Below are 58,874 nucleotides of genomic sequence, written 5' to 3' on the forward strand. Positions count from 1 at the left end.
GATCAGTTTTTTTTGTTTGTTTTTTTTTCGGTTTTAACCGGTGTATTCTTTTATTAAAATGTTATTTTTAATTTATGAATCAGGTCTGTCCATGTGTTTAATTTGAATTTGTTGGCCTGTTATATTTCCCCAGGGGGCATTGTCCTTTTATATTTAGTTATAAACCTAAAATCTACCTCTCACCACACCCACAATCACTGGGGGAAAAAAAAAAAAAAAAAAAAAATTACAATGGCCTAGTGGAGGTCTGTGCTCTCTGAGTGCTTCTAGTTTCTATTTTTATTTTTAATATTCTGTGGGCTCCAGTATCATTTATGTGTCCGTTGTATTTGCAATGTCATTTAATTTAATAGGTTTATTGTACAACAGGTAGATGGAGAAAGTGGGCCAGGGAGACGTTGGGAATGAACCTGTGCGGGCTGTGCTTATATGGCAGCTGCTGTGCTCGATGAACTAAACACCCACATGAGCATTCTGCAACAATTTGTCTCTTCGTCTTTTTTTTTTTTTTTTTTTTTAAAACTCCTGAATCAACAATTTTGTGAGGATTTAGTAATGTTGCTCTGGTTTGAAGCCTCCACTATCAGTGGCAACTTCGACAGAAACAACTGTTACACTTTCCTGCTTCTGCCTCAAAATGGAGGTGGAGGTGAGGCGATTCCTCCTGGGTAAAGCAGCAGCTAGCTTCAGCATTAGCTCCTTTCACTTTACCCAGCAGTGGCGAAGCAGACACGGGACTCTGCTGTAACTAGAAGAGCTGTGTGGTGTTTGTAGCTCAACTTGTAGCAAAACATTCACTTTCAGGCAGGCTGTCTCGCACAATGTAAATATCATCTATGTAATTTCTTAAAATCACTAAAGCCATGCAGTGAGTTAACAGAAACTAGTGAAAATTGACATGTTAAGTATTTCCAAAAAGTGTCATTTTGTCAGGAAGCTGTGGATGTGAGGACCCAAATGCTGGCTTGAAGAAGCAGACCGGTGCAGATAAAATCTAAAACTTACTAAACAAAAAGTTATCCTGTTGCTAAATCTAACAGAAACAGAAAGCAATGAACTGGGAAGAAGGAACTGAAACCAGTGGACTTAAATACACAAGACAAACTTGACACAGGTGAAGTGAATGAACAATCAGACCAGGTGATCGAATGAGCAAAAACCAAGAGCAACACAGAACTGAACCCTAAGTACTAAAAACAAAATCCAAAACATGACAAAAACCCAGAATGTAAAAGAATATAAAAACAAAACATGAATCATGACAAATCTGTTAATAAAAAAAATATCTACAATCCAAGACAGTGATGAATATTAGAGAAGCATTCATCCTACTTAGTGTTGGAGGGAGAAAGAAAATAGAAAGAAGAGACTTTAGAAATAATAGATCAAATGTTCAAATGCTCCTGGACAAAATGTAAAAACAATGATGCTGTAAAAATTTGAGCAGCCGACTCAGTGGACCAGTTTTGTGAACCTGTCAGACCTATGAATAAACTATCGGCCCCCAAAACATGAAGCTCCACTGGGAACATGCCCAGGGAGGAATGGCCAGTCCCTCCCTGATAACAGCTAAGTAGTTTCCAGTAGTTTTTCTGCACCTCAAGTTACCAATGATAACTTGCTAGTAAGACATGAGCTGACAGACAAACTCTGCCTTTTTTAGATGTTAAGCTAATGTTAGCTTCAGTTCATTATTTCAGATTAACAGGAGCATCCATCACTCTGCTCTGGATGTCAAAACATCGAGATTTAGTCTTGAGTCTCTTTTATTAAAGGTTATAACTTACCAGCATCAAAAAAAAAAAAAAAAATCTGAATCATGTATCATTCTGTACTTCTTCACCTGACGGGACACTCAAACTTTTTCATATTTATGACTCTCCGCAGCTTCCGTAGTTGTAATAACACGCTTAAACAGTGAGGTTCCTGAGAGCGCTACTCAGTTGCTTGCATTATACTAGCGCACCACCAGATGGAAGTTATTCTTTTAAACTGGGGCTTTAATATAAATTTACTGACTCATGAGCAGTATTTTTCTGGATAAAAGTAAATTCAATATCTGTTTCCCCAATACAACTACTCTGGCAGAACAATGTTCAATATGTTTTATATCTTTCAGTGCAGGACTTCATGTAAAGGATTATTTGCGCATTTAACTTCTTTTGCTTAAAACTAGATCTAAAATTGTACTACTACTCTGTAAAGTATTTATCATTCTGAACAAATGTACAGATAGCACACTGTTTACAGTAAAAATTGTACAATCACATTGAAAAAGGAGATTTAAGATAAAAAAAACAAAAACAAAAAAACAAAAAAACAACAGTTTTGTGGTTTAAAAGATCTATTAGGAGTTTAAACTGTTGTGTTGTATATAAAACATGATTAACAAGTGAAAGACATTTTGGTCACTATTGATTATTCTTTCATCATCGTCACGCATTTTATTTCTAACACAACCTAAAACAAACAAGTACTGAATAAAACATTAGGACAAAAAAGTAATTACCTGAGTAAATAGAGTAAACAGTGTTCAATGGTAATGATACATGAGCTCAATAAAACCCAATTAAATAATTCTGAGAGAAGATAAAAAAGTTAAAAATATGTTATTTCTTGCATTTGATGCATGTGTGTCCCCATTGTTTTATTTTACATTGCTACTGGCTGAAGTAGTAATGTGACTAAATGCATGGAGACAGCGCATAGGCAGAATATAACAGGCTTTAGGGACCAGTGGTTTTCTGGGCCTCATGGAGGTTGGCATTCTCTTCTGTGCCAAACCAAATCACACAGGAACCTTGTTTTTCTCTTACAAAAATGAGTTAGCAGCTTTAGCTGCATCCACAATGGAGTCATTCAAAAACGCAACTCACAAATACATTTTAAGAGCACATAATGTAGTTAAAGGATAAGCATTGAGGAAAGTTGAGAGGAACATAGACACATGCATGCACAAACACACAAACAGGAAAAGTAAACTTCCCAAGGAGTTCTATGAAAGGGGCTTCTGTTTCAATAAACACAAGTCAGCCCAAATGGAAACAAGTACACCTTGAAAAGAAAAAAAGACCCAAAAGAGTCAATTTGGCCTTACTTTAGTTAATCTTGCAGGGTAACGTCAAAACCATCTCATATTGTGTTGGACCCCTGCCAGTAAATGGGATGATGGGATGGGGACTTAGATGTTTTTTTTTTTTGTTGTTGTTGTTGTTTGTTTTTTTTTTTTTTTCATGTACACCAAAACACAGTATAGTTTGCAGTACTTAAGCCCAGATTTAAGGTATCCCTACATTCTCTATGAGATTGAACCAAGAGTTTTTTCTTCCTTTTAGTTGTGTGAGTTTTGTGAAATTATATGCAACATAATTACTCTTATTTAGTATTTCACAGGGTAAAATGGTACCACAAGGTTACAAGGAAATTAGATTTATTCCTTTATCCCGACAATAACTGTTGCAGTGTAAGTACCTTCTATAAAACTGCAACCATGCCTGTCTTCTGTGTGTAAGTTAATTGACACAAACATGCAATAAACTTATGACCACAAACAAAACTAAAAGAATTTGGGTCTGTTTTTGCAACTTATGGGGATATGGGGCCTGTGCTCTGTTCCACGCTTGGCTGTGCCAAATAAATGCAAAATCCTTTTGGAATTACACCGGTCACACAAGTACCATAATTTCTTTTTTTATCAAGATGAGTTTTATAGCTAGCAGCAACATAATGTGATAACTTGAAAAATACAGCTTGCATAAATATAGCATCAGGTATGTTAGGGTCTGAATTTATTGACACTACAATCGTTGTTACTTTAGCTATTCAACTAAATTGTTTTATGTTACAGTCATTTAATTAATATGAACTTAAAGTGCAGAGTTTGAGCTTCAGTGTCAGGGAATTTATGTTTCAATTAAAAATTTAATAAAATTTCTTGAATATCCCAATGTCCAAGAAAACCTTTTGAATTGCAGTTTGTGGATATTGAACAGTTTGTGCAACACTTTGCAGTGCTATGCTATAGCATGGTATTAGTGCTGCAACTAATGACTATTCTGATGGTTGATTAGTCACCGACTATTAAAACGACTAGTCGACCAATCGGATTATGTATCTCACGATTATTATAAATGGATCTTATTTCACTTTCAGTTTTGAAATTTTGCATAAGGTTGTTAAGTCTGACGTGCCTCCTCTTTAAATGTTCGAGCATCGCAGAGGTACTTCCGTGGTACACAAGGTCCGCTTTAAAAATCTCACATGTATTTAATTTATTTTGTAAGTTTAACGTGAAGTTATCCCAGACTTTTAACGTTTTCCGCCGCCGTTTTCTTCCCTAGTCCGCCACCATATTTTTCCCCTGGTGGACTTCACTGCGCATGTGCAACTCCCAGCAGAAATTAAAAAAGAAGACAATATCTCACTCTGTATTTTTTTTTTTTTTTTTTTTGCAGACAATAGTCGACGGCTAAATTCGTTGTCGATTATTTTTATTGACGACTATTGTCAACAACATCGACTAATCGTTGCAGCCCTACATGGTATATGTACAATACAGGCAAAAGAGGTCCTGTGGTTGGCTGTCATGGTACAGTCCAGTACACTGATTGGCCAGAAGAAGTCATCACCTGTGGGCTTAAAGAACTCTCTGCAGCTGCGCATACAGAGCCATTTCTTTGTCCCACAAAGTTGTGGAACAAGAGACAAATGTACAAGTAGAATTTTTGTTTTATATAGTGGCAATACTTGTTGTTATAATTCCCCATGGTATTGTAAGTACTGGCTAATCGCCCAGCAAGAAAACGACATGCTGTTCACAAACTGGGCAAGAAAAGTAAACATTTTTTATAGTTAAAAACTTTTCACAGCTAATTTTTTTTCTACAAGGAGTATGTTTTCCATGGGCAAATTCAACCAAATGATACAAAGTTGCTTGGGATATTAACTCGCAGGAAACATTACAAACAAAACTAAAAAAAAAGATCATTAAAACAAAACAATTTGGATAGCAGCATTAAAGGTCTTACAAAACACCTCAAAGAAAGAAACCCATTGTTTGGTAGGTTCCAGACATCATGCAGTCACTAAATGCAAGTGATTCTAAAAGTGTTCAAAATAGATTTTTAATTTAAAGTTTAGTTAATTTAGCTAATTGCATTTAAGCTGCTTAAAGCAAATGTTTCACATTTTGAAGAGCAGCTGTTGAATCTTTGCTCCAACTTGTTTGTGAAAACCCTCAGATTAAAAGCAGACTTTGTACATAAGGCCCGTGTTCATTATGTAACCAACTCTAACATGTTTTTATACCTCACACAACAAATATTTCTGGGCAAAGTTGTACATTACGAAGCACAAAATACTATGACGGGCTGATTGAGACATTATTCAGAATTACCTTCTCACACATTATAGTGAAACCTCTCATACATTATACTGCAACTGCCTCTCAAATACTATACTGAAATGTTTTCATACATAATACTGAAATCATTTACACACTATAGCAGTGGATCTTAACTAGGGTTCGATCGAACCCCAGGGGTTTGGTGAGGCAGTCTCGGGTTCGGCGGAGGTCAAGACACACCCGACTCATATGATTCGTGGTGACATGCAACGCTTGGCCCTCATTGGCTGCAGGTGATCACATTACATTTTGTGTACCAGTAAAACATATACCTAAGAATATACCTGGAAAAAATCATATTTTATTTTTCAATAAAGAAGGGTTCTGTGAATGCGCATATGAAACTAGTGGGGTTCAGTACCTCCAATAAGGTTAAAAAACACTGCACTATATTGAAATTTCTGAAATCACATTTCACCAGTATGTATGAAAGGAATTCAACTAGTGTGTGTGAGAGCAGATTTCACTTGAAAAGGAGGACATTTCAGTCTAAACAAAATCACGTAGTAGAAAAAAACCAGAGCGGATTTTCAAAACAAACCGAAGAAGAAGTTTGAGAACACCATGACAGATGTTTTGCGAAGACTTATGCTGTATTAATATCTGCTCAGCTGTCTGGAAATAATCTCAGTGAAGCCAGAAATTGTGAAATCAAAGCGTCATAAAATATTGTGTCACTGTGATACGACGGTTGTGAGATGGAATCACTACATCGAAACATTAATGTATTCAAAAAGAGTCTCATCTGCTGGCTGATGTGTGATGCATTTTAAGGGAAGTGTAAACAAGGTTTCATTACTCCTTTATCTCATGCAGCTCCCTGTCTCATCCTTGATTCCATGTTTGATATAGAAAGTTCTCAACCCTGTGTTTCATTTGTCAGTGCTGAAGCATCCAACACTCTTTTTTTAATTAGAAAAAGTCTGAGAAAAAGGGTACTTATGCAACTGGGATAGTAACCATGTTGTTGTATTTATAACTTTATATTAAAATTTGTGGCCGGGACACAGACATTTTCAACTTGTCATCTTGTTTGCAGAAAGCATAGCATGGCAGTGGGATTGTTTAATTCTATTGATGTGGTCATGAGTTTATGATGACTTCAGTACTATACTGGCCACAGCAGATATTATTAGAAGGGTTAGGTCTAACATGATAGCAACCGGATAACTGACAGTAGCAAGTCTGAATGAGGACACGCTAACTAGCCACCTAGCATAACTCAGCCATTAAGATATACAGTGCTGTCAAAGGAAGACCTAGACGGCACTGGACAACATACTCTTCACCTGCATTAAGAGTATTCTCCAGAAAATGACTGTCCATGTCTTCGTTTGACAGCACTGTATATCCTAATGGCCGAGATATGCTAAGTAGCTAATTAGCATGTCCTTATTCAGACTTACTACTGTCCGTTGTCCGGCTCTTTGCTGAGGCCAGAATAGTATTGGAAATGCCAGCTGTTTCACTGAGATTACTTCTAGGCGACTGAACAAAAATTAATACAGCATAAATCTCCTCAAAACATTTGTCACTGTGTTCTCCAACTTCTTCTTCTTAGTTTGTTTTAAATATGCGCTCCTGTTTTTTTTTCTACTACGTGACTTTAGTTTCAAGTGAAATCCGCTCTCACACACACTAGTAGAATTCCTTTTATACATAGTAGTGAAATGTGATTTAAGAAATTTCACTATAGTGTGTGAATGATTTTGGTGTTGTGTATGAGAGCATTTTAGTATAGTATATAAGATGTTTCGCTAAAATGCGTGAATGATTTCAGTATGATATACGAGAGGTTTTAGTATAATGTGTGAATGACTTAAATTTCATGTATCTGTGAGAGGGTAATTCTGAATAAAGTCTTAAACGGCCCCTCATAAAATACTGACAAAGTAAGAGCACTGAAAACTTGAAGCACTAAAGGTATGACAGGGGAAAATCTAATCTTAAAATCTGATGAGCTTTCATAAGAGACACACACCCTGAGGAAAAAAAAGTTAGCACTCTCTTACTTGCAGTGTTAAGACACATGAGTGACACCGCCTGACAAATGTTAGTATGTGTGTTAGAACATGTTAGATGAAACCAGGTGATGAAAGCTATTTACTTTAAACGTCTCATGTTTCATGTGACTTTGTTTCTGTATATTTCTTTATTAATTCTGTGCACTTATTTATGGTTTTGTTTGTGTGCCAATGTACGAGTTTAGTTCAAAAGTCTCCTGCAGGCTGTGTGTGATTGAAAGAACATCACACATCTCTCCATCTGCACAACAGCAGACGCAGCTTTAGCAAACAGCTCTTTTTTTCTTTCCACCCCTCGCTGTGAATTCCTTACATTCACAAGACCTGAGGGCATCTCTGAATAAGACTGCTCTGCAAAAGTGTGTTAAGTTTCCCCTGCTTGCCTCTTTTTTTACAGCACTCTATGCCTTTCAGAAGCAAGAGTGTGCGTGCACCTTGAATTCATGGCCTCTTTTCTTAAAGTGCTGTTGGAGTGAGTGTAAACATGTATAATGTAGCCACAGAGCTCCTATACAGCCATAAATAACATGTGGTAAAGGGTGCCAAGGTTGGAACAGGGATGAAGGTTTTGCTTTTTATATGGCTCCCATGTGCAAAAATATGCACACACATGTGTCAGCCAATCCACACAAGTACACACACACACATTTGCACGTCCTGTGCACACACCCTGTGCACATATACCTGATTACATAACAGTGTGTGTGTGTTCAGTTAAAGGGCCTTTGCTCTAAATGTAGCATTCAGCTGTTTTTGTGGCACTGCAGGTTGAAGCAAACACACTTAAATATCATGGTTTATATTAACATAACTGATTCCCACACTTCATGCTGCTGTTCTCTAAACAACAGGAATATTTGGCTTCATAAACAAAAGTCTGACCAGTCTCTAAAAATCAAGCCTATTTCCCTCACAAACATGTTAAGGTGGACATAAGTATTCCGATTATAAACCTTTTCGGAATAAAAAATAGTTGGTGTAAACAAACCGATAGGAAGATCCTGATTCAGTCACACTCATTCAGATCAAAATTTCATTCCCTTTAAGACATACGGGTCATTATACCAATTGTTGTTCTGAGTAGGATGCGTTAACAAACACATTCTGAAATTCAGACATCTGTGTTATAACTTCGTATGCCTGCCTGGGTAGTGGAAAAGAAATGTGGAGACCGTGACGGAATGGTCAGTATGTCATTCAAATTCATTTCTTGAGATTTTAAAAGAACTTGAAATTATTAAGAAAGAAAAACTGAAATCAGTAAGATGGCAATAAATACTCTTAGGTGGAGTCAGGTGGATACGAAGAGGCCTGGTCAACTGGAGGCACACCGGCACAGGATTGACCACATTGGAGATTGGAAAGGGTCTAATAGACTGGGGCATCAGCTTTCAGCATTCCAGGCGAAGGGCAACATCAGCCGTCAAGAGCCACACACACTGTCCAATTGTATACACAGGAGCAGGCATCTACCATTTGTTGGTGCATCTCTCAAAGGAACGGACAGTGCTGAGCAAAGCCAAGCAGAGCCAAGCCGGATGACACAGAAGTACCCGCTTGCGCCCTGTGCTGCTTGGTGCCCCTGTCCTGTTGCGCCAGGGAGGCTCCAGTTGGGGGCCTCTCTGATCTGGGCTAGGTCGGGCCAGTGCTCTCTCTGCTTTGGCTGGTATGGGCTCTGTGCTCTATGGACCAGCTGGGCCTTTGAGGTCTCTGACTCCTTCCTATCTCCCCTTGATGCTTCAGGATGTGGCACAGTCATGATCTCCTCACAAGCACACATTTCATTCTGGTTGCATGGTCACACTTTCACGTTCACACGTGCATGCTCACAAACATGCTCCTTTCTCCATCCACTTCCAACTAGATATTGTGTGTCGGTATGTTTCTCCCAAGTGGCAACCTCAGGCGGTAAAATGTGAAGCCTATGCAGAAGTGCAAAAAATTGCAATTCACCCCTCATCCGATAGGGGCTGGCTCCAAAACAGAGTCAATCCCCATAGACTCCCACGGTAAAAAGACCAACTTCACAGCAGAAATAAACATTTTTAAAGCCTGGTACAAAAAAACATTTCAGGATTAATAGGTCACGATTACCTTCATAACAACTGTGAGGTGGTAAATGTTTTTATATAAGTCATCCGTTTGGGTGTTTTTTAATCTTGGAATTCTGCATAATTGGGGCGTGTCCTTTTGATTGACAGGTATTCAATATCCGCCGGCAAGAAGGGAGAGTGCAGCATAACCGTGGTTTTTAGCCGGCTAACAGTGCGCCTTAGCTTTAGCCCACTAACCTTCGTTAGCCAGTTAGCTCACGTTAGATCCCAGTTGGCTCAGTTAGCGCTTAGCTACAGGCAGCTCGGAGTTTGATGGGTGTCAATCATCCACCCCCACCTTCACAGTCCTCCTCTCAGCTCCACCTCTTTGCCCATTTTTGGATTTTCCGGGAATGAGACACACGTGATGCTGTCAAGATGGTGACGGTGGAAACCGCAGAATGAGCTTCAATTCAGCTCTTCAGAAACGTCACGGAGGATCTGTCCATCTTTTATATACAGTCTATGGTTTCTCCGCAGGTATGTTTGATGACTGTTGTACTTTTCCATATCATCATTATCCTATTTTCTTTATGTATCGTGTAGTACTGTGGTAGTTTATATTGTTTTTGTGAATACTGATGTGATTTAGGCAGCCTAGAGACCTTTTACTACCACATTTCAATTCTGTCCTTTTCTCTCCACCTCTCTCCTTTTGACATTTCTTTTCTTTTTTCTTTCTTTATTTTTCTTTTTTCTTTTCTCTTCCTCTGTCTCCCCTGTCAGGTTTGGCACTGACATATTAAGACTAAAGAAAATAAGATAACAATAAAGATAATAAAAATATACCAAACATCAAGGGCAGCCATTTATATGACGTCTCCCTTGGTAGAGCAAATCTGTCCAAAAAAAAAATATGGCACACAGACCATCGTTCTGTATGTTAGGATGCTGAACAGGACAGAGTAAAAAAAAAAAAAAAAAAGATAGAAGGTGGCAGAATATAATCAGGAGGATCCTCAAAATCAGGTGGGTCGATCTGACTTGACAGGACATCAGCTTTAGTATTGCAGGATCAAGGCCGATGGAAATGAAAACGGTCAAAAAACCAAGCCCAACGAGCTTGTCTGGGGTTAAGGTCTTTAGCAGTCTTGAGATATTCCAGGTTTTTGTGGTTGGTTACTACCAGGAAAGGTTGTTCAGCCCCCTCCAGCCAGTGATGCCACTCCTCTAATGCCAGTTTGATTGCTAACAGTTCCCTCTCCCCAATGTTGTAATTGCATTCTGCAGAGAACAGCTGGTGAGAGAAAAAAGCACAGGGATGGATCTTGATCTTGATTTTGGTCTGTTTTGAGAGTACAACATCTACTCCGTGGTCAGAGGGATCCACCTCCAGAATGAACTGATGGATTGGATCTAGTAGGATGAGTATGGGAGTGGAAGTGGAATGGTCCTTGAGTTGTTTGAAGGCTCTCTTATTAGAGGTGAGTTGATGTAGGGGACTAGCTATAGAAATATACTGATGAAGCGTTGATAGAAGTTTGCAAATCCAAGGAACCGTTGCTGGGCCTAACGATTCTCTGGGATTGGCCAATTCTGAACTGCCTCGACTTTAGCTTTGTCCATGGAGAGCTGACCTACAGGATGAGATCCATAAAGGAAATTGTTTGAACTGGCACTTCTTGGCCTTCACAAACAGATGATTCTGGAGCAGTCGTTGTGGGACCCTTTGTACATGTTCCACATGTTGTTTCGGACTTGGAAAAGAGAAGGATGTCATCCAGATAAACATATACAAAGCTGTTCAACATGTCCCCAATCACATCAATTATTAAATTCTGGAATACAGCAGTAGCATTGGTTAAACCAAAAGATATTCGTAGTGTCCTACAGGAGTTTTCCACTCATCTCCTTCCCTTATTCTGACCAGATGATAGGTATTACACAGATCAAGTTTCATAAAGATAACCCTGGAGGAGTTGAAATGCTGAGAAGATCATTGGAAATAGGTATAGATTTTTTTTTTTTTGTGATAATCTGGTTAAGACCATGGACGTCTATGCAAGGGTGCAATCCCCATGCTTCTTGCCAAAAAACAAACAAACAAAAAAAAGCTTCTCCAGCAGGAGAGAGGAAGGGTTGGATCAGACCTGCAGCCAAGGCTTCTTCCAGATATTTTTTGCATAGCTTCACATTCAGGAGCAGAAAGTGAGTATAGGCGACCTCACGGTGGAGTTGTTCTGGGAAGCAGGTTGATGGCATGGTAATATCTGGTGGACAAGAGGTTGCGTTAGCTTTGTTGAATATGTCTTGAAAGTCCAGGTTGAATTCTGGAACACACGACAGGTCAGGGAATTCCTCTATTTTCTCAGTGTAAATCTGACCAGAAGTGGTAGAAGCCATCAACAGACAAAAGTTCAGACATGAGAGCCCCCACCTGACAAATCAGTATGGGAATTGTGCCCCAAAAACAAGAGCTTTGGTGAATTGATGAAATGAAACTGGATGTCCTCATGATGGTTGTCTTGGGATACATGAACAGAGTTATTTTGAGTAGAACAGGGATGAATAACATCTTTTAATGTTTTATCATCTGCTGTGAATGATTGCTCCACTTGTGCCTTCCAATCTGCTGTGCTGGTCAGTTCTTTTGGCCAGACTGTACTGTAACATTTATGTGGTGGAATAACAAAAGACCAGCAACAACAGAATGAAGTAAAGGGTTTAATGAGTTCTTTAGCTGTTAAGTGTGCTGGCAAGGTGAGCAGGAAGGCAGGTCTGGAGGGATGTGTGGAGGTGTGGTGAAGAACCAGGAATACCAAATATGGCAGCAGGGCCAAGACTGAGCAGAGATGTATTGGAGCCATGATCTGGAGGGAAACAGGTAAGTTCCAGCAGGTGGCAGTTACCCCATTAGAAATTGCAGGCTTTTCACTTGAGCGTTGATAACCAGCTGAATAGTACCACTACTTTTAGTCTGGTGCCTTTAGTGTTTTTACTGTCCTTTGCTACCGTTGCTATTTCAGAATATAAACTTATCTTGATTAGCATAATCAGAAAATGCTTTTCACTTGGCAGTGAGCAGTCGTTTAAGATCTTCAGTCCAAAACTGAAGAATATTTAATTTACTACACTGAACATAGAATATTCAGACAAATGTTATCTTTTGATATTTAAAGCACGCTCTACACAAATGTATGTGAATTAATTACTTGCGAGAAACTAATTTATGAGCCTCTATGTGCTAGTTGAGCCTGAATTACTATAAGCATGGGTGTAACACTGCATACTTAAACGAGGTTCATGCCGGAGGTGCAAATTTCTGCACTGGCAGTGACAGTAACGCCTTGTTCAATGTCACACAATAACTAACAACAATAAAACAGTCCTGCTGGCATCATGATGCATGTATTTAGAAAGATGTGACAGCCCTATTCTCACACACAGCATAAATACAGACAACTACAGATAATGTGTTTGCAGTTGCAGATGGACAATAGTTGCATAGCTTTCCAACAGGGAATATGACTCCTTAGATAAACACATGATGAAGACAGAGCTAATATTAACACTTGATATCATCTGATGAAGATTAGCTGAAATCCAACATCTGTGTGTTTTCAGATAATGAATAATGGACCAGTCTCATCTTTAATGGTTTATTTGGGTTTCTGAGAAGATAACCTAATCCTCTAGAAAGTTACAAAGAAGAATATCTGATCATTTAAAGATGTCTATCCATTAAATCTAACACAAATTATTTTCTTATAAGTGAACAATATTTTGAAATTCCCACAGTGGACATGATTAACTTTGTGTTTCCAAATTTTAAGAAAATCCATCAGTCATCAGTCACAGTAAAAGCCTAATCACGGGATTAGTATAAATCCCTATTATATCAGCTGTGAATAAATGGTTCACTGTGAGGGAGAATGATACCTAATAAAACCTGTTTACGCCACTCCTTTGTGGTCACATCATTCCTATAATTGTGTGTTCCAACATGTCGATCAACAGCAGCGATCAAATCCTTTCTGCTGGCTCTTTGCCAATTTGTCATTCATTTCAGTCACAGAGAACATCAGAGGGTTTTAGCTTTAGAATGTCTTGTTCAACCAAATCCAACAAAAGTCTATGCCTTTTCATCTGTAATGCTCAGCAACTGTAGGTTGAAAAGGTCATTTAAATTTGTGGTAATTTAAACTGTGTATTCTATAGCAGTCAAGATGGTCTTGAACAACCTGATCTCACAGAAATACGTGAAATAACCACAAAGTCTCAACACTTAATTATGTGTTTGCAGCACATAATTGTTCAAATTTCTTCTTCTTCGTTTCTTTTTTTTTTTTTAGGGTTAGGGTTTTAGGGTTCTATAGGGAGAGGGGTTTGTTCAGGAGAAGAGCCTCTTTCACTGAAAATGGAGCGAGTCTGCAGGATGCCACCCTATTTCAGTTCAGACCCTTAACTAACATTTAATTTTCTCACCCACAAACCACCAGAATAATTACAAAGTATCATCCCAAACATTTTAATGACAAACCATGTACAAGTTATTCATGAGCAACTCTACATGACACCTCACCATCAGATCCCATTCCCTTCAGTCTGTTCCTTCTGGTGTTATTGTGGTTGAAGGCCTGTGAAAAAAAGAAAATGTTTTAAGTATTTAACTATAAATTATCACTTATAAACACAAAAGCTGAATCGAGTATGAAGCTCTTGCAACCCTTTACATACAGATATACCAGGAGAATAGGTCAAAGATAATATTTTTCAGAATTAAAATCATTAAACATAGGCTCTACAGTAATATAAATATAATTAGTGATATTAACATACATGAAATAAAATATTTATAATTAAGAATAGCTTGCATTATAAATATTATACAATATAATACACGTACACGGACTGCTATATGTTTCTGCAATGTCTGCCTTTCAGAAAAAGTAAACATTTTCACATTTTCATACTTTTATGAAAACATTGCCAATACATGTTTTAATCATATCACCCTCTTTATTACTTTAATCATTTCTTCATATATAATCTATCATCATGCCTTGGTTTCATTAAACTAAATATGCAGGTCCAACCATTTCTTTCCACTTAGCTGACATACCTTCATACCTGACATACACTCATGGTGAATAGTTTTAAATAATTTCAAATCTATCACAGTAAAATGTTTATTTTGTTGTTAAATTTAAGTCAACAGACAATACTGTAGTTTGATTGCACTAGACAAACAATTTGATTCTTATTGTACATTAACTCCAGTCTTCACCCATTTTATTTGCAGTGAAATAGAGGGCACTGTCACAAAACACAAGGTCCAGAACAGCAGAATTGAGTCCCCGGCTCTCAAGGTTTGCAGACACAAGCTCCTCACCCATCTCTAAAGTAATTCAACCATATACTTCAGCTGCATAGCACATATACTCCTTTGATAGCACCATAATTGTTTTTTTTTTTTTTGTTTGTTTTTTTTTTTTTTTTTTTGCAGAGTAAAGTTACATAATTGATGATTATTGCTGAAGTAATATGATTTCATACTCAGAGCAGCCACAAAGAAGAATAATTTGTCAAAGTATTCTCCATAGTTTAAAGGCAAACTGCAATTTTTGCTCCTCAGTGATGCCAGTGCAGTAAGACCCATTAAAAATGCTTTGGAAGTCTTTAGGCTGAGTTTGGCGGTCACGCACCAATCCCAACCTCATGAGGGCCTGGCCCCTTTGGCTCTCTGCCCACCAGCTCTTAGACAGCTAGAGGTGATTTTAATGGAGCAGAACAAATTGGCTGAGAGAGAAATGGTAAAAGGAGGAGAAGGTAGAAAAATGACTGATTCATCTCCTCTACAATGAATACCTACAATGTGAAACATATGTTGAGGATGACAGATATGAACAGGACAAAGTAAAACGAAAAGAGAGGGAGATTTATGCAGCTACTGTCGTTAAAACTGTACTATTATGTAGACACCATGGTGCATCCAAGACCATTCAGTTATAGTGTTTTTCTTTCCCTAAAAAAATTGTAGCCTGCATCAGATTTCATGACAGCTCATAAAGACTGTTTCAGATACATAATGCACATGCAAGAGACAGAGAGAGAGAGAGAGAGAGAGAGTGATGTAGCGCGTTTGTCTGCAAAGTGAGTTTAGGGCTCAGTGTGTTGCTCGGGGCGATAAACACAGCTGACACCTTTGCATACTGCACAACCACTTCACTGCTCCAGGCTCAGAACTGCAGGTTACTTTGACTTCTCTCCCAGTATGAGCAAGTCAGTCATCTGAGTAAAAACTGTCACCTTGTTCAGCAGCTTTAAAATGGGATCAGTGAATGGACACATGCATTTTAGATGTCAGTCAAGCCCTAGAAGCATTATGAAAAAGCCAGAATGAAAAGAAAAAAATGGATAGACAAAAAGTAGTAAAAAAAATGTCTTGATTCTTTCTTGCCCTGCACAAGTTTAAATAAGTTTGTCTTAGAGAAAGGCATCTAGAGCTTAACCAAACTCATCCTGGTTTATTTTGTGCAACTTCAACTCTGTAAAACATCAGGAAACTGCTTGGTTGATTCTTGCCGTGTGTCACCTGACAAATGTTCCTTTCTTCACGTTATCATTGGATGGCTTTCTGATGTCCATATAGCGATAACTTAAAGAACACATTATGTTCTTTAAGTTATCGCAGGATTTGGTAATTACACGGACACATACATGTACAAACACACACACAACTTGCAATCATCTCAAGAGATGGGTTTTCTCAATGCAAATAAGCACATAGAAAATACAAAAGCCGCAACATGAATACAAAAGCGACGACACAAACACAAAAACCATGACATGAATTCAAAAGCCACGACACAAATACAAAGACCAAGACACAAATACAAAAGCCACGACATGAATACAAATACTGTTCGCCTGGTTTTAATGGAGCAAAATCACCGCTTTCCCGGCTCTCCAGGGTGATAAATGGTGCACACCCGCTACCCTCTCACAGGCATTTACACATAACAGTTAACATCATTTATAATAGCGCATACTAAAATGAATACAAAATTCTGTTGCAGCTTTTGTATCATTCTCACTCAGCTAGAGAAACACACACAAACTCACATGCTGCTTACATGTTAATTAATCCACACAGAAGTCCTCCTACCTAATGTTTAAAGTAGTTTTGTTGGAAGAAGCAATCTGAAGCTTTTACAGAGGGCTGATTGTTGCAGCTCCTGAAAATGCTTTGGAACAAAAACCCCAAGATGGAGCCATGTTTTTCATTTTGATTATTTTGTGCATAAATAAGCAATTAATAAGATGTGACCACCTTGATACTGCATTGATTTCTTATGATCAGAGTGGTGGCCATATATTAATATAAAACCTGCAGTTTATTGTTAGAGCCCAACTCTTGCAGAGTGAAACTTTTTGATCAAAAGTGTGACAAAGTGCTGACTGTTGAATCAGAATAACCTTAACTTTATATGCAGTGACCATGGTAGGAACTCTGATTATTCCCTATGACTGGAATCTTGATGCAGAACTGGAAGCATTTATGAAAATCCCACATTCCTGTCAGCTAAAGTGACTCCACACTAAATAAGGTACTTTACATTCCATGGTGTTGTAAGGATTACATAAGAATTGGACTCTCTAGAAACTTGATTAGCTTGAATATCGACTCTACCCCCCTCCTTGCTGCCATAACTTGGCATTATTGGGGCGGCAGTGGCTCAGGCGGTAGAGCAGGTCGTCCAATGATCGGAAGGTCGGCGGTTCGATTCCCGCTCCCGCAGTCATCTGTCGTTGTGTCCTTGGGCAAGACACTTAACCCTCCTTGCCTCCAGTGTTGGCATCGCTGGTGTATGAATGTGTGGATGAATGTTCGGTGATGGTCGGAGAGGCCGTAGGCGCAGAATGGCAGCCACGTTTCCGTCAGCTTGCCCCAGGGCAGCTGTGGCTACACACGTAGCTTACCATCACCAGGTATGAGTGAGGAGTGGATGAATAATGGATTCACACAATGTAAAGCGCTTTGGGTGCCTTGAAAAGCGCTATATAAATCTAATCCATTATTATTATTATTATTATTATAAAAATGGCTTTCCATAGCTTTGCACTGCAACCTACAGTATGCCAGCAAAACCTCTCAAAGATACAGACCCACAGTTTAAATACCTCTGCCAAGGCAGAGGTCATTATTAGGCAGCATTGGTTTGTCTGTCTGTCTGTCTGTTAGCAACATAACTAAAAATGTTAGACAGATTTTGATGAAATGAGAAATGGAAAAAGGAACAAGTGATTAGATTTTGGGGTGAAGCAGATCACTGCCTGGATCCAAGATTCTTTCTATGAGGAGATGGGAATAATTGTGCCATTAGAGCTTCTAACTCAAAAGTAAGAGCCACAGTCATTGACAAAGACAACAAAAAAAAAAAAAAAAAAAAAATTACAATGGCTTGGCAGAGAGCTGCGATTTCTGAATGCTTCTAGTTCAGCATGTAAAGGAGAAGGTTGTCATTTAAAACTACTGAACTTTGGCTTTTTCATTAAGGTACCCCCTAACGACGGCATCCATCTTGCATCCTGTCTCATCTCTGAGCTCTCTCCAGTCAGTTAAAGTAAGACAGATGTTGACTCTTGTCTTATTTAGGCACGTTCTCTGTTTATTTTCATTACCTACTATGTTAATGTCCTGTTGTGTTTCTTTGATGAATCATCCACAGTGCGTGTCAAAACAACCAATGTGCTAATTTCCAGCTGCTGGTGTGTGATGTGCTGTCATTAAGTGAAATGCTGCTGTAAAGTGATGCTCTGGGACAGAAAACCAAGTTGTGAAATGTGGTTTCTCAGCCTCTGGACACTGTAGGATTGTCTTTTTTTCCTGAGGATTTTTCCTGCACTTACCAACCCAAATGCACTGGTCTAATGAAACAAGCTGGCAGCCTTCAGTTGTACCCAGGAGACTCATCTCTGCACAGTGTTTCGTTGTGTGTGCTCAGCTTGGACCATTTATAAAATGCTAAATAGGACAGAACATTTTGTGTATAGGACATGGCTTCTATATATATAAAACACTATTCAGCATGTACTTTTACTAATCTAAAAGATTGGATTTTTAAAAAAAAGAAGGCTAATTTATGATAAGTATGTGAAGCAAGGAACATTTTGTTGGTATAACTACTCCCCTAATTGCGTCCTGCAATTAATTTTGTAAACATTTGTGGGCAACATTTAAACATGTCTTTTTTTTTGGCATACAGGATATAATTTTACAGACCAAATATAACTGAAATGATTTCTGATGGTAGTATGAGAAAGCAATGACCCAGGAAAAATTCAACCAATCAAGTTGAGAACACTACAACTGTTAAAAAGCTCATGAAACAAAAAGTGTGCAGGCTTAACTTCTCCTGTAGTAACTTCTCAATCTTTATGGTGTGAGACTTTTTTTGTTCTAATTTGGATTATTGGATTGTTGAGATAATATAAAGGGTGCAAACTGATTCTCTCTCGTTATGATCTGCACTTGAATAATAATTCGTTTCTGAATGTGTGTAGTTTCTACAAAGTACATAATGTATTTCTCATTTACACAAACCCTCAATTAGCACTTCTTATATCTAGTACATGCTGTAACATGCAGCACTTTTCTCTACATTTACTCACAGATTAACATATTAGCAGTACTATGAGGTTCAGTGTCTTAATCAAGGACCTACAGGAATTTGAAAAGTTGGTATTCTGGTTGGAGGAAGTGTACTTGCACACAAAATGAGCCATACAGTGTGTATCAGACTAAAGAATCTAGGTCACTTCTTTGCTATAGGTGACAAAATCTATGAACAGACGTCAATGTTGTAAGCATAGTCAAAAGATTGCAGCCATGAAATCTGGCAGTGGGACGGCACTAATGTGACATTTAAGGTTGCTTCTCAATTTACTACTGTGGAATACCATGGTATGATTATGACACAGGACCACACGAAACAACCTTGGTTTAAATGTTAACTATGAAAATGGGTTGAGAAACAAACAGACTCACTTCTTTACTTTCTCATAATCATTTCTCAAATGTTTCTCAAATACTGACAATGTCCCATCTCAAGTACTGAATCAGTGTTTTCTTATCAGTTGGGTCTCTAAGTTTACATCAATCCTGATGTTTGTTTTACATCAGCTGCACTGTAAGAAGGCTTTAAATCATGATGTGTAGGAGACTGTCATCACGTATGCTCTATGGAAATAAATTTGGCACATAAAGTAAGAACATTTGTGTTTGGTCAACTTATTTCTTTGTTGTAGCAAAGCTTATAACATTGGAAATCATGTTTATTTTCATTTGAAATGGAGCCACATTTATAAGGAAAAGGTTTTTGTGGGATAAGCAGCAGAGTGGAGTGTGTGGGTTGCATTCATGAAAAACTTGCCATGAAAAATCAAACAGCTGAATGAAAACTTTTCAATCAATATTTATAATGATGTTCAAGTAAGTCATAAGAGAACTCTGACACTTTGCCATTGCAAAGCCACCATGCTAATTTATAAATGCCAGAAGGGGAGTTGGAAATGTTTTATAGGTCTAAGGCTTTCATTGGGATGACAGAGAAGATGATGTCTGTTGGTGTTAATTATTCAATACCAGACATCTGCAGTTATTTGATCATTTAAAAATTACACAATAATTATGTCACTGAATAATCAGGAACTGTTTCTAATGTTAAGCTTTCTAAATAAAGTAATGAAAAAAATAGTTCTTTTAAACTATATCAGATACATTTAGGTATAGATTGATTAGCTCAACTTCAGCTATTTGTCTAATAATCCAAAAGTGTTTTCCTTTATTTCTTAGTTTAGGGGTTTATTTATTTATCTAATCTTTGAACAAATTGTGTTTATTTATATGTCATTTAATCCTTTTTTGTATGAAAAGTGCTTTATAGATCTTTTTTGAAAATGTTTTATCTACAATAAACAATGTACCATGCCCTACCATTTTTTATACCGCTTACTCCAATTCAATTGAACAATATAGCATTTTGAAAATCTGCCCTCATGTGTCCTCACTGCAAATCAAGATGCATGAGATTCAAGTATGATTGTGTTTACTGACATTTACAAACATGATTTTTTTTGCATAACATATTGGGCATAAAGGGGGAAAATATCACCAAATCAAGCTAACAACTCATGGACACAACTTAAACTATTATGGTAACTGTGTGTAAGAAATTTCTTTTTGTCTTCCTCTCTCTTAAATTCAAGAGAAATATTTGAGTCTTTAATTGTCAGACACATATACTATGTTCACTAAACACCCTGTCAACATACATCATCTGTTATACCTCGCTGCAGTCCCAGCAGCCTTCCAGAGAGTTGAAATCTTGTACTACACTGTGCATTGTACTTAATTGTCCTGATTCGCTGAGAAGATGTGCAGCTAAAAGACATACAAGGCGAGCCTCGTGATGGGGGAAGGTTCCAGCTGCTGGAGTTTACAATGTTGGCTCTGCTTCTGTATTTTATCCCCTAAAGATTAAGCTAATATACTTTATTACAATAAATTCTTTTGTTTTTAACTCTGGTGTTAGTCTCCACTTTATGTTGAGAACCACATAATACATCTAGAGTCATTAAAACAAACATAAGAGTTTTGCATTGCATCAAGCTTAGTTTGTGATTTAGAATGTGTTTAAACCTTTGTTATCAGAGTTACAGTCACATGATCCTTTAAACCCCACAGCCATGTCTTTGAAAGCTGTGACTTAAAGCAAATGTGGTACTTTAACATGGAACAATGTGTGTTGCATGCATGCTCCTGCCAAATAAGATCACACACTTCTGATTAAGATTAGCAGCACTCAGAAACAATCTCTGCATTTTCAAGTTTAAAGGAGTGTTAAATCTTTTGTCTTTTGTCTTACACTGGTGGAAATGCAGCTTGCATTTGGTGATGCTGAAGTAGGCTACACACAACTGTGAATGTGACGGCAGTTTTACCATTATTTAAAAAAAAAAACAATGGCATTCCAAAGGATTTACACTGTATAAAACAGCCCATTACCTTTTGTAACCACAAAATATTATCTGACATAAAAAGTTGAGGTATATCAGCTTAGCTCATATAGTGGAAATTTTTACTCACAGATTCAAATATGCTTCAGACCTAAGTGAACAGATCCTCATGGGGATAAATTTTATCACATTTGGGCTACTGTCATTTTTTTTTTTTTTTATCCCATAATTAAATATATATATATATATATATATATATATATATATATATATATATAAAGAAAATTAATAATAATAACAACAATAAGCCTGTTTTATTTGTCTACAAAATAAAGAGAAACAATGCAATGCTTTAAAATTTAATACTGATAATAAATCTCTGATGGGTAGAAGACAATCCAAAGGAAAAAATATCTAAAATGAACATCATCTGGGAGGCTCTCAGTATCAGAGACATGCAGAGATGGAATGATTTCACTGAAAAGAAAAAAAATTACTAAAATCTAAGTCAATGTAGATAAAATATAATGTTGACACATTAGACAAGAGTTCAGCTTTTGGGCAAAAAAGCTCAACATTGTTTTTGAGGAAGGACGATTCCTGCATACAGGCATCAGATACCCTTCTAACAGAGAGGCACGGTGGAGGGAGCATCATGTCTTTGAACTGCTTTGCCACTTCGACTCCTAAACAGACAATAAATCAAAATGGTATGAGGGCATTTTACAATAATGTTGTTACAGCAGTGGCTGACCCGAACATAGTTCTGATGCAAACTAAGCAAGTCTCAAAGCACACAAACAAATAAACAACAGATGGGTTGAAAAGAAAAAAGATGTGTCTCGACTTAGAGTTCTTTCTGTAATTCAGCTGAGCATGAGTATCCTAAAGAGATCTGTTCTGTCAACACATCCCAGAAAACCTGATGAACTAAAGCAGTTTTGAGCCAACACATAAAAAAAACCCTCTGGAGGCTTTTGCTGTAAAAAAGAAGGTTTCATTGTTAAATTCAGATTTTCCAGTTTATGACAGCTGACAGCTTAGTACATTAAATAAAGACGTAGAAATGACAGATGCTTGTAGGCAGCTAAAAAAGACCATGTTTGTCTGTCAGAAATCTTTGGAATTACACATGATCTTTGGGTCCTGTTTGGGTCATGATGCATGGGTGGTATCATATTACAGAATCAAGAAAAGTTTATTTTTTTTATTGTTTTACTGCTTGGTCCTGGTGTCTGCTTGAAAGTCTTTAAATAATTAAATAAAGTGTTGCTCATAATGATGAGGTTCCCAGACACACCTTCATTGGGTGGTTTGCACCTCTGATTCAGCTAAAGTTCAGCTGAATGTTTCCTTGTTCTGACACACAATCAGATCTGTCAGCTGGCTGAATTTGTAGACTTGGAGCAACACCCCAGCTATTTTTAGAGGGTGCTGTTTCTCGAACTGGCTGGGGGAATGTGACCTTGCAAGAGGTTTACTGGAATTAAATAACTAATTTAACACATAACATAAACAAAGGTGACTGTGAATAAGTTGTAAATTAAACAGTCTGGAAAAGACAGTACCGGTTAGAGGTCAGGTTGATAAAGGAGGGAAAGAAAACTAAATACAGTATAAGATCCAGCCTGAGAGTTCAGGTGAACTAGATGTGGAAACTCCAAGTTCAAGTACAAGTACTGTTTCCCCACAAGTAAATGTACACATGAATTATGAATTAAGATAACAGTAGTAAGACAGACTAATGATCCCAGCATAATGAAATCAGTGCACAATGTAAATTAATTTAATTATCTTTTAGTTCATTTTTCTGTTACTAAGACACATTATCAACAGGTTGTTACCAAAATGTCTCTGGATTATAATTACAAATATGAATGTAAACGTAAACTGAATGAGTTTCAATAAACAACTAAAGTAAAAAAAAAAAAAAAAGGATCATAGTAATATTATTCCAAATATTTATTTATAAATTTATCCATAAAACACAAGCACTCACACAACACTGATTGATGAAACTCAAATAGGATCTTTTTAGGTATAGGGCTAAAACAACTCTCAGAAAGCATTTTTTGGGTTTAAAAATATTATTTTTTAAAGTTTAGGAGAGAGTTTTTGTCTTCACCACATTAATTCTAGCGGTTCAGGTTTTCAGAAAGTCATGCGTCAGTAATTAAAAATTAAATGTGTTTGTAAAACATTAATACATTGAGGTCTTTGCTGCATGTTAACCACTGACATTATATTATCTTTTTCTGTTAGACATTAATTATATTCTTATTACAAGTTCCTTTTGGAAGTTTTTTTTTAATTAAAATTTCATTTAATTTTAATTTGCATTACAGCTTTGCACTAAGATAACATCTTATGAGATTATGTATGTGTTACAAAGACATTTTGCTTTGTAACACTTGGACCATGTCTGTGTTTTCTCTTTACCAGCAGACCTATGAATTGACTAATAAACTGTTGTGACTTGTTCTAATGAAGATAGCACCTACCACTTATGAAAATTTCAATTCATTTTAAGATTATTTTAAATGGGATTATTTTCATGTTGTTGTTATGTGGTATCCTGAGTTCACAAGAATTTTTCTATAGACATTCAAACATACTTTGTGCAGCCTTTAAGTGCAACCAGCATCTAAATATGTGGTGGCCGGTAATTTAAGTAACCTGCACTTTCTTCTTTTGCTTCTTCCACAAAAAAAAAGTTCAACTAATGGATATCAACAGAAAAGCAGGCCCTAGTGCTGAACATGAGCAACCAGAACATAGTTCAGATCCAGATGTGTTGAATTAAATCCTTCTGCTGCATCCCACAGTGCCCCTGAGACTGCATTGGCTCATAAATCGACATGATCTCCATCCAGAACAGACACAGTTAAACGCAGCTTGTTTTCGCTGTTAGCTGCTACTTCTTTGTAACCTGCCACCTCTTTGCATTCATAAAATGACTCAGCAAACATCCATTATTTAAAGTCATGTGGATAAGAGGTGAATTGGATGTGGAAAGACAAAAAATCAGTCTAGAAGGAGGAAGAGCAAAGACTAGGGGTATAATTTCCATGCAAATTTGCCATGTGGTATAAATCTTATGACATAACCTCACGTGTTTCAAATTCGTTTCTTATGCAACTTTCCGGGAAACTTTTTTTCTGGTTGTTTTTTTATTTGCCTTTCTGGGCTACAGATGGATAAAAAATACATCTAGTCAATTTGATGGGAATAAGCTGCCTTCAATTAGCTCTTAAAATGATAGCATTTCACTAAATTTTCTGACTTAATTGTTCCTTACTTACCGTTATGAGAAATATTTTGAATTATCAATGACTTGCAGAGTAAATGTGTAAAAGCAACATTCAAAGACAATCAACTATTGTCTTTTTCTTTTTCATGCTTATTTATTTAAATAGATTTTTATGATGATAAATATGTTCCCTGCTTTCATCTCTGATTTGGATTACTGGGAGAAATTGGTCCAAATTGTTTTAGCCCTAAACCTAAAAAGATCTTATTTGAGTATCGTCATCCAGTGTTTGTGATTACTTGTGTTTTATGGATAATTTTATAAATAGATATTTGAATTAATATTATTATGATAACAAACTGACATTCACACACTGATGGCTGAAGCTGCCATGCAAGGCGCTAACCACGACCCATCAGTAGCAATTTGTGGTTCAGTGTCTTGCTCAGGGACACCTCAACATGAGCTCAGTAGGCCGAGGATCTAACTGGCAACCCTCAGGCTACAAGACAGCCACTGATCCATGCCACCACATTAGCATTCAGTTCTGACTTTCTGAGTTCAGCTGTGGGATTTACAACAAACTGACAAGTTTATTGAATAACTAAATATTTTTGGAATTTCGCCCTAACTTTACAATAGATAGCTCATCCGCATTTCCACATACTGTACGTGTGTTTGTTTCTAATTCTCCTTTATTTATTGACTCTCCTTTCTTTCCATCACTTTGGGATAAAAAATCTATGTTTTTGTCATGGCTCGTCTTGACTATTGTAATGCACTTTATACTGGGCTCAGTCAGACGTCAGTTGCGTGACTTCAGGGAGCATGTTACCCCAATCATAGAACTAACTGGAAGCCAATGGAGGGAAGCTAAGATTAATTTTTTAAATCCTTTTATTTGTTTTTAAATGTCTTCATGGCTTGGCCCACAGTATCTGTCTGATCTGCTCCAACCATTCTCTCAGGTCAGCCATTCGCCGTCTTGAGAGAAGAGCTGTGCCTGATTCTCTCAGGTCGGCAGATCAATTACTGTTAGTTGTCCCTTAGTCCAAGACGAACCTCTCGAGGGGACCGTGTGTTCTCAGTCACCGACCCCAAACTGAGGAACACACCACCATTAAATGTTAGACAGGCTGATTCACTTCTTTTAAGTCCCTTCTTAAAATACATTATTTCTCATTGGCTTTTAACACAGTCCGAGTTCCGGCTTTTATTGTTACCTCTTCTTTTTTTTTTTTTTTTATTTATTTATTTTTTTTTTTTTTGCTGTGTACAGAACTTTGGTCATTTTTTTAAAGTGCTTTACAAAGATTGGGTTGGATTGGATGTGACCTACTGTCACAGTAACAAACTGCCCTGTTTTCTTTGGATTGATGAATATTTCACTGCTGCAAAAGGACAGTCAGGTTTGAACATTCTCCTTTATCAGTTTTATGGATTAGGTTGTTACTATAACTGAATAACAGTAATACATAAGGGAAAAGGAAAGTTCTGAAATATTTACTACTATGTGGTAGAAATTTTTATTTATTTATTTCTAGTGTAGATAATCCTCAGCTTCTCATCACCCCTGTTTCCATTTAAATCCACAGTAAATATGTTACTCTACTCATCATAAAACTATGATTTTCATTAGAGCCAACAATGCTGGTTTAAGATAGGACCAACTTCTGATCTAATAGGACAACTTTGAGAGGAGGTTGCTGTAGTGTTTGTGCATTGATTAAATCGTGTTTCTAGTTAGCTGGTTTGCCCATGCAGTCAGAGGACGAGACATAGAATGAAATAAAATAACTTGTCTGTAGTATAAAAAAGGAATAAGTTAGGTGAACGCTACAATTTGTTCAAATCAGCAAACTCAAAGGTTGCTGCTGCAGCCGTACTTCTGCCATGTCTACAAGGTCATATCAGCAACCATAACTTTTAACTTTTTTTAGTTCTTTTTTGTAAAGCAAGTCATTTTTAATGCTACTGTGTCACAGTCTAAAATCAACATTCAAGTTCAATTTTAAGGTATATGCACTTTTGAATTTCATATAATGCTGCACAAACATGATAAGAATCCATCTGATCTGTGTCATTATGTTCCATTACAGGACAAGAAGACAGCAATCCAGAAGGAAACTAGAAATTGGAGATTAATGAAAACATGGCTTTAGTTTTGGAATTTTATTGTAAATGTGTTTTACATAGTAGAACAAAGCAAAAATATACAATTCTTTAGCAACTCTTTGGTTTAAAGTGTACACAGAACACATTTTTAAATAACTTACCATGTTTCGTGATATATTAGGTTATTTGCATTTGATCAAATGATTGCAAGATATTGGCATGTATATACTTTTTGTAGAAGTATATCATGAAACATAGCATAAGCCTCTTTAATAACATGTTGTGTAGACACCTGACAAAAATATGCTTCCATATTTTACACTATATATGAGAATTATCATGTTATGTACATTTTACTTTACATTTTCAAAAATTGTTCACAATCACAAAAATCACTAGAAGAATATTTCAGTTCTCCTTTATGATGCATATAGTATTTACATACATTCGTGGGATCACATATAATACCCATTCAGAAAAGTGTGTCTTCTGTTTGCATGGAAGGAATGCCTCACAGAGTTTGTACACTTCCTCCAAACAGAGTCAGGGGATGTGTACCAGACACTTAAAATGGTTTGTCAATCATTGGGCAAATAAACATTTCTAAAAACAACAAAATTCCAATTGTCTACAATCATTAAAAAAACCATTTAAATAATGAATGTTAGGTTTCTACCAACTTTATGGCACAGGACTCAGCAGCTGATCAGCATCTGCTGTCTCTCCCAGGACTCATTTGGCTTAATTTCAACTGAGATGCAGAATGACAGAATAAAGCAACTTGCACAAAAAGCTTCAAAAAGTGTTACTATTCCCACACAGTACAAGACAAAGGCAGACGTGATGCATTCAAGACTGAGGGCAAACAATAGTTCTTGTACGCTTTTTCACTTTCCGGTTTTCCTTTGACAATTATCCGGTGGCAAGTCATGAATGTCTGATCTGATTTATAGCACCCAAATTCCAGTCACAAATTGATTAAAAAATTACTAAATCAGTACAAGGTACCAACAAATTCCAGTTGCATTTATTCATTTTTAGCTAGCTTATGCCTCTGTAAGCTATCTTAAAATTTCCATATAATCTACGTCTTAAAAAGAGGACACGGTACCTTTATCAACTTTAAAAAAAGGTTAGTTATAAGCAATACATAATTTTGCTCAAAAGTCCTGTTTTTTCTGGTATGACCAGAAGCTTTGGTAGCTAATGTTAGCTAACCGCTTGCTAACATCTGGCGACTTAGTTTGTTTTCTGTTTGTGCTTTAATTTTACTACAGTTTGCATTAGTGCATTTGTGTTTGTCAACAGGGGTTGATTTTGTTACTTCACCCCTATCTTCAGTATACAACTCCTGTTTTAAGAAAAGCCTTTCAAGGAGTAAAAGCTCCAATCTCACCTAATATTTCAAAAAAAAAAAGAAAAGAAGAAGTACATCAGTGGCAAGATAAAGGAAACTTTCAGATTAATTCCTGCCTTTGTTGCACTGCTGAGCATCAAAATTTACATTCTTCTATTACTTTGCAGCAGTGGGATGAAGTAAATTAAGTTACGGAAAGTGAACAATACAGCATCACATTATGTCACAAAATAATTGTAACATACGAGTCAAAGACACATTTTTAACTGCTGCTGACTGCAATTATGTTTGAATCAAAGAGCCCATAAAAAATGTCTTTTAGTCTAATAAATCAAAGACAGGAGTCAGACCGCAGTGAAACAACACAAATACTGAAAATCCTCAGATGGGGCAGACAACTACAATTTCATGTGTGCAAGTGCAAATTACACAGTGTCATGATCTACGATTGAGAGCAGTAAATCAACAGGAACATGAGCTTTGTTCCCCATGCTTGCATTTACTACAGTGTTTTTCCACTTACAAGACTCATTGGCGACAAAGACATTTTGAAAGCTAAAGGAATGTTGATGTATCTATTACTCTAAATCAAGGCCCCGATAGTACCCATCTTTTCCTTATAATCACACAGTAAGCCTTTTTTAATGGAGAAGAAATAAAATTCATGCCATTTAAACAATTAGATGTTGCTATTATCACTTTTAAAACCATTTGGCTCCAGGAAAGTGAAAAAAGGGGGTGAGGGCAGTAGCACATTCCCCAGTGATATGAAAGTTTTGTTTTTGGGATAATATGCACCTCAGAGTGTAAAAATACTCTAAAATAGCAAATCTTTCTTCAAAATAGATCAGGTACAAGCATTTGCGAATAAATTTGGTATATACAAGAAGCTTATTCCACCTGTGAGATTGCTGTGTCAAGTAACAGTTTTCTGTTCTAGTTTTTACAGTCTTTTCCTCGCCGCCCAATAAATTATCACAGTACCATGAAAGTCTGTCACACGCACATATGAGAACATAAACACACATGAGCAAAAAAGAGCCCTGCACAGACTCCTTTTAAGGGTGTTTGGACTGTCGCCCCCTCCACCCCTATGCCCTCCTCTGTCTGTCGTCACACACATACACCCCTCCCCTTCCTCCACCGTTTATCATCAGTCAGTCACAGCGGGGTCAGAGGGGTCCGTTTGCAGAGCGTCCTGTCCTGCTGTTTCGTGGAAAGCGGTGGACTTTGAGGTGTTTCGACAGGTGATCGCTGCGGGCAAACTTCTTCTCGCAGACGATGCACTGGTATGGTTTCACGCCGGAGTGGGAGCGGCGGTGTCGGGATAGCTCATCAGATCGAGAGAACCTTCCGGACAAAAACACAGGAAGTTACTATAAAGTCCCTCACATTTTGCCAAACATAATACTTTCAAATTTGAATCTTCTAACTACATTAATTACTCCAAAATTAACATACAGTACCAGTCAAAAGTTTGGACACACTTCCCACTGAATCTAATGGGAGTGTAGTGTATGTACACAGAGCAACACGAGTTTGTACAAACACAATCGATGCAGTCATGCTAAAGTTTCCAAACACGAGAAAAGTAACGTCGGACTGTTTTTATGAGGGTAATCTGAGAGGTGTGAAGCTTTGTGTGCATATTGCCCTATGGCTTCTCTGTGAAGCTAAAGAGCCAAACCATATTTAGCTCAACACATGAGCACTGTAAATCCAAGCCCAGTCTATTTCTGGCCTGATCTGCTGTGGTCTCTATGGGCTCCAGCCAGCTTGCCAATCATGACAGTAAAGGGTTAAGTGGATGACAGACTAGTACCTCTACTTCTAGATGTGTATCTTTATACATTAGTAAAGCTGCTGAGATCAAATTAATGTGTAACAGAAACTGATTTCACAGCAGCAGCAGCAGCAGGCTGTAGACATGAAGGCGATAATTCACAAAGATGTAAAAACATCACTCACAGTTATGTCAGACCATTTCCTCCCCAGACATGGATTACACATCATCTTAACAGCTCAGTAATAAAAACAAGATAACGGAAAACACTTATAAAAATAAGCTGGGAAAGCTGAAAAGCAAAAACTTTTAAACAAACACGAACATCTTATGTAGCTGGTATTAGAGCATTTTCCACTTGTATTTTGAATGTAATTCTCATATAAAGCTGCCTATAACGGTCAAAACTATAACAAAAGTTCAGTCTGCAGAAATGCTGAAAAGAAACTTTTTGGACTCTTCAGAACTCTTAAGACTAAGAACAAATCTTCCAACTTTTAAGACAACCACTTGCCAGAAATATTTGTCTTTCACTGCAGGAACTCATCTGCTTCCACTCTGTCCAATCAGTGGAAGATAAATGCAGCAGCAGCACTCGTGAGCTGCCTTCACATGTGCATTGTTGACCTTGTGTTTTGTAATTAATGAACACTGCACTGTGTGAGAGAAATTAATATCAGACATTCTATCTTTTCAGTTTTAATTCATTGCATAGGCAAATACAGCCAAAAATGGCTGACACTGCATTTAAAATGATGTGAAATAGGATTTCATCACAGCACAACAGCAGGCTTGAAATGCTCGGAAACTGGCTGCTCAAGCCCTCCATTTCCAACACAGAGCCCTGGGGTTACCCAGTAGAGATTGAAATCATTCAGTCTGAGCAATTTATTAAAAAATATCTGATAATGATTGACAACCTGTCTAGAGTGTACCCTAGCTCTCGCTTGGAAGCCCCTGGGACAGGCCCCAGCCCCACAACTCTGAAGTGGAATGAGCAGGTATAAATAATGGATGGATGGATGGACAGACGGACAGACGGACGGATGGATGGGGAATCTGATTGTGTCACAGCAGTTTTGGTCTAAGGCACGAATAAAAACAAATGTGATGGATTAATAGAAGTTAAATGAATACAGCTGGTTGGACTGCTTTGTATGCTGCTTTGTGACCTGCTCAGAAGACTTGAAATTTCAGCAAGGACAATTACACAGACACAGTTCAACCTAACAGACTTTAAATGTATAATACATGCTGTTCCTTAGACCTAAGAGAAAATGCGGAAACTAAATACCAAAATAACTTCCTATGCATTTGAAAAATAAAAAAATCCCAGAACTGTTTATACATTCTGGGTGCTCATGGCTGAATGGCACCTACTGTGACTGACAAAAAAAAAACAGAATATATACCATTATGTGATGACGTTATCATCATGACAATTAGTTTATCATATCGCCTGGCAGCATTTATTGACTCTTGTAGCTAGCAATAGCTACTTTCCAATGGAAATATCTAAAAATAGTGAACAGTGCCACATGCTAATGCTTCAAGCTACAATATCTTATGTTTGCATATCAACATCATAACACTAACTAACTAGAAGCAATTAGCAAAGAGCTCTACTAAGCCGTAGGTTCACTCACCTGAGACTTACTATCCTCTATATTTCTAACCTTCTGGTTATATTGTGTTTATTATTTATTGTCTTTTTGCCAATGATTTTGGGCATTATCTGATAAGTTAGAATCTGTAACAGGAAAATTATCCCAGTCTCCCAATAGTAAAATCACCCCAAAATGTAATCATTTGTTCCTTATTCCATTCTGACATTTCCTGATAATTTGATCAAAATCCATCCACATCCTATTGAATTATGTTTCTAACAGACAGACAGACAAATAACTGTGAAAAGAAATGAACAGAAGCAGAAGAATGAATGCAGAATAAGCTTCGGCTTTGCTCCGACAAATGAATGTGGAAGAAATGAGATTGACTGCTGCAGCTTTAAATCAAATAAACACAAAGATGGAAACGAGATTTTGTCTGGTAGCATATTACATTTTGTTAACATATAAGAAGCTCATGTTTCTATGCTACACGTTGGAGATTTCTTTTTATTTTCTGTACTTTAGATGGCTGTACATTTTGTCCTTGCTGTAATCTGTGGTTGATGCACATGCACATATTGCACCCTAAAGCTGTGCTAGATCAACTGCAAGCTGGGGCATGAGAGAAACGTCCAGCACTTCTACCAACTCAAACTGGGCCTCAGCCCAATTCCAACATACTACATCAGGGAGGATCTTTCAGACTGAAAATAGTTTAATCAAACAGCCTGGTAGCTGTTTTTTTCACAATGAGACTAATGGGTGAGTTCTTTTGTTAGCTCTCTGTCTGTCTTTTAAATTCATTACTCTCTTTTTTTTTTCCTCATATTTGAACACTGTAGAGAATTTTTAGCTCTGTATACTGTAGATTTTAGGGATTGAGCAAAGTCAGTGAGTTCATAACTGCAAGGGTGGAGAGCACTTCTGTTTATGATTTTAGTGTGTTTTTCACATTGAATTGTGGTTGTTACACGCCGACTCCTCCAGGCAGCTTGGTGTGGCTGCTGCACAACAAATAGTATGTATTAGTGTGGGTGCTGTGGGAAACACATATGCAGGCTTTGTTCTAGCTTGTCCTTAAACTCAGCTCTGCTGAGAGGGTGGGGCAGTCAGGTTGGTTACAAACCTGAGAAATTACACTAGTAGAGATGCTGGCAAGTTTTCATACTGTACACAGTCTTGTGTGATCCAGATTTTCTTGGCTAATTTGTTCATTTATACCTGTTTGTGTGGAATTAATTCAATTCTGATAAACTATTAATTGAACATACAAAGGACCAACTTCTGAATGGTTTTACAAACTAGGTTTTATCTATTTGTATGGTTTTCTAATTTTTTCTGTCTAATTCAGTTAAATTATGTTTCTTAGCCAACCCAGAATTGTAGATTTCTGTGCTAACGCTAGACTGGATAATACTGGTTTTCTGTTCAGATTAATGTATCATCTGAAAATGAACTATAGTAATACTACATTAACTACCACTTTGCTTTAAACTCCTTTCTGATCTTTAAATACTTAATCTAATGCAACTGTCATAGCTTAGCACTGTGTTGTTCTTGACTGGATCACCTGACAAGGACAGCAAGCCACAACCCTGACGACAGATGCTGAGTACACATCAAACTTTAGTTCCCAGCCTAACTGCTCCGCATAAACCCGTGAGTCTCCATGAAGGTCTGTGTTACAAGTATCTAGGATCTATCAAGAGTTTATTTTCATCTATGCATCTAAATATGTGTGTCAGTGTTACCATAAATTATAGCAAAAAAGAGAAAGGGAGGGGGGGTCCAAGTAGCTTAACACTGGAAAAGCAGCTTGACAAAGGAAGAAATATAACTGACTGAGTTACATGTGGAAGTCCAGCCATTAAAATATAACTTCTCTTAACTTCAGAGAGCCAACACATGAATCTAGTCTAAGGTTACAGATGTACCCGACTTACTAGTTAATGTCCATTTCCTGGCCCAGAAGGGCAAGGAAGAGGCAGCTTTATAATACAGTAAATTGCTACTGTCATAGAAGAACTATGGAGGTGATGTTCTGGATGGCCTGGGGGTATTATGTTTCCGGGTTCCTTAAAGAATTTAATGCTCTGGAGTGACTATGATGCATAAAGCCATCAATGCAAGCCTTTCATAAAAAGAGAAGATATACAATTTTTAGTTTTAAACAAACATTATTTCCATAAGAAGCCCATGGGGGAACACAGTCAGCTAAAACGCAAAGAAAACAGACATAGGGAACACCTGCAACTGTGGGGTATAGTTTCCCAAGAGCTACTATGCAAACAGTACAGCCAAGATAGAGTGCAACTTTACAGGCACAGTGGAAGTTTTCAGTCTATGCACAGCTGATTTATGGACCACTGCCACACTGTGCACACGCTGCAAGACACAAACAGGACCTACAAGTCTGACATAATACAATGATGCATTTGCTAAGTTGGCAGAAATATAACTGCTCTGTTAGATATTAAGTCAGTGAATTAAACAACTAGGTTTTCTTTGTGGTTATTGGTTCCATTCAGTTCAGTTGCTTCTTAGTCTATTTCATGTTTTCACTGGAAAAAGCACATTTCAGCTGCAATCTGCAGGATTTTAATCTGAGATTCTATCAATGCACGTGTCAGCCAAAATCACAACAATGGAGCAATGGTACCAGTAAGAAAGTGATGAATGGATTATAACTGGAGAGGCTATGTTCATACCAACCATTAAACAGCTACAAAAGTTAATGTACTCGCTATCAGAGCACAGTAATCCGGATAATAAAGATAACATTGTAATAAAGCTGACAGTTCTCATTCAGAGTTGTTGTTGTCATAGATGTTTGTTTGCACTGAATTAATTACAGCTGAATCAATAATTTTCTTTGATTCCATAGCAGATGTTAGCTTTTTATCTTTTATTGATTGTCATGAGGCTATTATCCTTCAAAGAGTCTCAGTAAAGTTTTATGAATGCCATTATTTTTCCTTGGATTTATTACCCAAGTACTATAAACTTTTAGATTTTTCTGAGTCCCTTTCCTGTTTTAAAGTTAGACAGAATACCTATAAGTACATCATATTCTTTTCTCCAAGAAGTGAAAAAAACGGCTTGTTATGAACTACACACAACCAGAGTGATTAGCTTACATGCTATGCATTGAAGAAGTCTGCGATATGATGCATATTATGAAAAAGAAGTATTCAGTTTGGATGAGTTAAACTGGCTGGAGGTGCACTGTAGCAAGCATGTGGTGCAGAACACTGTCACCTCTGATCACTAAAGATACAAGATAGTTTTACGTCGGTCAATCTAGTCCAGATCACTCCTTCTATTATGCACACAAGCATACATGTACAAGTCCATTAGTATTACTTTCTTTTATTGTACACCTAATTAAAGTTTTACCTTTTAACATTGTTCCTTATCATTAGTCATACTGTTTGGCCTAACTTAACCCTGTACACACACACACACACACACACACACACACACAAGACTATATGCATCCTTGGGCAAAGACTGTACATATAGTGGAATTCACTGACCAGCAGGTCAAAAGTTGGCTTTTGTACTTTGGATCAGAAAGCACAAAACATGTTTTTTTTTTTTTTTTTGTTTGTTTGTTTTTTGTTTCTTTTTTCCCCCTTTAGATGGAGACAGCGATTAAAGACAGAAAACATCAAATATTACTAGTTAACACACATTTAAAGACTTATAGATATATAAATTCAGTGTCGTGTGTCAGACAAAAACTGACATATTTGATGCAGTAAAAATAATGTGTATTATTGTTGCATGAATGTGTGCTAAATGGCTTTAGTCAGTGTGCAAACAGGTGAAATGACTAACAGGGGGCAAAGTCTACACACAGATGACTTCAAAGGTGCCCTATCTAATCTGCAATTTTACCATGGTTCAAAAACACACAGATAGCAGGGAGAAAGCCAACTTGTGGAACAGAACAAATTGTAACTCGAGTGCAGCTTGGATGCAAAGTGAGCTTCCTGATACAATTTGGTGCAAGTTCAACACACAATTATACCCCTCTAAACCCTTTCTTTTTGTGTAAATCTGTATATTTGTCTCTTTTAAACAAAGTGACGGCATCAAAGATTACCACAGATAAAGGGCTTGAAATACATCCTGTTTCTCTGAAACTCTGGATGAAAAGCTTCCAGAAAAAAAGATAAGAAAAGTGTTTCATTCAGTTGCACTCCATGGATTAAAATTGCCAAGGTGTTGCTTCTCATACAAAATAATGCTATAATAAAGTGCTCTGTGTATGGCACGCATTAGAAAGTTGTCTTCAAGTGAGTATGAATGGACTCATATGGAGTGGAAGTGGATAACTCTGATTAGATAAACATATAGAACAGTTTATGTTGCTGGTACATTTAACATAACGGAACTGCTTTCACCTCAACCGAACCATTTGATCTAAAATAAATATGTTTGTTTTTGCTCACCTCCATCCACAGCCGGGCCATGTGCAGGCAAACGGTTTCTCCCCTGTGTGCCTCCTCAGGTGTGCTTTAAGGTGGCTGCTCTTGGTGTACATTTTATTACAGCCAGGAAAAGAGCACTTGTGCATTTTAATAAGGTCTGCTACAGCACTCTTCTGGTACCTTTGACCTCCAGCAAGAACCCCTGTGGCTGAACTTCCACCTAGACCAACTTCCCCAAGCCCATTGGGTTTAGCTGCAATGGGCACTGGCGCAATCCGGACAAATTTGGATGAAGCAGCGCCTCCAGTTTTGTTCGCACTCGTAGCCCCCAGAGATAGCAACTGAGGCACCAAAGCAAAGGTCTGCCCCTGGATGTTGACCAAGAGCTGAGTAATTTTGATGTCTGATGGTGCTTGGGTTGGTTGGGAATGGGTTTTCTGGGATTGATTGGTGGCAGTGTCTGTTACGGCACTGGGGTTTGGTTCTTGTTTGATCTGTATGGGCTGGATTTGTAAGATGACAGGCACACTGGAGGTAGTGCTGGCACTTTCTAAAGAAGCAGGTGATGATCCACAGTCTTCCTGTTTGATCCCATCAATGTGACTGTTAGTAGTAGCAGCTACACAGTTAGCATCCACAGCAGATGATGAGCTGTCTATGTCCAAATCACGTGGTGAACATTTGGTCTCTGAATATGATAGAGGTGAATGAGCTACAGGCACAGTCTGATCTGAGTTCTGTGATGCTGATTTCAGTTCTCCCGCTAATGTCCTGGAACCCTCTGCCTCAGCATCATCAGAAGTCGACATCGGAGGTGACATTGCCTCATCGCTCCCATCTTCTTCTTTCTCCATTGCCGCAACCATGTTTTCTTCTAAGAACTCCTCAATCTCCTCCAGAGTGGGCTGAAAGATGAGAGCTTCCGGATCTTGAAGCTCATCGAGGAAGACTGGGAACTCGAAGCAATCCTCTTTTGTGTGCTGCTGCAGGACACTCAATCGTTGCTCCCTCTTGGACTCCCATGCCAGGCCCATTGGCAAAAATGGGGCAGTGGGAGATGAAGAGGTGGAAGATGCTGGGGATGAAGGACAAAGAGAGGAAGAGAGAGAGCTGATGCTGCCACTGGAACTTATTGAGGTGTTAAGGGAGGTCTGTGAGAGAAGGAGGTCCAACAGACTGTCTTGACCTTCTCCTCCTGATGGGATGCAGAACCCACCTCCCCTGCTGCTCTTGCTTTCGTAGCCAGAGCGAAGGAAGATCTGTGATGTCGGTGATGTAGACTCAGGGCTGGAGCAGAGGGAGGAGCGAGGACTGGATGAGTCGCTGAGGTCGTCCTCGGAGAGACAAGGCGGAGAAGCAAGAGTCACCCTTTGGTAGGGGTGGTTCTGGTAGGTGCACGCATCAGTTACCATGATGCCTGAAATGCCACCATTGGTGTGGCGACAGACACAGCTGTAGTCAGACTCTGGGGAGCCGGTGTAATACAGGAAGGTCTCCTCACCAAGCGGCAGGTGATCCACCATTCCTGTGCAGATGGATGGCAGCTGACTCTGCTGTGCTTTGAAGATCAAGCTGCCAGTGAAAATGTCCTTTTTCCTGTTAAAGAGAAATTATTTTGTTTGAAAATGGGAGGAATTCAAGTCAGAACCACAGAACTAAGCCATGAAGTGCAAAAAAAGATTTCATTTGAACATGTAGATTTATTTATTCTCTATGACTAAGCTGGCAGAGACATTTTAGCTGCTGCCTATGGGCAGGACTTCAGACATGTCTGCTCTAGTTGAACTTGGGTGATCATCAAATCATGAAAACTGCAGTTTGACAGCACAGGTTTACTCTGGTCAGTTTGACCTGAACTTTTTGGTTAATATTTTACAAGACAGTTCCTCTTGTGTCCACAAGAATAGAATAAACCACCACACTGATTGAAAATTAACATGAATTTTAGGTCTCCATGCACTACCTGCAGCTTGTTAAAGGGCTCTGCAACTAATGTCTTCAAAAGGAAAGTTAACCTCATGTGAGGGAAGAGGAATTTGAACTCTGTCTCTCTGTCTTTGAGTGTGTTTGTGTGTGTGTGTGTGTGTGTGTGTGTGTGTGTAGACAGTGCAGCTGCTGGTTCAGACTTCAAGCTGACCATGAGGAATCAGGGGTTCCCATTTCTCAGCACTCCTAAAATTAAAGCCACATGGTCATTTAATGGCGTGTTTCTATTTATCTCCCCCTTGTGGTTCTTAATTCAGCTTAATCTAAGAGACAAAGCTAATGCAGGGCCACCAAGACAGTTATATATTTTGAGATCAAAGTACAGACAGAATCCAAAAGACTTCCCGCAGGATAACAAAAGGTTTTACAACCATTCGGTGTCAGATGAACAATATCTCAGTGAGATGATAAGTGAAGGATTTAGTCTCTATTATTGTCCATCAAATGGCTCACAGACAAATCACTACATTTATATGGATTAAAATACCAGACAACATCAAATGGCTTTAGAGGAAATGCATGGCTTATGATGATTAACATGACACTGAAATCCTCTTTAAAACCTTAAAAGTACATGTGTGGGGACAAATTGACTGTGCGCCCTCTTCTGCAAGGTTGTAAAATAAAAAAAAAAGAAAAAAAGAAAAAAAGAAGCCGTCTCTAAAGTGAAGCGTGGGGACCTCCAGGGGTCCCAAAAGAGATTAAAGGTGGTTCGGGTAAAACTAATTGTTAAGTTCCACCGTTCTTATCGGCTTTGATTCAGGTTGTTTTAAACTCAAAACGCTAAAGGCGAAAAGCTCCTTCAGTGTAATTGATCTAGAACCAAAATTCGACTATATGTTAACATTTGGGGGTAAAATCATATGACATGGAGGCTGCTGGGCGTCCGCAGCTGCGGCAACTACCCCATGGAAAGAAAAGTTTAAGAGGAGAGTTTTCGGACATTAGCTTGGGCCAAAGCCTTAAGTCATTTGTCCAGCAGTAACCCTGCAGCAGTGAAACATCAAAAAGGCTTTGACAGCGTGATGTTCTCTTCACCACGATGCATGATGTCCTGAAAATTTTTAGGGGAATTTGTGGCATAATTCAGGCTGCGACAGCGAGTCCGACCACGGTTTTCCGCGAACTGGAAAACTACCCACCACTACCGCAGCCTCCCCACTGAGGAGAATTTCAGTGTATCTTTTTAAATTATTACAGCTAAATGCATAAAGCACAAGCGTGCATATGATATGAAACGTCTTCAGTTTCTCACTGTACTTCACACTGAGAAAAAAAAGCAAAGATAAAATTATAAACCTCTAATAATACACGCTCACCTGTTAATGTGAGGAGACCAAATCCCACTCCTTTACACTATGTGCTCCTGTCCTGGAAGTTAATGTCGGTGCGTAATAGTGCGCAAAGGCAACACAACTCCACCGCACGGGTTTTGCACAGGCTACTACTACTACTCTCTCTCTCTCTCTCTCTCTCTCTCTCTCTCTCTCTCTCTTTCACTGGAGGGTTAGGATATCGCTTAACTGTCACATGATCGCACCCGGATACGTCAAGCCCGTCAAATCAGGAGGTCGGCTCATGAAGGCTCGCCTGCTGAGCGCCTCTTAATTGGCTCTGAGTAAAGCGAGCCCGGCCTCGAGATTTTGGCGTCAGTGGAAGAAGGTGAGAGTGAGGGGTGGAGGGAGCATCTGCGCAAGTAAGTTCCGATCATAAATCATTTCCATGCCCTTGTTTTAACTCCAGGAGCTTTGTGCTGCACTTACATTTTGGCAACATGTATATTATGCCTATTTAATGTGTTTTACTCTGTATTTTTGTGCCTTAAAATGATTTGGGGATACAGCTTCTCTCGTCTGTTTCGTTTATTTATGAAAATAAATCTTCATAATTAGCATCAGCTTAGCTGGGACAGGATCCAGTAGTTCTTTAACTTGGAGCTTAATGCTGTCAAGACAGTGGAGATGGTTGTAGACTTCAGGAAGAACACACCCCCTTCCTCCCCCATTACCTTGTATGACTGTCCAGCCACAACTGTGAAGTCCTACCATCATCTCTCAGGACCTGAAGTGGGTGGAGAGCATCAACTCCATCATCAAAAAGGCTCAACAGAAGATATGCTTTCTTCGGCAGCACTTCTACACCCCCTCCATTACCCTCTGGTACCCTGCTGCCACAGTCAAAGACAAAGACAGACTGTAGTGCATCATCCGGTCAGCTGAGAGAGTGATTGGCTGCAATCTGCCCTGGACCTGAACTCCTCCAGGACTCTGAGATGGGCAGGAAAGATTAAGTCTATTCCTTCCAACCAACTTTTCATCCCTCTCCCCTTTGGCAGGAGGTTGCGGTTGTGGTGCATTACTACAATGAAATCTTTTATACAGCTGAGTAGTTTTTTATACTTCTAAACTCTATACTCTATAAATACTGTTGATGTTCTGTCTGTTCTTGTGTTCTTTTTGTTCTGTTTTTCTTGTTTTCGCAAAAAACAAATTCCTGTATGTGCAAACACACTTGGCAATAAAGTCTAATTCTGATTCTGATCCTGATTAACTGATTAAATCATATGCAATTATCACAATTAATTACTACGCAAAAGCTTAAATGTAACATTTTACTGTATACCTGTGGAACAGCACACAAATATCTGCTACCTAAAAAGCAAACTGAACCTTTGCCTGTTGCAGAAGACCATGTCTGAATAAGTGGCTGAGTGACTTAGTGAATGAGGGGGTCATTGAGAAGGTACGTGAGTGTGTTTACACACTGCCTAATAACATCAGTTGTAAAAATTTTGCTTTCACTCTAGCTGAGCAGACCTCATATAAACACCTCCACAGGTTGAAGTAACTTCACTGGCTCCATCCTAATTTAATTTGCCTGCATAGATTAGATTACTTTTCAGCATGTTTGGATAAACGATCCACTTTCAGACTGCTTGTAAACATCAGTAGTGTTTCACTCTACTTGTATACGGCATAGAGTTAGTAAATGTCATGCAGTGTAAAAGGATACACAAAGCCACTCTGAAGAGGTCTGTTGTACACCAAACACCTTGTGAAAACTTGTACTGCTAACCTAGCTAGTTCCAGTTGTAGTGCATCACATTTACCTCAGAATTTAGAAGCTGAAGCTAAGGAAGACCCGAACTGACAATGTTCCAGCTCTAAGTCAGAAATCTAGTAGGATTTGCCCACTATTGTGCAAACCAATCACACAACATACTGGTTGATAGCAATAAGATATGCCAGGTGGTTCCCAAACTTCTTCTGCAGGATTCATTTTCATCCATAGTAATAATGTTAAGCCCTAAACCTAGTAAAACAACTCTTTTTACCACAGTTGAGTAGTTTGTTTTGAAAGTAATGAACTGGATTGTCGTGTTTAGAGAAATCCTCAAGAGGATTGTAAATTGTTTATCTTCATACTGTCAATTGGTAGTATTTTGAGACACACTGTGGTCTCTCTTTATTACCCACCATTACCTGGTGATATTGGCCTGGTTGACTAGTTACCTCTGCCAAGTCTGTCTGTCTGTTAGCAACATAAATAAAAAAAGTTATGGACAGATGTTGATGAATTTTTTAGCAAATCTCAGAAATGTATTAAGGAACAAGGGATTAAATTTGGGGGGGGGGTCCGGATCATCAATTTTTTAAAGGATTCCTTACCATGGGGAGATATAGATCATTTTGTTACTAGAGCTTCTTAAAAAATGCCCACAGTCATTCCCAAAAAAAAAAAAAAAAAAGGGGTGGAGGTCTGCGTTTTTTGAGGGCTTCTACTGATATTTTTTACTATAGCTACAAGGTACATTGCTATTACTTTTACCATTTTAACACCACATTATTAGTTTACTATTATTAGCTAATTATCATAGCTGAAATGCTACTAATGCTATCTCTTAGTGCGACCACCATTATAGTCACAACTCAAGGTGCAACCCAGTTGCCAAGAAATATGCTAGCATTTCACCTTCCTGGATATCAGAAAGACATGCAATGTCTGAATTCTGTAAGCTGGAAAAATACCTTAAAACAAACAAATAGACCTTTCAAAGCAAGTCCAAAAGAAGTGACAGGATTCTAAAAAAGGAGGCCAAAACAGAGAGTACGTAATATTTACCGAGGAATTAATTACTGACTGAATTAAAATATCCCTCCTTCTTTGAGCTCACATGGAGCAGTCGTTTGTGGAAAACATCTTATTATTAAAGCTAGTTATGATCTGTAAAAGCACTTGTACAAGTAAGTAACCTAAACATGATCTGCATATGCAGTTCATATATCAAGTCATTTTTTTTACATTCAAAGATAACAGGAAATAGATGTAGAGATGTATTAAAGCATGTTTGGAAACTAAGGATATAAAGTAAAAAGAGAGTTTGTATAATTGTAATGAGCTTAAAAGTCAATAGTTGGTATTAGCAACTTTATTCTTCAAGTCAGACTGAAACCTCTGACATTTCAGATCAAATAAAGGACTGAAAGCATCTTTCAGGTCTTGTGATAGGTCTTTTCTGGGTTTTTTCCCTATCTGTTAAGAATATGACTTTCATACTGATCTAGTTTTTTTTAGTCTATCCTCTTCTTTTGTCCTTCACTTATCCACTTTCTTCAAATATCTAAAAGACATTCAGGCCTGTATCTACTGAAAGCATATCTTGCTGACTATGACACATTTTCAAAAAGTAAGATCTTTGGAAATCCCTGTTAAACTGTTATTCTTGGATTTTTTTGTCTACTTGCAAGTAAAGAAATGGGAACAAAGAAGGGTTTTGTGACAGGGTGCTAGTAACAAAGTGCTTAAAAATGCTATTTAAAATTATATTTATGCTCAGTGATGTGCAAAGAAGACACTAGCTATGTTTATATGAAGCACTTTTAATCCGAACCAACGTCCAGTTAGAATAAAAATGTGTCATGTAAACATGTCAGCTGATATGTCATGTCGGCCATGATCAGAAAGAATTTTTGATCCGATTGAGGGGGGTAGTTTAAATCTTTTCATGATTGGATGAGCAGGAAAAATTAACCATGTATTCACTGATTCCGATTGTTCTTCTGGTGTATGTTGTTTCTGCACATGCTTGAACCATGTGAGGTTACATGACATAATGAGCTTCAGGGAAGATTTGAAAAATGGCAGCAGCATTACAAAACAGGACTGTGGCGGATGCAATGTTTTTGTTAGAATTTGGGTTAGGGTTAGTAAGTTAATGGTTAGTGTGCATTGTAGCATTTAGAAGGTTAAAATAAATAAATGAATACATAAATAAATAAATAAACAAATAAACACTTCTTCTTCCTGACTAGCAGGCACTGCACATGTCAAAAGCGTTCCGATCGTATTAAATCTGTCCGTCATGTAAATACAACTGATCAGATAACTTGTAAGCATCCATGTAAACTTGTCAGCCAGAATCTTTGATCAGACAGATTTCAGTCGGATAGATGAAATACTTCTCCATGTAATCTAGCTATTGTTTCATCCTATGGGATAGGTGTTGTTTTATGCTTTAATAATTTAGAAATTGGGTTTAAATGGCTTAACAGACAAAAGAAAAAATGTGTTCTTCAGAAGTTGGAGCAAGTTTGTCAAACTTAAAGGGTAAAAAAAAGCTTCGCTGTCATAAATAAAATCTGAATTCCATCCAATGAGATTACTTGAACACAAGGTTACTGTTAAAGTAATCAGCCTCTCCCCCTCATGACAAACCAAAAGATCTGGTTGAAAAGAAGCATGTCAGTGTGATTCTTACCTCTTCTGTTGCACACAGGAAATACCTGATGTGATTTAATCAGTGATAATTTATGTTTTATTTCAATGCATTGGCTTTCCCCTCATGTGAAATGAACCATGGCTCATTTACTAAAGTCTCGGCCTGTTTCAGTAGATACAGGTCTGAATCAGACAGAAGTCCTGTAAGGTTACTGGTAAAAAAAAAAAAAAAGAAATAAAAAAACAGAATAAATGAATGAGAAGCAGACTGTTCCCTTTCACTGATACCAGTCAACACTTCTCTGTTTCACACAGATTACATCTGGGCTCAGATTACTGGTCAGGTTGTTAAACATATTAGTAAATCCTGGTATCTTCATATACTAGGCCAGGGGCCTGCAATCTGTGGCTCCCGAGCCACAAGTGGCTCTCTAGTCCTTCCACAATGGCTCCTAATACATGGCTAAAAATGCTAAAGAACTATCTAATGTTTTTAAATATAGATATAATAACAAATGCAGGCTTTTGGCTACTTTTAAAAATTTTTTGTAAAATAATTGCATGGATTTTCCACAACATAACAACACTAAAAGAACCACTAATATTTCTTTTAAAATATTTTTTTATTTTCTACAAATATCAACATCCCATAGAGGAAAGTCTGTCTATCCTCTTTTTGCAAAAGTTTGTTTTTCTTTTTCTCAAAACCTAAAGATAGAAATAAATATGTGGTTCTTCAAAAAATGACAACAAATTTCCTTTAGTAGATACTGATCAAAAATTCTAAGTTGTCTTTTTTCAAAAGGTCTCTTAACATTTGCGGCTCTAAACAAGTTTTATTTAGCTGGGGGGAGGGAAAAATGGCTCTTTGGATTGTAAAAGTTGCAGACCCCTGCACTAGGCTCTATAATAGATGTCACCATGGGTGGAGTGGGGCAAGAAACAGGCCCTGGCATTTTAGCCCAGAAATGCCCATATGCAACCATTAATAGCACAAATATTTGCACTCCCTTAAATGTGAATATCAACCACAAAACTCTTTAAAACCTCCAAAACCATGCAGTGACTTAGCAGGAGTCAGCAAGAGTGGACAAACTAAATGCTTCAGATGAAGATGGATGACATGAAAACTGTTCTCAGACAAAGTGTAGAAACTGTGTCCCTGTATCTGAGCTTCTCTTCTGGAGACCTTATCTCTACCAGGTTCAACATAAGCCTGAATGGAGAATTTTTTATTTATTTATTTATTTTACATAATAATTCATTCATATGGACAAAAATGTAAATAAATCAACTCTGTGTTTCCTTTGTGTATATTATCCATTAACACAAAAGCTGCCTCAAACACATCCAACTATCAGCCCACAAGCAATAACAAATAGATTAAAAAAGGTTAATAAAAATAAATCAGAAATCCGCCTGTTCATGGTGATGAATGATGGTTAAAAATCATCTTCTCACTTTCTATACAACACATCTAAATTGAAGATCTACTGTTTTAAGCAGTGAATACAAGCAGTTAACCAGCTGTCCTCCTGCTGGAAACAATGAGGTCATCAACTAATTTCATGGTTCTGCAGTTTCTCTGCACAAACTCTTCGTTTTCTCTCCTCCATTTTTACAGGTGGCGGCATCCATTGGTATCGAGCCAAAAAAGGATTTAAAGCATCTGACTGGTTCAGCCTAGTGTCAGTTCTGAAAAGAACCAATGAGCCGCAGATCAACGTGATGGCTGAGCCGACTACTTTTATGGACCAGTCCAACCAATAACTAAACTGTGGTGACCCAAAATTTATGTTGGACCATTGGGAAACTGCTCAGTATGCCCGATGGCCAGTCCATCCCTGATCATCACTGTAAACAACTTTATGTTCCGAGATTTATTTTACCATTAATTTGGATGTTATTTTCAAGGAGCTTCAGAAGTTAGAGTGTTTATTCACTAACATAAGTTGATGGACTCTGCAGTAGTTCTTTCTGTTGCCCAACAAGCTAATTGGTTTCGGCTGCTCCATTCAAACTCACAAACACCTACTCATATGCATATTATGTAAGCCCCAGATGGACATAATGAATCAAATTGATTTATTTCCTCTGGTGATGCTTTGATCATGCCAAGAGGGAAATGGGGAAAACACGTACTTTTTCAGTGACTGATGATAGCCTCAACAAAGCTGCCATTATCATTGAAGAAGCTCTGGAAGTGAAATATAGTCAAACTCTTTAGAGTTGGCATGAGGCTGAAACCAAGGCCAATGCCCAGTCTTGCAGTTTTAAGGATAATGATTTCCATCTGCACCAAAAGTTTGTGGTTTCTTCTGTGGCCCAACATTTCCACCTAATTTCCAACATTAATTTATGAATAATCCCATTGACAACAAACTGCAAACATAGCTCAGTTAAAACACACAAAAACTTTTAAATATGTACATATACTTGCAAAATGTTTTAATTTCAGCATAAGTTGGATGTCATTATTGTGACCTCTAATTAGAGATTTAAATCTATTTTTCTCTCCATTTCTTTTAACTCCTTCTTAACTGTTTGTTGTCAAAGGTTGAGCGTTCATGCTGTAACCAGCTTAAGCCTCATCAGCTGACCAACAGATCCCCACAGCTTTAAACCCAGGCATGTAAACAGTTAGCTGTGGAAGTTCACTGGGTGATCAGAGCAAGCTCTCACATCACATGATGCTCACCAGACACTTAAACTATAAACACATATGAAACAAACGTGTTTGTCTTTTGTTTAGTTATTTTCATGTGTTGATGGATGTAAAATAATCCAATCAGTGCAGCTGTGGTGGCTGCTTTTGAAAATAAACAATATTAATCCAACTGTGGCAACATGTAGCTTTTCACCTTTCAGATTTTCTAAGAAAAAAGTTTTATAGTTGGTGATCGACCCTTTGCCTAAAGTTGCTGCTTTCACAGCACACACAGATATCTTTTTTCAGATTCTCTCCTGAGACACATGCAGTAAAAACAGTAATATGAAATGTTTATTTAAAGAAGTGTTGGAACAAAAATTACCTCTGAGAATTATGCAATTAGTTTTTATTAAATCTGTAAATAAGTGTAACCCTTCCACCTCATTCTGTCACAACCAAACACACACTGCACGTAGTCACTCACACAAACAGTCCACCCTCTGATACGCTTCCTAGACAGCTTAGTTGGCTTCTAGTTACACTGATAAGTCTCATCCTATTTGATGGATTAAGTGTCCTTGCCTTTTGCCCACATATTATACTCACACTGCACAGTTAATTCTACATCTACTTAGTGTGTTTGTTCATTCAGGTATTTGAACTTTGTAAAGCAAAAGCGCAGCTTTAAACAAAGGCCTATTATTTTTATATTTTTAAAAGCCAAAGATGAAATCCAACAAATGTTGATTAATGAGTGCAGTGTTTTTAAAAGTTGTAAATGCCAAATATATCCAACCATCAATTTTCTGCTCTCTGCATGTCTGGGCTGCAAAAATATATTCCATATTTTCCTTAAAAGGGAATTCTGGGTGTATGCAGGACAGATGGAATATGAAGTCCCACCAAAATCATAGGCCTTAAAAAATATGAGTGACAATACCATGGATTAATGGAGAACTGGATACAAAGCTACTAATTAGTCCTGGGAAGTTTCCAAAGCATGACAGATAAAAAAGATCCAAAAAACATTTTCCCATGACCCATTACTGTAACATAATTGTAACAGAGACATTTCAAAACTGTTTTTCAATATCCAAACACAGTTTGTTTTTCCTCTTTCTATAATATATGCACTATCTACAGTTAACATGTTTATATTTCCCCTGCAAGAACTAAAAAAGTTGTAGTTATTCGCTTAAATAAACATATTACCATATAACTATAACATATAACTTGCTGATCCCTGCTGTTATCAGATTTCATAAACTAGTTAATTTGGTAATCAAATTATATATATATGTTCTATATATATATATATATATATATACATTAGCTAAATTTAATTTTTAATTTTTAATCAGATTAATCACAGCTTACAAATTTATTATGATTAGTCAACATTCGCGACTATGTCTGAAATGTATCAACAAAACAAGCCAATGCTACAAGTATTAACCGTTAACTGTTAACATTTCCTTGGATAAATGTCAGATGTCTGTAAATGCAGCATGTAATATACTTCTCTATGTTGTTATGCTGCTGTAGGACTTTAATCACTGCTGCACATACACTTACACTTAAGTGATAAAAGAAAAAATGTGTTTCTATCCAGATCATCAGTTTTATCAGAGTTTCTTCATCAATGTTTGCTGTTTAACTTCAGTCATCACAGCTGGCAGTTTTATGACAGAAACCTTCACCATGGAGATGGTTGGTGAGATGATGATATATGAATTCTGAATTATGATCTAGAACATGGTAGAAATGATTTAAAACAACATGTAAGCTGTGTCCCAATTCAGGGTCTGCCCACTGTCTGTGTGCACACTATACTATGTAGGCTACGTAGTGTACTATGTAGTCTACACACTCCGAAGTCTGCTTACCGCTCATGAAATGGGACAACCTACCTAGCTAATGAAAATTTCCCATAGTAGCAACGTAGGATGCTTAAACCTCTGAAATTACTGTTTGCATATCATAGGACACTTTAGTGAACGTTAACACAGACTGATAATAATTTTAAAAAAGACAAAAAACAAACTGTATGACACTCAGTTGTTTTCCAGCCGGTAGATATTACATTAACCCCTTAAAAATCCATGAACATCACATATTACAGAATGTTAATGCCACCATTTAACAAACATGTTTTTAATGTACTTAGTTTTGTAACGTTTCTATTAGTGTGGTTTTAAAAAAAAACAAAACACAATCTTCTGAGCTTGGTTGATCATTTGCCATAGTCTTGTGCACAAGGAATTCTGGGAGAAAGGATGGTATGATAATACTGACAAAGCCTGTTGAGAGGTTAATATCCCTGTTTGTTTTCTCTGCTGATGATTTATACTGGCCGGTGGCCAAGTAGATGAGGTCCATGAAAGACTTTCTTCCTGTAATTTGACAGCATTTCTTGGATCAGGACTGAAGGTACTAAACATACCAAACATTCTAATTAATCACCACTGATTAATTAGAATGATTTTTCTTAATTTTGATCTGCTTATTTTAGCATAAAGAGTAGAAAAAGCAAAACAGCCCTCTTGAAACAGTCCAAAGGGAAAGAAAAACTCAAGCTGTGATAAATTAAATTAATTATTAATTATTACAGCTCTTTAGCCACAATAACAAGCTGCAAATTGTGAACAAATGAGTTGGCATAAACCAAAAGTGGAGAAAAAAGGCAGAATATTTCACATTTCTGAAGCTGTCAAAACATAACTGAAGACAAATTAATTAAAGCATAAACATTTTACCTGCCAAATAAAACCTCAACTGGCAAAAGCAACAATAAAAACAAATAATCAAGCTCAAAGAAATCCTTAATTCAAGCTTACTAAATCCCACTGATAAAATTAGCAGACTAATGTTACAGGTGGTAATGACAAATATCATTTAGAATAAAAACATTCGCATTTATTCTAATGATTTAAAAAATTAAAAGTTTTGTTAAACAAACAACAAAAACCAGCCAAACATCAGCAAAGTATTCATCCTGGCTGTTCACATGTCCAGTATGGAAGTGTAGAGATGTCAACCAAATAAAAAATGGGACAGTATCAAGTTATACGATGATAAGTTTATTTTTTAACAAAATTGGGACCATATCACATTATAATGTGATAAGTTTATTGTAAAAAACATGAATGTATCACGTTATAACGTGATAAGTTTATTGTAAAAAACGTGAAACATATCAAGTTGAAACGTCATAAGTTTATTCTAAGACTGTTAAGTTTATTCTAAGACTGTTGATAAGTTTATTCTAAGACCATAAATGAAAGTAGGCTGTATGTCACGGTACGTCACCTGCCTCCACTAAGATGGTGCGTATGTATATGCACCATTAGGACTGGGAGAAATAAATTGCAGACACAGACGTACAAGACGTAAAGCAGACAAGACGTAGTCCTGTCTGCTTTAATGGTGCTACGTCAACAATATCACAGTGTCCTCCAAGCTTCACCAGATCTCTCCAATGAAGTACAACTTAATCCCATTTGGTAAATTAGGCATATCTCTGGACGTAGTACGTTTCCCCATACAACGTCAAAACATGGTTTATAGTTCACGTTTTCACCATAAAATGTATCACATTATAATGTGATGCGTTTCCCGTTTTTACGACAAACTATCACGTCATAACGTGGTGCGTTTCATGTTTTTACGATAAACTATCACTTCATAACTTGGTACGTTTCACGTTTTTACGATAAACTATCACGTCATAACGTGATGAGTTTCACGTTTTTACGATAAACTATCACGTCATAACTTGGTACGTTTCACGTTTTTACGATAAACTATCACGTCATAATGTGATGCGTTTCATGTTTTTACGATAAACTATTACTTCATAACGTGATGCATTTCCCGTTTTTACGATTAACTATCACTTCATAACTTGGTACGTTTCACGTTTTTACGATAAACTATCACGTCATAACGTGATGCGTTTCATGTTTTTACGATAAACTATTACTTCATAGCGTGGTACGTTTCCCGTTTTTACGATAAACTATCATGTTATAACGTGATGCATTTCACGTTTTTACGATAAACTATCACGTCATAACGTGATGCGTTTCATGTTTTTACGATAAACTATCACTTCATAGCTTGGTACGTTTCACGTTTTTACGATAAACGATCACGTTATAACATGATGCATTTCACGTTTTTACGATAAACTATCACGTCAAAACGTGATGCGTTTCACGTTTTTACAATAAACTGTCACGTCATAACATGGTGCGTTTCATGTTTTTACGATAAACTATCACTTCATAGCTTGGTACGTTTCACGTTTTTACGATAAACTATCACTTCATAACTTGGTACGTTTCACGTTTTTACGATAAACTATCACGTCATAAAGTGATGCGTTTCACGTTTTTACAATAAACTATCACGTCATAACATGGTGCGTTTCACGTTTTTACGATAAACTATCACTTCATAATGTGGTACCCTTCACGTTTTTACGATAAACTATCACGTTATAACGTGATGCATTTCACGTTTTACCAATAAACTATCATGTTATTACGTGATGCGTTTCACGTTTTTACGATAAACTATCATGTTATAACAGGACGCGTTTCACGTTTTTACGATAAACTATCATGTTATAACGGGATGCGTTTCACGTTTTTACGATAAACTGTCACGTTATAACGTGATGCGTTTCTCGTTTTTACAATAAACTATCACGTTATAACACGATTCGTTTCACGTTTTTATAATAAACCTTGTCTGCTTCCAACCTAGAATAATATCTCAAACTATTCCAGCTGACAAAAGCACAAAAAAAACCTGTAAAAGTCTTTTTTGGCTGTCTTTTTTTTTTTTTTTTTTTTTTTCTTTGCTACCTGAGAAACATAGCAGTGAAACTTTGCAGACTGTGAAAAGGGGGACTTGTGTCTTCCTAAAAAAAAAAATAAAAAATAATAATAATAATATAAGGCTGTTGTAGTTATTGCCGTTCTGCCTGTAGTGCTTGTTTACATACATTTTCTAGGTAGTATCTCCTAATTTGTATTTTTCAAAGAGACAATTACAACATGTACAAAACTGTCCAGTAGGAGGCTGATGCTTACCATATGCCAAAAGTAAGGCAGGATGTTATAAAAATGTTAAGAAATATACCTTAAAAGGTTTAATCTTCTGTTTCTGGAAAATACTAATAAAGGAAGAAATCTCCATCATTGTTTTCCATGACTTCTCAGTTTCCAGATACTGCTGTTTTACCAGGACAGAGGCTGCAGTGTTTAAAGGCTGCTGTCATGGCTATTGCCGTACTCCACAGCGAATATTATGCCTCCAAGTCTTGCATCTGTAGTCCTAATCCAAATCATTTACAGACACAGAGAACAAAGCCTTGCCTTTATTCAAACTCCAAAACAGGGGTATTATATATCCCCTTCCTCCTCTGTCTGTTGTGATTGAAAATGGTTACTTTCAATATAGTGGCCAACTCATGATTTAATGGATTTAAATTATGTTCCTGCTTATTCACAAGTTCCAGTAGCATGAAAAGACTGAGACTCTATCATAAGGAAGGGTAGTATTGTCAGGCACTTAAAGGCAGGACTTCATACTGGGATTGATACAATCAGGTTTGATGGGATGTAATGGAAAGAAAAAAAATGACTGAAATGAGGGGGAAATTCAATATCATCCAAATATACTGTTCCCATAATAGTACATTTAGCCTAGTGCATTTAGTGAATTAAGTTAAAGCTCAGATTATTGCAAGTTATCACATCTCTAGCATGAAAATCCAGCCAGATCTAAACAAAGTGATTCTTAATGTATGTATAATTACAGATGAGTAAAGCCAGCTGTTTCCTGCTGTCTTTCCTCTGTAAGCCAGGCTATTTTTTTGCTAATTTGCTGCCAAATGTAGCCTCATATCAAGTATACCGTGTTTAATGTTCTCATCTAATTTAGGGGGGGGGGGGGACAAAAACAAAAAACGAACACATCTAATAAGTTTCAATTTATTCCTTTACAGGTATTTAAGTCATCAGCTCAGGAAAGACATTACACAGCTGAAGACTGTGCCGACTCTGGCCATGTTTGTCTTTGGTTTATGCCTCCGTCTGCAACACCTCTCAGCCGTGACAGTATAACAACAACAATAAGCTGTTTTATAAAGCAGCTCAGTGGTGAGGTAAGTGGAAAAACAGAAAGACTGCACTGTTATTATTGGTGAAACTACTGGTATTTTTTACTGAGTCTTAGGATTACATCTTGATTTCTTTTCTCAGTGTTAATTTACAGTGAAATCTGCTACTTTAAATTGAGCACAGTGATCCTATACTTTTGCAGTTGGTCATAAAGCCTCACTTAGCCACATCAACTTGGTCCCAGTTAACATTTGTGGAAAACCAGTTTGGAATAAGCTTAACCACCTCATTGCTTTGTTTGCACCCAGCACTTACAGCAGTTAATCAGCCTGTAGTTTTGTGTAATTAGATTTGTTCTAAAAAGATCTAGATACTTAGAATATGAAACAAAAATGTAGGATTCAAGAGAAAATTTCTTAACCAAAAATTTGTGCAATATGCACTAACACAGCCAATACAACAGTCAGATTTAGAGGGAACATTTACCTAAATGGACAGAAATTGTCCACAATGATGCATGCTTTATGTTCTCTTAGAGCTGTTAAAGTTGAGTTCTAGGTGTAGACCAAGACCAGTAGTACCTGTATCACAAAATCACACCACATAACTAAGATGAGAAGATAAAATCTTAACAAAGCTAATTTTTGCATTAACAGTGCTACCCAGTGTTAATCAGATAAATAAAATAAATATAAAATGACCACAACCACAATAAGAGGAAGAAAAGAAAGATCTTTGCAATGTCTGAGCACCTGTCAAACTTGAGTTGTTGGCAACACAACAGACTACCAAAATATTTGTGGTTGGGACAGACTAATCATCTATGTTAATCATAATCGATAATAAATACTCAAATATTTTTGTAGCTAAGTTTTGTATTGTTTACATGGGTCAGCATAGTTTATTTAGTAAAGGACTGTGACATATGGCATGGAAAGATTGTTACGTGCTCACAGAATCAGTTCAGCTGAGAAAAAAAAAAAAATTGTTACTGTAGTAGTGACATTTACAGAGTGTCATTGAACATGTCAAAAGCTCACTCAATGCAGTGAACAAGGAAGCAGCTCATTTAAAGTATCTGACTGGCTGGAAGTTAAGGGGGGGCAGTTCTCTTTTCTGTGTGTGTGGAAAGAGGACAAAGAGCATCAGTAGGGTTGATGTTACAGCTGTTAGCGGATAATCGCAGACGTTTTTTGTTCACTGGTCAGAATGCTGTAAGATTCGGAACTTTAGATATGCTGTGATTATGATTATAATAAGTCATGAGCCCATTTTTGGTGTCCCCTTGGAACTTGATGCAAGATGTGTATGTTGGGAGTGGCGGCAATGGCAGATGGGTGAGGTGGTTGGGGGCGGCCGTGACCCCATTTGCCACCCTAAGCACACCATCACTGCCATCACTATTTCCACCAACAGCCATGCCACCAACAGCCATGCCAGGCAAATGCTCGGACCTTCAAGTGCCGGCCAACTTTGACTCGCTGCAGAGCAGTGACAATGTGGAGAGCTTGCAATGACGGTGGTGGACTGAAACAGAACCCCATAAATCAGGGGTGTCAAATCCCAGTGCTCAAGGGGGGGGGGGGGGGGGGGGGGGGGGGGGGATCCCTGCAGGTTTTCATTGTTTCTCTGATCTAACACACCTGACTGAAATTAATGGGTTATTGTGAAGAAGCTGACAAGAAGCTGTTGGATCCATTTGATTTTATTCAGGTGTGCTAAAACCTGCAGGAGGGCCCTTGAGGACCAGACTTTGACACCCCTGCCATAAATGGTCCCCTCCTCCTTTCCAAGTTGTCTGTGACAAAAAATAAATAAATAAATAAACAAATAAATAAATAAAAAGGCAAAACAAAAACAAAATAAAGACAGTGGTAAGTAGTGGACATAAAACAGAAGCTAATTTAGCTCAGAGCAGCTCAGTCTGTTCTAATGATCAGGTTGTGAGGCTGAAAATAAAAAGATATCTTGGACAATACATATTAAAGCTCTGTGCACTGAACTAAGATAATGCTAAGTTAAAATTTGTTGGCAAGAGATTTAGATAATGCACTTCTAAAGTTTATAAATGTAAGTTGTGTGTTGACTGCATGTGATATTTTATATTTTCCATGAGTGCTGTTGGCTTTATGTTTCTGAAAACTGCATTAATTTATGTCCTGTATGCTGTAAATTTAATTCTTAAGAGTCATAATACAGGCCTCAGCACATAGTTTCATTTTCAGTATTGGAACCATGTTTAATCATATTGCCCTGTAATGGTTTTTCCTGAAGTTTCAGAGGACTCTGAGATTACAGATTTAAAGATGGCTGTGCCCAATATTACTTTAGTCCATTGTTGTCTTTATTAAAATTATTGAAAATATATTTTGTGTCCATTAAGTTTCCAGTGTAAACAGCACCAAGTTGATATTATCCACAATTACACTGTTACTACATCAATATGTGTGGTTTATTAATCATTATCGCCAAACTTGGCTGCTGTTCTCATAATGCATTTTTTTATAAAGGGTTTGTGATTTTCTAGTTGTATATAAAATTTGTAGATACTCACAAATTGGCTGTTTTTTGGAGCATCTATTTTTTCTGAGTTGGTGCAACTGGAACGCCAACTACCTGGTAATGACGTCACCAACTCTCTATTCCTTGGAATTCAGAGACAACTGGAACTGAAACGCAAAGTCAAGGAGTGCAAAGGAGAGTCAAGAAGCGTAACCACCAAGATGGCAGCAAAGAGCAAAGCTCTGATCAGCAAGAATGAAACAGAGGATACTGATAAAATATATACAGTCAATGAAAAGGCAGACTTTACACAACTGCTCGAAATAGTTTGAGTTTTACTTTTGAAATTACTTTTCTTTTTTCATTGTTTCTTTTCCCTCAGATTTGAATATTTTGTCTTTCTTGGTCTTCTTGGCACAAATCTAATCCCATATAGTTTGTCCAGTTCTTTTTTTCCAGTTCTAGTAAAGCAGTTCGCTGAAAACTTTAAGTGTTTCTCCTCGTTCATGCCTTTTTTCCAGTTTGAAGGCCTCATTTATATTTGCCCAGAGTTTCCCTGAGCTAAGCCTCTCTGACCTATTACCCAAAGTCCCACAAAACCAGGTTTGTTCAAGTCCCTTTAAAAACACACATTTTTGCCAGATGTTGTTCCTTGTTTCTTTCCACATGGTCATAAAAAAGTATGTTTAGAAAGGGAAAAGAAGGAACATTGAAATGACATCAGGATCTCCTTGTTGTTGTCCAGAGCTGCAGCAGAATGAGGTGCTGGTTTCTAATTGAAAATGAAATCATCTTTGGGAGAGTGTGTCTACATGAAAGGCTATCAGTTTTTCTGCAGTCATGTTGCACTTAGTTTAAACAACCTGAGTTGCCCACAGCCTCTTTGAATAGACCATCCTTCTTGCTCTCCTTGACTCCTGCCTTTTTCAAAACACCTCCTTAAGTAACATGTTTACATCCAGGCAGAGCTACTCCTGTGCTTCTTTTAGTCATTATGTTAATAGGCTGTCACAGCATGTCTGGCACTGACTGTTCCTCTGCGTAACTGGGGTGTTTTTGTCAGGAAAATCGCAACAAGGACCTCAACATGGGCCTGGTTATTATATAGTCTGCAAATTAAACATTATTCATCAGCTGCTTATGTTCCAATCACTGTTTGTTTGGATTCTCACCTGTCAGTGGATTTGAGCTATGTAGCAGTAGGCTTGGTTTGTCTCAACACTCACACACACACACACAAAAAAGCTTGACCGCAAATCAGCTGCAGGTTCATCATCACCATCTTCCTGGGTTACCGAAAAAAGACTCATACAAATTTCACATAGTAATTTCTAGCAGTTTCAGCAGTTCGAAAAAAAAAAAAGTTTAAATTCAAAGGGTAGCAGCAGCTATGAGAAACAGTAGCTTACCTTTAATTTTATAACTGCAACGCATCTCAGAATCCCCTGTTCCATTCAGTTCAGTAGTTTATTGTCACTTTCATTAAACACCATAAGAAAGTGAAATACCATTCTCTGTTTCATCGGTGCTCAGTACATAATCACACATTATAAAATATATGTATATTTAAATTCAAATTTTATTTGTGCCGCATTTTTCATACAAATGCAGCACAAGGTGCTTTACAGAGTAAAAACAAATGTTTGTATGTTGCTCTACAGACGCGGCAAATTCGGCATTCATCTTGCATCCAATGTGTGAGCTCTCTCCAGCCAAAGATAAAAGATTGACTTATTTTTACTCAAGTCTTATTTCTTGTTCTGTCTCTTTATCTCTTTCTTTTACTCTGTTTCTTCGATGTCTTTTTGCATTTCTTTGCTGAATCAGCCACAGTATGCATTCAAAATGGCCAGTGTGTATATATCTGTTTGCTAGTGTGGAAAGTGGTATCTAAAAAGAAACTTAGCTGCAACGTCACACAGCGTCCCAGATGAAAAAGTTGTAGCCTCGGGATGGTGCTGGGCAGCAACATCTCCAGAAATGCACATGAATGATGTCATTGTGCCATCAAACGAGAGAGAAATGTTTTGAGATCGGAAAAATATGTAATGCGTTTTTAAAAATTAAGAATTAATTTTAATTTTAAGAATTAAAAAATAACACTTGAAACACACGCCAGTCCCACACTCAAAATTTAAAAGCAGGTCAGATAAATAAAAAGGCCCAAGACCATTAACAATCTTATAAGCTACAAAAAAAAAAAAAAAACTAAAATCAATTCTGAAACGCACAGGGAGCCAATGCAGTGATTTTAAAAGTAGTGTAATGTGATCCTGTCGCCTGGTCCTCGTCAGAACACGTGCTGCTGAGTTCTGGAGTAATTGTGGGTTAAAAATAGACCCTTTGGGAAGACCAGAGAGCAGGGGTCTCGTTTATGAAACAGTGCATGGGACCCATACTAAAAGTGTACATCTGCATATGAGCCAAAAATGATGGTGTGCAACAAAAAACGATCAGATTTTTAAAACCATACATACGCACACCTGCAAGCAAATGGTCGGACCTAAAGGTGAAGGCAAAAAAAAAAGAGACCCGCCTCCCCTTGTCAGAGTGTGTCTGCAATTGGAGAGGGTAAGTGCATACCCAAGCACTGCTGGACCACAAAATGGCTGAAATACTCTGGGAAGCAAGTTTAGTGTAAGAGAATAAGGGCAACACTGCGTGGACAAAGACTACAGATGAACCTGGTAAAGCACTGTTAGTTTATGAAATGGTTGTGTAAATTATTTCAAAAACACCAGGCTGATATGCTGTGTCCTTCAGTTCTTCCATAGTCGGGGACAGTAGGTCTGCACTAGTGTGCATGGCACATCTGGAAGTGGTTGGCTTAAACTTATAAAACATGAAATTTAGATATCAGAATACACAGAGCTTACAAATTAATTAATGCCTATGCCTGGAATATGCCCATTTTTATGGTATTGTATCAATAGTAAGAGCCAATGCTTAAAAATATGAAATGTTAACTAACCTTTACTTGGGTTTTTCTTCGCTTTTCTAAATAAAATGATCATTTTAGTTGTAATAGAAAATTCAATATTTCATAAAATCTATACCTTAAAAAAAGTCTCATTTGTGCCCCCTTTTCCTGGCCAGTGCTCCTGCCTGGGATCCCCATCAAAACGTTTTTATACTCGCCCCTGCTAGCTGACATATAAATCCTTTCTACCACCTGTCAACTACTTTGTTAGAGAAGGAACCTGATTTGATTTATATCTCAAAACCTGTTCATAATTTCTCTCTTCTCATTTATGGCCCGTAAATTATCAGACCTGTGTCTCCAACATCTGCACAGCACCAATGATTTAAACTAAATACATCACTTTGTTTTGTTTGTTTGCTCTTTCACTATCACTAGATATCTAAGCCTGATCTATCTGTGCATGGCTGTCTTATGACTAGTAGATTTTACAGCTGTCACTGGCAAACTTCGTTGATACCGTAAAGTAATATGAAATAAAGGAAAACAATATCTAATTCAAACAGGCTGTTATCAACATTTTAATTTCATCTTCACCTGATAGTGACATGGATCTGACTGACATGAGACTGATAATTTTTTGCTTTTGCTAGTGGGTCCATTAACTCTACCTTGCGTTAAATATGAACCATGAACCGCTAGTTTCCTCCTTCTCAGATGAAAGATAAACAAGCACAACAAGACAGACAGACTTCTTCAACAAGACAAAACAGCTGGTCATGGAACAACAGGAGAAAGAGGAGAAATAGAAGCAGAGGAGAAGAATATTAGTACAGAACCTCAGGTCAATTTTTTTTTTCTTTTTTTTCTTTACATGAAGGCATGTGGGTGTTAAACCCTCTCACCGGGAAGTGTGGTGGATGAGAGAGCGTAA

General features: G+C 37.5%; 1 protein-coding gene across 1 annotated transcript; it reads right to left on the reverse strand.

The window, feature by feature from the left end:
* Positions 1-26,889: 26,889 nt before the first annotated feature.
* Positions 26,890-39,464, reverse strand: LOC121651198 (Krueppel-like factor 15). The gene is made up of 3 exons (XM_042003182.1): positions 39,339-39,464; positions 36,055-37,629; positions 26,890-29,554 (listed from the first exon to the last, which is right to left on the reverse strand). Exons 2-3 carry the CDS (start codon positions 37,554-37,556, stop codon positions 29,377-29,379), a joined length of 1,680 nt encoding a protein of 559 aa, XP_041859116.1. The 5' UTR covers positions 37,557-37,629; positions 39,339-39,464; the 3' UTR covers positions 26,890-29,376.
* Between the last annotated feature and the right edge of the window lie 19,410 nt (positions 39,465-58,874).

This window comes from Melanotaenia boesemani, chromosome 13, assembly GCF_017639745.1.
Source record: "Melanotaenia boesemani isolate fMelBoe1 chromosome 13, fMelBoe1.pri, whole genome shotgun sequence".
Lineage (NCBI taxonomy): Eukaryota > Metazoa > Chordata > Actinopteri > Atheriniformes > Melanotaeniidae > Melanotaenia > Melanotaenia boesemani.

Excerpts from the sequence above, each read along its gene's own strand:
- LOC121651198 (XM_042003182.1), bottom strand. The coding sequence starts at position 37,556 with ATGGTGGATCACCTGCCGCTTGGTGAGGAGACCTTCCTGTATTACACC. Across the intron at positions 29,555-36,054 it reads TGGCCCGGCTGTGGATGGAG|GTTCTCTCGATCTGATGAGC; the intron begins GTGAGCAAAAAC and ends TTTGTCCGGAAG.